This window comes from Centruroides vittatus, unplaced genomic scaffold, assembly GCF_030686945.1.
Source record: "Centruroides vittatus isolate TY-2023 unplaced genomic scaffold, ASM3068694v2 contig_1218, whole genome shotgun sequence".
NCBI classification, from domain to species: domain Eukaryota; kingdom Metazoa; phylum Arthropoda; class Arachnida; order Scorpiones; family Buthidae; genus Centruroides; species Centruroides vittatus.
The window spans coordinates 141,885-212,997 of NW_027120780.1; the positions used below are offsets into that span (position 1 = coordinate 141,885).

General features: G+C 28.4%; 2 protein-coding genes and 1 pseudogene across 4 annotated transcripts in view; 1 reads left to right on the forward strand and 2 right to left on the reverse strand.

The window, feature by feature from the left end:
- Positions 1-2,221: 2,221 nt before the first annotated feature.
- Positions 2,222-3,038, reverse strand: LOC136987318 (START domain-containing protein 10 pseudogene; annotated as a pseudogene).
- Positions 3,039-6,773: 3,735 nt separating this feature from the next.
- Positions 6,774-38,014, reverse strand: LOC136987327 (beta-1,4-galactosyltransferase galt-1-like). Of its 2 annotated transcripts, none has more exons than XM_067285058.1 (2): positions 37,805-38,014; positions 6,774-8,403 (listed from the first exon to the last, which is right to left on the reverse strand). In XM_067285058.1, the coding sequence occupies exon 2, from the start codon at positions 8,338-8,340 to the stop codon at positions 6,820-6,822; it is 1,521 nt and encodes a 506-aa protein (XP_067141159.1). In that variant the 5' UTR covers positions 8,341-8,403; positions 37,805-38,014; the 3' UTR covers positions 6,774-6,819. The 2 variants fall into 2 exon arrangements, with proteins under 2 accessions (XP_067141159.1, XP_067141168.1); XM_067285067.1 differs by lacking the exon at positions 37,805-38,014 and adding an exon at positions 27,271-27,290.
- Positions 38,015-68,541: 30,527 nt separating this feature from the next.
- The window catches only part of LOC136987392 (uncharacterized), a 14,545-nt gene continuing 11,973 nt past the window's right edge, over positions 68,542-71,113 (forward strand). For both annotated transcript variants that reach the window (XM_067285133.1, XM_067285139.1), the window contains exon 1: positions 68,542-68,858. In XM_067285133.1, the coding sequence (XP_067141234.1) occupies positions 68,676-68,858 (183 nt within the window). In that variant the 5' untranslated portion in view covers positions 68,542-68,675. The remainder of the gene's footprint in view (positions 68,859-71,113) is intronic.

Here is a 71,113-nt window from a genome sequence, read left to right on the forward strand (position 1 = left end):
CGAATTCCATCCGACTGGAACAAACTGTCAACAAAGAATATTATTTGAGCGTTTTGCGTCGTTTGAGTGAAGCAATTCGTAGAAAACAATCTGATTTCTGGCGATAAAATTCGTGGATTTTGCACCACGACAATGCACCTGCTGACAATGCTCTTGTTGTTCGTGAATTTTTGGCCAAAAATTCAACAAATATGGTTTCGTGTGACTTTTTCCTGTTTCCTTGACTACAACCTCTGCTTCGTGGTCACCGTACGAGTAGAGTGAATCCATAAAAGAAAATTCGCTGCGAGTCCCGAAGAATTTCACGAAAACGACTTTAAAGCATGTTTCGAAGATCGGAAAAAACGTGTATTGTAGTGAGAGGAAATTACTTTGAAGGAGACGAAATAAATTTTAATGAATAAATTCAAATTTTGCATTTTATGGAATTATTTCCGATACTTTTTGATCACGGGTACGAACAACTCAAATAGTGTGTAACATTAAAAGATATAGTGCGCATTTTGAATCCCATGAATTTACTGAAACGGAAGAGAAGTAATAAAAATATTTTCTCAATTAAAAATTGTTATTTACAAGTGCTAATTATAAGATATATAGGCTACAGACTAAAATCTATAATTTATATCAAGTTTTATACTTTATTACAACTGAACCTATATTCATCCTTAACTTAATGATCTTTATATTACGAAAATCATCATGGAAGGAAACTGATTAGCCTGCATTTTTTCCAATCTGAATCCCTGAGAGTTTTTTATGACGATTTCTTGAAATAAAGTGTTTGAACCAATTTAATCTTCGAATATTCTCTAATGTGGAATCTTCGCTATTCCTAGAGACGTTCTTCAAAGTGTAATGTCAAAGGCTTAGTAAACACTAGTGTTGTGTGTTTTCCAAAGACACTTGGCAAGTTTTCCATCAAATATCTTTATTCATTTTAGTTGATACGGTACGTTATCTTGTACACGTTTCGGGCTTTGCCTCTCCTCAGTCAACTGTTGGTTACACTTTTTATAATTTGAAATCTTGTAAAACTGTATACATTACGATTTTAAAAATTCTTCGACTGTAAAAATACATTATAACTGTAAAAGTTCACTACAACTGTAAAACTTAAAAATATGATGCAAGTGTAAAAAATTTTTTGAACTGTTTCCGCTCCCTTTTCCCTTCCACCTAATGTAATGTCAAACTTTATGGATGAGGAAGATCGAGATTGAAATTGAGAGAAGATATATTGAAAACATGGTAATATAAATGGTTTCAAATGATAATTTGAATATTTGAATTAGACTTATGTACTTTTCCGTTAGTTGTAAGAAAGTAGTTAACTTGGCAAGCATTTTTCAGGTCATCCGATACATAATATTTATTCTACATTATATTAATAAGTATATTAAAATAAACAGCACAAATCGGGATAAAGACAAATTATACATTTTTCTTTCATTCATTCTAGGTAGATAAAAAGAAAAATTAATGTTTAATGTACAAAATAAATATCAATTTATTGGTATCTTACACTTAAAGGAAAGTTGTCTTTTCTTGAAAGGCGCACTAATTTAAAAATTATACTTGCAAAAAATAAACGGACGTTTGTTCTGCCCAGTTCATTTATAGCCTTTTCAACTACGAAACTTCGGAATTATATTCTAAATGTTTGAATAAGTTGAGAAATTCTTTTATCCACGCGTCTTATCTAACTGTTCCTACTCTTCTTTTCTTATAATTTATTGTTTTAATCTTAGTCTAGACGTTCTAAAAACCACGTTCACAGTCTAGATTTTCTGAATCTTTCAATTTTTATTTAATAGGATAACTCGCAAGAATTAATTATTTATAACATATAACAAGTAAATTTAGGTTATCGAATATGTTTTAAAAACAATTATCCTGAGATTTTTCAAAAATACAGTATATAAAAATAATGATTTTCAAAATTAACATATGGTTATTAATAAGCACCCAGAAAAGCATGTATCGTTTGGAGTAATAGCATTTGAAATATGCTGCTGAAACAATATAACAGTTATACGAATAGTACTATTGTTATATGTATTGAACTCAATTTTCAAATTATAGATCTATAAATTCCCGCTAGCATCCGTCTGTTTGTCTGTCCTTCCTGAATATCGAGAACGGAGTTTGAAAGATGAAATCCGAGACCACATATGGAAAGCTTAGGAGCAGGTGTGACGATGTCACAACAAATAATTGCTCGGAATTTTAAAATTTATTGAAAATTTTCGTTCGTTTCGTTTGCGTGATTATTCTTTATTTTCCAGGAGTCGTATCCCACGCAGGCTTTATGCAACCTCTTTACCATCTTTGGTGCAAATATCTGTGTTAACTTGTTAACCATCCACACCGGTAATGAACCTTTAGGATTACACTGTGTTACATAATTCAATTCGCAACCATTATCTTTAACAGGTCTGATGACAAATCCCGTCAGAAGAGAGATGCCACGAACGAATCCCTTCTTCGGAGGAGCCGAGTCATGGTACACGGAATGATTTATCAGCATGTGCTCATTTTTTGTCACCAGCCACGACCGTAACAAGACAAAATCCCTGTTTTTGAGTGGAGAAGGACATTTAACTGCATAATAGCCGAGATCATTATTAGGATTGAGACAACCGATATCATAACTTTCCACCACATGAGTGTCTCATATTTTTCTATAATCTGGGTCTAACAGCTCGCCAAACAGCAGTGCAGGCGACACATCCATATAAACCGTCTTCAGCTTTATTATCTTGATATTAGTTTGCTGGGTCGATTTAGTCCAAACTTGTGTCATTTTCTTCTTATAATCCAACTTCCAACCGTCTTCCAAGTCAATTAACTTCTTCAACTGCTCGAAATCTTTATCCTCCGCAACTCTAACCTCTCCTATCTCCATCGTCAACTTCTGCTGGTTCTTTTTCGATGGTTTCGGCGATATAACATCCTTACGTCCCTTCGAATCTCTCGACATGGTCGACTTTCGTCCGAAATTCACGAATATCGACTGAACTCCATCGCTGTCATCTGTCAACTAAATATCCCAAATTAGAAAATTCTATATAAAGAAAAACATTTTTATCCATCTCAGCATTACTTGGATCTGAACTAAATAAAATCAGAAACTTCATTATGCTGATGTCTTCTTGAAAGGCCATTTAGAAGCATAGGATATGACAGATGAATTTGCATATTTATAAATACACGAATATATACACTGAACATTCATATTTAAGTTTAAACATACAATTGAGTATTTCTTTTTAACATAGTTTTTAAGAAAGAAAATGCATTTTCTTCCTTAAAATGATAGCTTGATGGTAATCAAGCCATTGTTATCCTTGAAGACATTTTTTGCTCCATTGGCAAAGTCAAATCTCACAATCTATTTGTGCACTGCATCAAAGCTAAATGACAGATGACCCACCGACGGATTAAAAACTATTGAATATTTCATGTGACGTTTTTGATCTCGCTGAACATGAATTGGTTTCTTAATTAAGGAAGTGGACACCTTGCCTGGTAGTCTTACTCCATTTTATTTCTTCACCCAATTTTACTTCTAATGGTCCATTAGAAATTGTGGAATCACTATCCATTTTATACTCCGTCCACATAGCAATACCACTACATGTACCAGCACTTTGTAATTTAATACAACCAATGGATTCGCATATGGTATTTCCTATTGGTATTGTCAGGTCAAACATCATCATCTCAAAACTTTGTGACAGAGCCGTGCAGGGATATTCCCATAGCCAAATTCTCAGGATTAAAACACTTTACAGAAGGTTAAGCAATAACAAAAATTTATTTTCAAATCTTTATGAATACTTGGTGATATTAATTTCATAAAGTATTGTATTTCTTAATAATAATAAAATTCTTCCAATATATTATAATAGCATGCTTAATAATAATTATCTAAAATAAAGAAGATTTCATACTTAAAAGTAAACTAAATGAGGTTTAAACAGATATATGTGTATATTGAGCACTTCAAATTCACAAACATTTTTATTAAGCACTATAAAGCACTACCATTTCACTTCAACTGTGCTTAATATATAAATAAATCCGTTAATTTAGGCAGATGAGCATCGTAAAGTTTCTCTTTTCTTGCTTTTTGAACCGTAACACGTTTATTAAAACTTAATAAAACTGATCAAGATTTAAATACAGTAATTTTAGTTTTTATAACGGACACATGCGTAAACGAATGTAATAAGATTTTTAATTGGTAATTTAAAAAATTGATTATAATTATTTAAAAAGTAGCAAATCAACGCTTCTTCTTGGCTGTCAGCTGAGGATTTTTAATTGTCGTGTGTATTCTTTCACTTCTCATCATATTAAAAAATAGTTATGTTTTCATACCCGTCATTTAATAGATATTAGATTTAATTTGAATTGGTGGAAAGCACATAGGCGATCTGTCCGGGAATGACTTTCTATGGAAAACTAGTCCCTAGGTAAATAAATCCTGGAAAACTCCATGTGATCGCACGTTGGTGTTCAGTGGTTTTATCCACTCGACCATTGGTGAGTAATTAATGAGTATTTAATCATATAAATCATGGGTCTGGCCGAATCCAAGATGGTATGATTAAAAACTCTCTTAGTAACCACAAGGCGGAAAGAGCCAAAAGGAATGCCCGACTTGCTTACATTCATAAGACTAGTATATTTTATACTTTGCTTATATAATTTTCATTCACTTATTGATATAAAATTCTATTTCCGAATGGAAGAGAGACAATATTTGAGCCATTTCCCTTACAAAAATTCAAATTGTGTTCTTTTATATCCTTTCAAAATAAGGTATGTCAAGAAATAATAAAACCACTACCAAATTTGCCATAAACTGCATAACATAATACTGTTCACACATTTTTCATCGAGTTTAGATCCAGGCTTCTTAATGGCCAGGGCAAAACAGAAATTTTTCATGTTCAAGCTATATTTTAGAAGCTCTTGAAGAGCACTGTCCCGCTGAAAAATTCAATTGTCGCTTTCTAGAAGTGATCCAAATGGAATTTAATGGTTGTATAACATCCGCTGTTAAACTGAAGAATGCATCCTGCCACTAACTCGTACAAGATCGGTTTATCTAGCAGCAGAGAATGCTCCCCCACACCAAACTGACCCTCCTCCATTTAATGAGTTAAGAATTTTTTTGGCTTTCTTCCGTAGATCGTATCAGTAGCATCTATTGCTGCTGACCTTCTAGTCAGAGAACAGTATAGTTAATTATTCAGATGTCCAGGACATGACTTCTTGATCCTATTCTAATCTGCTTTTTTATAGGAATCTTTCAGCTGTAATGTTTCTTGCAATTTCATGTATTTCACGTTGCTATACAGATGTAAATGGAAAGTAAGGACAATAACACAAACCTTAAACCTGTATAATTATTCATTCATTTTAATCACTCAATTTTAATTGTTAAACACGCACGGTCCGTACTGTGCTCCTGCATGTGATATAATTTACTATAGGATAAGTGCGCTGTGGTTGCGGATCATAATTTAAATGATAATATTGATGTTGCGGCTGCACAAAAAATATCTGTTGTTTATATTCAATACGAATGGTAAATCCTACCAACATTCCTTTCACTGCTTTTTTCGTGGGCCGAATTAAATATACAGTAAACCTGTGTAAACCGGAATCGAATATTCTTTTCCGGCTCGGCAGGATTCCGTTTTGAACAGATTCTTTTTTTTTTAACATTGAAAATCGGTCCGTTTCGAAGAAGTTTTTCGTTTATGTTGATTTCCTTTTTATTCGGGTTCCGTTTTCGACAGGTTTTACCGTATACTATAATTTTGGTAAATATTTTAACATTAATATAATCAGAAGAAATAAAACCCAGAATCAGACAATTAATTACTGCAAAAATACGGGATTCCCACTGCACAATTAAAAATTCCCATTACACATTTTGTATCCATTTCACGTTAGAATATGCAATTGCTAGTGGACAAACACGCCAAGCACAGTTTTAAAATCTTTACCGACCAGATTATTGTGTTATTCCTTAATTATCGCCATTTACTAACGTGTTATTTACCACTCCTCTCGAACTTCCTACCTTTTCTCTTAACTGCTACTCAGAGACAAGAACTACGATAGAAAAAATTTCTCGCACTTCATTTTCAATCAATTCCGTTCCTCTAGACATTTTGATCTTACATAAAAATACGAGAACTAATTGCATATATTTATTAAAAATAATTATTTTAACATTTTCAGACGGATATCTGAATTGAAAAATAAATGTTATGTCAGAGATGTTGGAAATCTGTTAGTGGTTTTATAATTTCTTATCATATCTTAGGATTTCCGTATTATAATTAATTTTTAAATTGCTAAAATTAATAATGCTAATCAAAAACTGTTTTTCATTATCATTAAACATAATTATATACAGTATTTAAAATTTATTATAAAAATAGCAAATTTTTTAAATCGTTTTAGCTTAATAATTTATTATAGTACTATTATTTTATGTATTGCTATTAACTTCATTGTAAGTTGAAAAGATTTTGAAAAATTAGTTGACAATTTAGTTAAAAAATTAAAAAAAAATTTCAACTAATTGTCAGTGTGCTTGTCTTCACCAACTTTAAACTTTTATGTTTAACATCCTTCTATAATTTTTGTAATATTTTCTTGTTGTCTAGGATTTTATACATATAATTTCAGAAAATTTAGAAATTAAATGATATTATGTAAATGTTAATGAAAAAAAGAAACCAATCACAGTCTGACAAAACATTTATTTACAAGCAATACAAACATACAATATCACCAAGTATCCAATTTTCGCGTATCGTTCAAGGATAGGGAGAAGAGACGTTGGATTTCATCCAGTCTGCTTGAAACAGCATCTAGAAGAGCCGATTTCCACATATAAACGGTTCTATCCACAGTGGAGGTTGTGTTAATACAGTCCGTTCCGCCAAATTCGCAAACGCGATAATGGTGCAGGAAACCCAAATCGGGTCCCACATTAACCATAGTTCTCCCTGGCGCAAATTCCCAAACAAAATGGTTGCCCATTTCCACTACTCTCTCGGGCAGAACGATACATTTGGAACGTTGTTTGTGGGCGTGTAACTTGGTTTTTCTGATAGTCTTTTGAAGAGTTATTAGTTGATAGGACAGCCCCTCCGAATTGGGATCATTGGGCCAGTGCAGATAGAAAAAAGAATTTTGAAACGAGAAAGCTCCTGCACGGTGGGAACTCTTCTTTTGCAGGAATGCAATCAAATCAGTTAGTGAAGCATTAGCATGTGGTATAATATATTCATCTAAATCAATCATCAATACGAAACGGTGTTTATACATTGTTCTATACAAGCAATCATTTAAAGCAGCAAACAATCCTTCTGTTCTGATTTCTTTCTGAGAAATTAAATCTAATTTCCAAGGTAAAACGGTGACGATACCTTCCTTGATGTAATACTGGAGAGCACAAGAAACTGCAGGCCCAATGGTATCATTGTAAAGAAAAAAGTGCTGTACACCAAGTAAACGATTTAATTCCACAAATTCCACTAAATTGACCAATTTATTATAATTATAATGTAAAGGTTTGATGCATACAGCGATTCCCTCTGCGGGTGATCCAGATGCATGGTTATTATGAACGACTAGACGATTGGACGAGCGGCTATCTCCAAGTTTTATGATAGATACTTCGTCGGGAATTTGGCCCACGTCTCTCTGTAGTGGACAGAGTATGAAATAAGCGCTGTACTTCAAATTCCAATTTTCTCGTATGAGTTTGTTAGTAGCATAGACGGCTACGGGAGAACGGCCATTCCTAAACCAGAATTTACACACTACTCTGTCTGCAATACGTGTCCTAGCTACCGAGATAACTCGAATGTAATTACCTCGCCTGTCATCGAAATATGCTGAAAATACAAAAAATTTATTCTTCGTACCACGCACCATCTGCCAGTGATCTGGTTCGTCTGATATCTTCAAACTATTGGATGTGATGTTCTCTTCTAATAGTCCTTCCGCTCCCACGTCTGACAAAACTCTAGCTAATTCCCTAGCCACATGGAAAGGCGGGACGATTTCTAATCTTCGATTCCTGCCGTTATTGAATCTGTAATCGGAGTAATCGAGTTCTGTATAAAGATTTCTGTAGGAACTGTTCTCGTCCTTGATAAGAAATACTTCGAAAAACAACATCAAAGCGAAAAAGGCCAAGAAGACAGCAGCCATGTACCAGGACAGAGATCGCCTTTCTGCTAACTTCTTGGCCTTTGCCACGCTTTTTGAATCTCGCCATCCTCGAGTCTTCTTGGTCATGGGTTCGATCCCAACCAATTATTCGGAAGTGAAAGGAGGAGCAGCTTTCCTGACGGTCACCACCTGTAATAAATAGTTTCGGATTAATGAATATCATATATATTCATTTCGTGAGAATGTTACAGCAGTTACATAATATACGTGCCTAGGCAACAAATTAGCTAGCTAGTAAGGCAACTATTTGCAATTACTCTTACATTTTAGCATTGTTAGAAAGATCAATAAGGAACAAAATACACAGTAACGTCAAAGTGAAGTTATGTAATATTATAGTCACATAAAATACATTGATTCCAAATTATATTAGCTTACTTTTGCAATCGATTTTATATTCTGAAGAGAATATAAAATCCATGATAAAGTAAAAATATCGCATAATATTAGTAATTATTTATTTCTAATCTTTACATTTAAATTTATTATATTTTCTTATCATAATATTTTAGAATATAAAATATATTCATAACTTGTTGGATGAGAGTAATGCATAAATTGTATTATTTGTATCTCCCGACAGATGATTTTATTGATATATATTCTATATCTAATAGTATAAACAGAACAGAAAGCATTTCTATAAATAACTTATGTTATAAAATAATTGACTGACTCGTCAAAAGTAAAGAATTTATAAAATATAAATCTCATTACTGTCTAAAGAAAGTGACAAAGAGTTATATCTTGCAAATTTTGAATTCCATTTACATAGTGTAAACAAACTATAATAGTAAAACTAAGACAATTTAATATCGTAAATTTTCTGACATTTCGGAGAATACCTTACCAGAAACTTCACTCGCATTCTTCAATATTCTTTTTATTGGATCGATATGCAATTTATATGCACAACACTTCATATTTCCATAAAACTCTATTTTTACACGATTAAAATTAAGTATTTCTAGGTAAAAAGACAAAGATGAACTATCCAATATAACATTCATATTAAATGAGCTTAGTTTGAAAGTTACATATTGAGTTATCAGATTGTTCATCAAAGGATAACGTTTTTTTCTCTTGATTTTCAGAATAAGGAAATTGATCCTTTACTTTATGAAGCAAGAATAATTTGATTTAAGGAATAAAAAGTTTTTAACTTATTGTTATAGGATTTTTTGTTGGATAAATTAAACGATGGTATTTTTAGCTGATTCAAAAATTTATCCTACCAATTTTTGGTAAATATCAGTCAACGTATTTTCTTAAATGTAATTTAAGATTAGTTTCATAACAGGAATTTTGTTTAACTATCGATTTTTCAAAGTAATCAACAAATTTAATAATATTAAAGATAATGGGCGCCAACTATAAGGGACCGGAACACATTCCGGCCCAATAATATTTCATGTAGTGTCGAGCCCCCAAAGTTAAAAGATTTTTCCTCGTAGATATGCAAATTCAAGTCTTAATAAATGGACTTGAAAAAAGCAAAATCAGTTTAAAAGAAACCCGATTTTAAATTAAAAAAGGAAATTATCTATCAAAAGTATCCATTAAAATAAAATCATAAGGATTGAATTTCGGATTGAAACAGTTTCTCACAACTGCACGAGGTTCGACCGATTAGCAGACATCTTAGAATTGATTATCCTTACATTATGCTACTTTTTTGTTAGGTGATTAATTTTCTAGATAAATTGTATAATAAATTAATCACTCATATAATTTGTAAATTAATGTATTGCATATTAATGAAAATGCAAACATTTTTTGTTAGTTTTTAAAGAAGATTCTCAAGAATTGTAAAAGAAAAAACAATTCTTTTGTTGTTTGTTGTTGACTAAAGTTGAAGAAGATTTGCATAATGAATTAATACGTAAATTCCTAAATGAAAGTAGTTTAAAATATTTCTATTATGAAAGAACTGATCTTGTAATAAAAAATTGTTTCTATTGTTGGAACTAAATAGGATTTTTGTACGATAAAATTTTAATTCAGTTTATCCTTCTATTCATAAACTGTATAGTACTTTAGATATTCTCACAATGTCTAACAAGATAATAAATTTCAAAAGAATAGCAATAAAGGTTTTACAGGAATATTTAAATTTTTTAAATTGTCTTTTATATAAAGACAATGTCCCTTGTAGCTTTAGTTTTCTTACATATAGATATATAAAGTTTCTTAATTAAATAAACTATGGGTAGACTATATAAGTGCGTATGTTTTAATGAATATGAAAAATAGAGTATATACATAAAAATAATCCATCTTGTTATTCTGTTCATTTTATTGTTTAAACAGTACGTTTTTATATCTATTTTTAAAGTAAATTTGTGGTTTTACGAGAATATTTGTTATGTGTATGATCGTTCGACACGAATATTTTTTACTTATTGCAGATACCACGCTCAATTGGAATCATTAAAAAGCCTATAATAATTAAGCAAAATCTGAACTTCATCCAAATCACGTTTACACGAAATAGAAAAACAAGTTTTTATAGAATGAAATTCCCTTCACGAAAGGAAGAAATTTATATTCTAAAGACAAAATTCTTCGCTATATTTTTAATATATTTATAATTCTTATAGATTATTTTTAAATATATATACAGTATATAATTTGTATTTTTTTATGAGGAAACTTGCACAAAATTTTAACAGTAAGAATAATATTTGGAGTCATAAGGTGTTAAAATTTTAATGAATAAATTCTCATCCGTTAAAACACTTGAATAAAGTTAAATCATCATTTATGGATTGTCCATTAAATGATGTAAAGTTTAAGTTAGGTGTATTTTATTCAGACAATTCGAAGTACTTAAAATTTAGGCTAATTGGAATGAATAAATATTTTTTAACTTTAAAAAACAATTATTACATTTTACGTGAATTCTTTATTATTTTTATATCAAAGAGAAGCATTATAATATATAAAACTAGATTTTTATTATGTTTTTTTTTTTAAATATTTAGAACATGGTTGTACTAAAATGCGAAATTTAAACGATTAGAACGAAATTAAGTTAATTAATCAATTAAATCGAGCTCAAATCACCAGCTAAGTTAATATAGTATATAGCTTTTATAAGTTAACTTAGAACGATACGCATTAACTTTCTTTTTATTTTCTGGAATGATGAGTTAGAAATAAGATATATAATTCTATTATAGTTGTGCCAAATTTAAAATACTTCACGTTTTCGTCGTGCATAATAAAGCTCTTAGATTATCTTTCAACATTGCGTGTACACAGTACATTGTCTAGTAACGACTAATTCGGTTATTAACTTGATAATTTCGTAAGTCCAGTTTCAAGTAATTTTCATCAAGGAGAGATATTTTACTAAATTCCTTAAATGCAAATATCGTACAATTGGCATTTGAATACTTTCCATAAATCCATTAATTTATAATTGTTTAGATATGCAAATTATAAGGTAGCTTTCTTACAAATTAGAAGAATTTTTGAAATTTGAAGAACGCCTTTTATAACTTAAAGTTTCCTATTCACAATTGAAAGAAATCTAATTGTCATTAATGTAACCATTAGTCAAATAATTTTGACAGGCATTAAAAGTTATTCGGCTGCAATTTGAAAAAATTGTAGACCTATAAATAATCACTGTCGTCGCCTGTCGCCCTTCCTGAATCTCGAGAACAAAGTTAGATAGACGGAAGACGAGACCAGATATAGAAAGCGTAGAAGCAAGAGATCCCGGTTAAATATATACGAACTCCGATCTAGATCAGAAGTCACGTTATTTCAATTGAAATATTTCCCCCTGAAAAGCATTAAATAGATGACCAGCACGGACTCTATTCCTAACAGGAAATTATGATGTACAGGTACAGGGGCAAGACAATACTAATTTGAGGTGAAGCGCATGTATTTTAAATTAAATAAATTAAAAATATAATTAAAATTGTAGTCCGGCATTGTGACGATGTCACAATAAGTAATTGTTTATTGTATAAAAATAATTTTTTTTATAGTTTTATTGAATTTTCATTCGTAAGTTGTTTGATGCAAATTAGTGTTGACGTTTAGGGTCTCCAGATGTGGAGACCTTAAGCATCAACTAATTTCAGGACATATTTAGTTTTCTATTTAATATTTATATATTTAATTTAATATAAAATCATTTCTATTTGAGGCCCTTTAAACTCAGAAGCGTTAAAACAATGCTTAGTTTGTTTATGACCAATCTACCACAACAAATTGCTGTGATAAAATTGCCCTACTAGTTAATGTCAAATCCATAGTGGAAAAAGAAATGTATTAATATTATATCGATTTGTTGACACAAATTTTTCTATAAATATTTGTTTTAATCACGAGACAACAGTAATTCAATACGTTATATCAAATATGTGTAAAATTTTGAAGTACAAGGTGTCCCAAAAACTTTTTCATTTTTGGTTCTTTCCATTATGTGGGCAATAAAAATACCTTTTTTCTTACCCCACAGGATTCGGCGAGGCCCACAATGGAACCATTCATTTCCAAGACAGTAATGACTATGAAAAACTCCTTGGTTATTCCCCCACCAAGATTCGATTCCGGATCCTCCACAGACCTTTTCGCCCGGCCATCCAGACGTCTTTAAAACCGAGACATATTTAAGATAACTTTAAGAACTATCTTAAATAATACAGATCTCGGCTAACTGAATTTTGGACTATCTTGTATATTTTCTTTACACTCTTTTAATAATGTTTTATTTGAGAAAATTTTATATCCTCTGGACATAAGAAATTAGCGTACTTTTCGGTTAATGTAACAATTGGTGCCAAGATGGCGGCTCGTCTCTGATTCCAGTAAGAAAACAGTGGACGTACGTTCTAACCTAACCTAACTATTCTAATAAATTACCATAATTATTAGCAACCAAATTATTAGAATAGGTTAGGTTAGGTTAGAACGTGCGTCCCACTGTTTCCTTGCTGGAATCAGAGACGAGCCGCCATCTTGGCACCAAGGGTTACATTAACCTAATTTTCTTTATTAAAATTATTATTTAATATTTATTTAATAAAATTTAAAAATTCTTTTCTTCTATATAACATAGTATTAGCATTTAAGAGACATTATTTATAAGATTTAATTTAAATATTTAAAAATCATATTTGAATGATTTTTAAAAAATTTACTAAATTTTAAAACTTATAATCAGTAAATTAGTGGATATATAAACAAATATCCTATAAGTTATGAAATTTTTCTATATTTTATTGTTATATTTCTATATCAAAATATAGAAATTTTTCCTGTCTTTCAGAGAATTTCGAGCAAAAATATTACTGGAATTATTCTATATCAATGATTCAGAGATGTAATAATACATATCATATAGGCCTAGATTTCTAAGCAGATTCTATAAAAGTTATCAGATATGTCTTGGTAAATATTTGATACAAGGGATAATTTTAAGAATATATAACTCAGTATAATTTAGTAATATAGGCCTATATATGTATTATTAAATTCTTGTATATTGATATTTATAAGCGTTATTTAGTTAATATTTTGACTTAGTAAATCAAGTTTGCAACTTGGCTAATATTACTATATACAGTATATATAAAATATAAAATAACTTAAAATTTCTTTTTACAATAACAAATATATTTTATATGTTGTATATTGATATACAAGGTAGTCGTGATTAAAGAATACAGTATATGTTCAGTGCTTTCTAGAAGAAGAAATAACTATTGGGCAAATCGCAACGAAATTTGGTATACATAATGTCTTGAGTTGCGGTTTCGATTTTTGGTGAAAGTTTTACTTCAAAATTCAACGGATAGGGTGAAATTTCGCGCAGGTGCACCTTAATTATTCTCAAAACTCAAAGTTACGTTTTGCAATTCCTTTTTATATCCAAAATTGATTATAAAACGACATAATGTACTGCACATATTAAGGCTACAACAGCGCCAAATTTCGCCCTAACGGCTAAACTTGAAGTAGCATTTTTTCGAAAATGGAAACCGCATACTCAGGACAGTGTGTATAACAAATTTGACTCAGATTTCTCCAATAATTATTTCTACAGAAAACTTCAAATACCTATTCTTTATGATTTCTTTACTTCGTATATTATTCATGATAATTTCCATCTACTAATTACTAATTATAGTTTAACTTTTTCTTTTAGTTTTTAAATTTAATAAACATTTTAAGTCTCCATTTTGACACATAGAGGGTGTTTAGTATTTATCAATAAAATAAAAATGAAATTAAAAGAACTAGGTATTGTATTATAGACAAATACATCCCTCATTTGCTTTCAATTTCTATTTTCACTCACCCAGTACAATTGTTACAATCTACAGCCTGAAAGTCTAAACTCAAACAATTTCCATAGGAAATCATTTAACGATTTCTATACGAACAGAATTACATACCGGTGATCGTAATTAAAGTACCCCTATTGAACGCTGTCTATTTAGTGGTCCAAATACAGCCAAATCTTTTATAGCGATATTTCAAGACACGCGGAAGACATTACCATAAAGAAAAGATTAGTACGAAAATTCACCACTGCGACACTTTTAGCTCTGCAAGCAACGAAAAGCAATTTTCTTTGCACAAGCACACGTGATTCAGTTAAGTTCTGGCCATAAAAGTATAAATCCGCTTCAATGTAACTTAAGTAAACAATTAACACAAATGAAACTGAAATGATTAAATTGGTGTAAGTTAACTTAATGATATGTAAATTAGAAAATATATATCTATAAAATATCTGTTACTTTATTGAGTTATACTTTTATATTTTGATTTTTTTTTTTCTGCCTTTCAGCGAATATGATATTGGAATTATTCCGTATCAATGATTCGATGAATTGAAGATGCCTTCCTATCGGAAGATATCATCATCATTTCGTCATCACCAATGAATACTTTTAGCAAGCAATCACTTTTTCTATTTATAATTTTTAATATTAAGCTCCAAAAATTGTGTAAAAGCTTTTAATATTAAAAAAAAAATTGTTTTTAAATTACGGCTTGCTTGTTGACTTAAATAAAATAATTATCGATTTGGCAAATAAAATAAATATCTCTATATGATAAAAAATGATTTTTATAAAATTAAATATTTGTGCATTATTAACCTTAATTTAATTTAAGTATATTTGTAAAAAGATTTTTATAAAAATTTATATATTCTACATTTGTTTATATGCAAATTATTAAATTTCTTGTTTATTAAGAGATTATGTTTATTTAAATTATTTTTTAAAAGATTTTATATAGAAATAAAATAAATAAATATTAAACTGCTGAATATTGATTTAACATAACTTCTGTAGAAAAAGTATTTGTAAGTATGTATCTACAATATAATTGCCCTTTTCTATACGCTTCAATAACAAAAATAGATACTTCAATCCAATATATAATCCAGTGGCGTAGCGAACATAACTGGCGCCCGACACTTTATTGGCGCCCCTCTTCCCCTCCAGAAACACATATAGTTTGTCTTGGAGACCATTTGGGCGCCCCTCTGAGAGTGGCACCCGGTGCATGATACACCTCCATGCACCCCCTCGTTACGCTACTGATATAGCCTAATCACTATAATCTTTTCTGATTTTTCAATAAAATCATTTTCTTTGAACAATTTTAATATTACCCAAACGTTTCTCATATTGTTTGATTTATGATATAAAAATATATCAAACGAGGCATTAACCTCAATATTATCACAGAAAAAACTCTATATTTATAATCAGGAAAAGTAACTGTAATAAAGATAATCTGCAAAATTTTATAGGACTAGTAAAATGGATATTTTTGAAGTTGACATTCACGACAGTAAAGAGAATTCGATGAAAAGGACAATATGCACAAAGATAAAAGAATCATAATGCGTGCCAAGTGGAAGAAACAATGGGCGTGTTGACCGGTAAAAACAGTTTTAATACAGCTGGATAAGCAAGCCAATGACATAGTCCGTTTCATTTGAAACCCACTATGTCATTGATTTGCTTTTCCAGATGTATTAAAGCCGCTACACCAGACAACACGCTCTTGTCTCTTAAACGTTTATTCTGTTTAGCATGTATTGGATCCACTCGATATCCTTTCCGTTATCAAGTTCAATATATAAATAGTAATAATTTTGAACTTCAGTGAGTAAAAATTTAAAAATAAAAAAGCACTAAACGAATTTTTAGCATTTCTATTTATCTGGCAGTTTGGATTTTATGCCTCCTAACTGCTTAATAATAAAACTTTTATGCATACAACAGATATATTGAAGTATTTTAATCTACTTAGCCGCATGTAAATCTGTGGCTAAACAGAATTCAAAATTCCGTTGACAAAACATTAAATTTTAACACGAAAAGCCTCTTCGTTTGAGTGAAACAACCTACCTTTTTACCTCAATTTTACGTCATTATTTCGCTTTTGTAACGAGCGAGGATGAAACTGACATCGAATTGACGTTAAAATGGTGCATTATCTCAACCAAATTGTCAGATCCGATAATGATGTTATAACTTCTAAGTGTTGAATATTTTCATAAATTTCTACACAGCTTTACACGAAATCTTTGTTATCATATAATAAGTCGGCTTCGCTTACTTATTAGCCTATACATTTGCATTAGAACTATGTATTATTTCTATGTGATTATGCGACTTACACTCAAACCGATAATAAGAGTGAAAGTAAATTGTGTTATTTTTTAAATATAGTAGTCATTTGAAGAGAGGATATAGTAAATATATTTGATAACATAAATAGGTGTAAAACTGATAGAAGTACAAATAATAAATATTAATGAAAATTGGCTTTGTGACCTCTAACCTTAAGATTTTCTTGCAAGTTCGTAAATATCACAAAAATTCCAGCGAAGATTTAACTACAGGGAAAATAAAATCTCCGATTTACAGTAGTGCATATTAGGGTTTAAAAATAACCGAAAATTTAGAAGCCAGGTTTTTTGAAATTGGTGTTAACTGATCAAAAAATACAGTCATTTTTAAAAGCCACAACTGAGAGGTGCCGATTTTAACTCTTAACAAGCAAGGGCTGTCCATAAGTGACGTCCACACTGGAAGGGAGAGGATTATGACAAGTCGGACAAGGGGGAGGGAGGGATTGAACTTCAATGGACATCCGCTTTATTTCATTAAGTTTTATACAGTTTATGCATTTTATTATTCATAAAGCAATAAAGGTTTTAAGAGGGGTTGAGTTTTATTGGACGTCCGAATAGGAGAGGTCTCTCTAGTAATCACAGGGAGAAAAATATGAAAAAAATTAATAGAAATAATTTTTGAATTGAAAAAAATCTATATTTAAAAACAAAAATTAAATCTCTGTAAAACAAGTAAAAAGTATAAAAATAAAATTTATCTCTGTTTTAAAAATAACATTGAAATTAAATTTTTTATAATAGTAAAAAAAGCTTTATATGGGAAACAAAAATACACTCTTGTTAGAAAAAAATATAAAATTAAATTTAGATTTTATGTATATTCTGAAAATAAGATTTTATGAAACAAAGAACATTAAGGCTCTTCCTTGAACGAAGAGGATTAGATACAAAAAATCCTACAGCTAATAAGCTTTCTGATTCTACACCCGTTAATCGAAGGTAACGCATTAGGTACTTGTAAAACCTTTAAATTTATACTTTTTTAAGGTGGCTTCAAAGTATTTAAATTCATTGCTGACATTAAAATCTCTGGAATCTTTCACAGACATCATTTCTAATCTATTCACTTCGCTTAAATACTCGTGCATTAAGTTATCTTCTTTGTTATTTTTAGAAACGCTAGCTGCACTTTTTACTTTGCGTTATTACCTGCTTCGATGGTGTGTCATTAGGAAAAATCTAAGAAATATATGTTCTGCGATTTCTTTTAATGCCTGTCTAGATTAATAAAAAGAATAAATCAAACTATCTATTTTTAAAATCCTCTGGATTGGTTAGGTACCTCAACAATACAATGACTTCCTTCTGTCTTCTTGATGAATAGCGTTCGATAAAGCATTCTTTGTTATTTTCAACAATAGGATTTTCCTTAGCATCTGGTTTCTTAAGGCAAATTTTCATAAGCATGCTAGCTTTAAGTAAAGTTGCTTTTTCAGAGCAAAGAACCTTCAAAACAAATTCAAGTAAACGAAAAGTTCAGCAAAGTTATCCAACAAATTCCATTCCTCTTCAGACATTTTCTGTTGAAGCTAGAACTCGAAGACCGTCAGGAATGCAGTTCCTTAGCTTTATAAAACGTTCAATCATAGAAAGGAGAATATTCCACCATGTCTTGCAGTCTACGATAAGCTTCTTTTCTTCTCCACTGAATTCCTCCTTTACAAAATATAATTCTGCTATTCTACACAAGAGATTTACGAAACATTCGGCATATTTTTCAGACTTTCTTAATTTCTGTTAAATTATTTTCACTAAGTTTTAGTGCTTCATTTGTGTCAATATTTAACTCAAACACGAAATTCATTTCCAGTCTTGATTAATATCATGCACTAAACGTTGTAATAATATCAACATCATATCCATAATAATATTATTTATGTTTTCATCATCGTCTTCGCTGTCAGCATCAGCTATTTCTTCATCGATACACTCTTTAACTTTTAATTACAAAACATCTAAAACTGCTAAATGAATGTAATATCATGAATGTACAGTACATCAGTATCATGAATGAAAAGATATGTACAATACATAAGTCGTAGAATACATTCGGCAACATGAGCATTAAAATCTAGCCCAAACTCGTCTAATATTTTGTTAACTATCTTTATAATTCTGATGTAATTTAGAAAGTTACAAACTTTATATGCTTTAATCATACTAAGAAACCAATGCTGACTCCCATTATGAATATTTATAGTCATGTATTTTATCAATGAGAAACGGATAGCTTTGCTCACTTGGTCTTGCTCCTGTTTCTTTTTTCCTTAAAAAAGTGAGCAGAAATTTTCTTAGACCAGTAGGAAATGTTAAATAATGTTTGTCATATTTAGTTTTCTGTAAATTCTCTTTAATATAATTACTGTTAGCAATGCAATGAAAATTTAATCAGCACTGGCAAGTCTGAAATTTTTTTCTTTAATAGACTTTCTTTGCACATTCATATTCTCTCAAAGCCTTTTGACACTTAAAGTAGGATGAATCACTCTTTCGTTGATACTACGAACATTTTCTTGTATGAACTCAAATTTGACATTGATCCTTCACAATTTCTTGCATTTAGTTTCATTTATCGTAAGCAGAAAATAATCGCGTATTTTAGATCTACTTCACATAGTCCACACGTTTATAAGGGGTTTTCATTTTAAATGGAAAAACCCAAGTTTTGAAATTTGTAATCCACACTGAATATTCGAAAATATGTTTCATTAGTTGACGAAACCAACAAACTGAACTGAAAATGCATGATGAAACAAACTAAAGAACAAATAGCAAAGAAAAAAATTATAATAAACCTCAGTTGTCGATTTGCCACAAATGAACTTAGTACATAATGTATCAAAGTTAAAATTGCTTTATCATATTTTAATTCCTGTATTTTAATTTCCAAAGCACCACAATTACTTATAATTAATATTTAAAAAATAAAACTATTACAATTTCAGTCTATTCCATAAAAAAGATGACTTGTTCAAAATTTATTTGACTTAAAAAAACCATTAGAACTTTGAAAAGAACCGTTTAACTTATACCTCCTCTAATGTTAATTTTAATTCATCTAAAAGCTAAAAGGAGGGAAAGTATTTGAAATTGTAAATGACAAGTGAAATAAATCAAATATTTACAAAATCATTTTAATAAATACATTGCTGGGGGTTTCTTTTTCGTATTCAAAGGTCTATTGACGTTATTCAATATGAAGTGCTGTTGCAATACTTCATATTGTTACTGGGTTGTACTGTACTTCTTATTGCACACTGCTAAGCACTATAGTTCGCTGCAGTTGGCAATTGTTGAGCCAAGTAAAACAATCGATTGATAAAAATGGCTTTTGTTTTGGTTTTAGAATTAAAAGAAAATTCAAAACCATGTTTTAACACTAGTGCGTAAGGAAAAAAATCCGTTGTAAATTATTAAATTTTGTTTTCATTTGTTGTTTCATCAATGACAAAAGTATAAACTTGTTTTTACGGTTTGCTAAATCGTTAACATATTTATTTCAACTAAAACTAGGCAATTCCTTAACTAATAACGAATATTAAATGTTTAAAATATAAATATTAATGTTGATTCATTGTACCGACTTTCTAAACCACTGATCTGAAAGTACCGACTTTCTAAACCACTGATCTGAATGTAAACAAGTCGATTACAATCATTGTAATGATAAACGTTTCTGAAAATTTTATGCTTATTAATTATAATATTGTTTGATCTATAAATACTGCTCATGAATTAATAATATCATGCGTTAGATTTTCTTATACTTCGACACGTTTTTTATTAATAATGATAAAATTTATATCTGAATATTTTTCACATTTTTATAGAAATAATCTTCTATTTTTAGTAATATATTTGTAAATATTAGTTGCTCATTGCTATTTTTGGAGAAAATTCTTTACTGGAAAAAGTATAATTTTCATATTCAGTCAGTTTATATTAAAATATTTTAGTATAAACTTCATCATAACGTTTGAATCTATACAAATGATCGTCAATATTAAATGACATATTTTAATTTTTAATTCATCTGAAAGAATTTGAAATTTTACTTATTAACAAGAAATAAATTTTTATTAAAAATTCATAAATTTGTTACCAATTTCTCATTTTTTTAAATAATCAAATAAATATTTTAAAACATTAATATGCTGTAGCTTTAATATATTTAATGTATAATTAAAAAAATCTATTTTATTCTAGGAAATCAATCAGGACAATAAAAATAATGTAGTTTGCATATTGACATTGGGATTTATGTGCTTATTTGCACAAAAATCCCAGTGTTAATATGCAAACTACATTATTTTTATTTTTATAGTGAATTGTATTGTTTTCATAAATTCTCACTTTGGATAATACACAGAAAGCGTTATTATATAAAATATTATGACAGGATTTGATATTCGTATGTTTTTACGGATATGAAATTATTGAAGATTTTTAATTTTTCTTTTTTTGTGTGTGTGTGTGTGTGTCTAACACTTAATTGGGGAACTGGTCCCTATTTAGGTGTTAGACACGTGGAAAAAAAGACGTCCCGGAAGGCACTCCCCTTGGCACATCTCCCCATCAATCCAATCTTTCATGAAATACTTAAATATTTTACATAAAAAGCTGCGATATAATGACATTTTCTATGATAATTTATGTTAAAAAATATTCTAAATTTGCACATAAATCCTAACTACATTATTTATTTTCTCTAATTTATTTCATAGAATAAAATAGAAAAATATTTTCATTTTACTTAGATAGTGATTTATAAGCACTATAATCTTCAGAAGTATTTTACCAGCGGTTAATTGTCAAAGCCTTTCGAATGTCAGTTGATAGATGCGTAGTTACATGTATAACTATACTGCAGACATCAGAAATTTCCCAGTAATAGGTAAATGCGAACTCATTCGAATATCACTCGACAATAAATTACTCGTGTAATGAACGCATTGTATTATTTTTAGATGTAATACTGAAGAGGAATCACTAAGACGGTATGATCCGAAATGCATTTATATTAGAGCGAGAATAATAAAACATGTGTCAATGCTAGCGTGGTTCTAGTAACAATTGACATTCGGAATAGAATGTCAATTGTCTAGAACCGCAATACATTTTTGAAGAATGACTATAGTAACAAGTGGTATAAATGCACCGAGTTTTCTTTTAAAACACGCATCTAAAACAAATATTTAATAACGTCATATCCGGTCTTTCTTTAGCAAATAATTGCCATATTTAAATTTGAATATATTAAAACTGTCATGACAGTATATGAAAATAATATATTTCGCATTAGATGTTCTTTATTTATTTTAATAAATAGCAAATTTACGGCCTGCATTGAGAAATTCTTCTATCTTATAGATACAATACAATCTGCCATTATGATATTGCACACAGTTATTTTATAATAGGAAAGTGACAAAGTTTTCACATATTTCCCGTTTAATTAAATGGAAATACAGTATTTTATTTCCCGAATATCGACATATGTTTTCAAAATATTCTACAAACTATTAAATATTAAACATTACTATTCATTTTATACAGTTATCTTTGCCTAAAATAATTAATATTCAATAACTTAACCAGTTAAAAAAATGCTACTCTGGATTTGCCAAAAAAATCAACAAGTTAATTCATTAAATATATTTATTTTTTTCTGAAATATTCTGGAAGATCAGCTTATGAACTGATAAAATGCAACGATTCGATTTTTCGTCATTGCCTTCATGAATAATGGTGTGACGTACAACGAAACACCTTTACTGATGCAGTTTTTATTCTCGACCATCCGCGAATACATTAATCTTTCTAGTGGATCTCTCTTGCTATTTTTGTATTGTTTCATTTTTCATAGGCAATCTGACATCACTGAAGTTAATGCGATTTTCTCACTTCAACAGAGCAAATAAAACCTTACTTCGCACATAACTATGTAACTATTTTGAGATATTAGATAAATATCTAATCGTTAACGTTATCAAATATATTCTGATATATTATTGTTAATTGTCTACTTGGACTTTACTTATTAATAGGACTTTATACTGGTGTTTAAAGGTTGGCACAGTAATGAGAGTTAGTCCAGGAGAGAACAAAATTTCTTTATTATATCACCTGTAGTAATAACAGAAATTATTAATAAGTAAAGTCCAAGTAGACAATTAACAATAATATTACAATTTAAGGACAGTAAGGCTTTTACAATATTCTGGTATAATTTAATCATATTATTATAGATTTTTTTAAATGATTGTCGACATTAGAAATGCAGAAATAAACTGTTACGAATTTTTGAATTCGCTACTTTTCTGTAGTGTTAAAAATAGTACTAATAAAAGAACACTATATATATTTCATTTGTTCAAAAAAGGCAAGAAAGGCCCGTTAAGAGGCCCTATACAGAGTCAATAATATAAAATAAACTCATACGTATAACTAAATATTTTTTTTATTAATAACTATAAAAGGAATATAAAAAATATATAGATTATATTAATTTGGTATACATATCATTATTATTTTAATAATTTTTAGCAGGTTTCATCGTTCAGTCGTTGTAATAGGAGATCTTTATTACTTATGTGACATCGTCTTAATCTTTGTAAATAAATATGTATGTTTACATATATATTTATTTATTGTAATCAAATTAATTTAATTCTATGAATGTTCCTAAACGAAAAAGAAAAAAAGCCTTTTATGTTTAAAATGATATTCAAAATTAATCTTTAAAAATTCTGTACTTTTATATTCTAGGTTTTATCGATTCAGATTTTTTTTTATCTTAATCTTTATTTTATCACAAGAAAGAATTCAACACCGGAAAGGTTAAGTCGAGAAAGTAAATTTGTAATATCGGAATGTATTCAGATGTATTTATTTCATTCAATTGAAAGTTTTTATTCATTTTTATGTGTATGTTTTTTTGCAGTTATCTGGTTTTTGTTAAAGAGGGATGGAGATCTACTTCCAGCCGACATTTCCTACTTTTGTTGTAATAAATAGATTAAGTTCGAAAACTTTCATATATATTCTATATATAACTTTTTAGTTAATAAAACATTTTATATTGTCTAACCGATTTCAAAAAAAAAAGAAATGCTTTTATAGCTTCTTAAATGGCAAATTACAGAATATTGAGGTGATTTTTAAAATGAATTCAGTGATGAGAAGTGATTTTGTTTAATATAATATTCTGTATGGTTATTACGTTGAACAAGATCTCATTACTGAACTGATATATTGATATAAATAATAAGATCTTGTTCGATCATCACAAAATATAACTATAAAAAATATATTGTTCAATATTATTCAATATAATAATTTGTATTTTAAAATTACCAATAAAATAATAAACAGATTGTAATAGTACATCCAAAAAATGTTTTAAAACATTTTTAAAAGAGAAGAATAAAATTTATTCTTTTGCAGATGCAATTTGAAAAAATTGTAGACCTATAAATTCTCACTGTCCTTCGTCTGTCTGTCTCTTTTCTTAATCTCGAGAACGGAGTTAGATAGATGAAATCCGAGACCAGATATTGAAACCTTAGGGGCAGGAATCCCTAAGGTTTCCATATATTAACTATATATGAACTTCCGATGCAAACCGGAAGACATGTTATTTCAATTCAAAAATTTTCCCCTGAAAACAATTAATAGATCACTGACATGATTCTATTGTTAAAGGAAAAGTATGATGTACAGTGGCAAGACACTACTAATTTGAGATGGAGAGCATATATTTTAAATTAAATAAATTTAAAATATGATTAAAAATTGCAGCCCGACATTGTAATGATGTCACAATAAATAATTGCTCGTTAAATAATATAAATAAAATTTTTTTTGTCAAATTCATGCTCTGGAGCCTGTTTCATAAAAGTTACTCATTTCATTACATAATAATATTAATTCCATAAAATAATATGAGTTAGAATGTTTCTGTTTCATAACATTTCGAATTGACTCATAAATGAGTTCATTAATAGTATCAGTCATGCAAATATAATCATAATATTATAAAGAATTAATATCATTAGTCAACTTGCGCTTTCTGTACGGTTTTTCAATACTCTTGCATCGCTACAAGGTTAGTTTTCACATACATAATAAAATTTCAGTGATGGACCACATATAAACGTAGTATTTAATGGATGGTTTTCATGTCGATCAACAAAAGCAGGTCCATGTTCGCTTGGGGTTTCAATGTTAATGAGGGTTCCCTCGACTGCCTTACGGTACATCTGCAATTTCATAAAAATCACAAATAACTCGACCGACATCGTTTGGCCAACAAACTACTTCGCTAAGAAACGCAACCTATTATTATTATTATCTAATATTTAATAGATTAAACTCATAATACAGTATTATACTAATAAGTTTTATGAAGCAAGCCCACGTTTGTATCGATTTTTTTCTTAATATGCCCAAACCAAAACTTTCTAATATCAAAATAGAGCTGTTATATCATATTTTGGTTTATCTGAAGTCACGAAGAGAATAACTTTTCTAGATTTTTATATTTTTAATATTACATTAACGCATACAATGTGAACTATGGAGGGTTCCTAGAGAGCAATCGAAAGGAACCGGAGAAAACTTAGGGGTCCTTAGTGATTTTAATCCCTATAAGTTAATAAATAAACTTTTTAAGACTGATATTTATTAATAGAGAAACATTCTACATACAGTATTTAATTTGTTCCAAAAAACAAAATAAAAAAGAGACAAAAGGGGCTCGTTTTACCCTCGGGCCCTATACCGAACTTGGGTTCATACTGTAAATTTTAACACAGCATTCAAAAAAGATTATTTAAATTATTCGGGTTACCGAGGGACAAATATTTATCATACACGATTTATTAAAATTTTATAATTAGTCTATATTTTGATGAATTTTTTGCTTTATGGGAAAATTTTCTTTATCTTTCAGAAACTTAGATCATTTAAATTACCTTAAATAATGGATCAATATTTACGGTATTAACTTGCATAGTTCGTACGGTACTTGTTAATGCAATATTAAAAATATAAAAATCTAGAAAAAGTTATTTTCTTCGTGATTTCGTACAAAAAATGCTTCTACTTGTGGTTGTCGTTGATATAATAGAATGAACGTTATCGCTGTAGCGATAATCCACTCTCGAAGTAATTGAGTGTTCGTCTTGTATAAAAGCTCAATTATCTTTGTTGATAAAATCGTTTCAGAATCAAATATAATATTTCAAGCTAACATTTTTTCCTTGTGATTATTTATAATAAGAAAAAAATAGCTTGAAATTCAATATTCCTTCTTTTAATTTTTATAGGTCGTAAAAATGTTTTTCTGAAGAGATTACGTTAGATCCGCTTGAATTGACTGAAAAATGCGTATGTAAAAACCTAATTTAAACAATTAATTATATTTAGGAATGATAAAAAGTAAGGAGTATCAAAAAAGAAGCTACTTCTTTCAATATTTATGAACAAAAAAATCGAATTTTTTCGTACCGTTGTAATTAATTTAAAATTTAAATAACATGAATTTTGATTTTGAATAGAGATTATTTTTATTTGTGTAAAAGCGCATTAAATCCCTAAAAAATAAAATACATAAAATAATTTTAAATGTATGCTCATTAAAATTGAGTGCAATTGAAGCAATTTTTTAAAGTAAATCTGAGGTTTAAGCTTTGAATCGAGATATAAACCTAGGGCATAAATAGAAGATTTGAAGAAAGCTTGTTGTTAAAGATCTTTCAGTCACAGCTTTGATATGGCTAATGATTGTTAACAACCATTATTAGATAAATATTTAAAGGATAAAGATTAAAGAATAATTAAATCGTTATAAGTCTAGATTTTATCATGATCCAGTTGATTTCTGTATACACTATATATATATATGCCTACATAAGATTAAATATCGAAAAAAATTACAGATAATTACAATAATGAATATTAACAACAAGAAAACTAAAGTAATAATAAGCGAATGAATAACATTGCATTAATTAATATTGAGAGTGAAAAAAATAAACGAACAAGAATTAAGAGATTAATTCAGATTAATTCAGATTACAAGAATGATTAATCAAGAAAGATAACAGAAGCGTTAAAATAATTAAAAACAAGATTGAAATTAGAAGTTATCAAAAAACAAAAAAAGGCTTACAATAACTAATTGTGAATTTAAAAATAGACTGATTAAATATTTGGTATACAGTGCGAAAAATTGTATATGTAATATAAAATTTCCACTATAAGTAATATCGATCTGAATGATAACAGTGAGTTAAGTATTTTACTACCTTGAGAAATCTCTGTTCGATCCAGATCCTTAATACTTTCGTGATAACATGGTTGGAGCATCATTCCTATCTCTCATTAATACTGATCGATCGATCATACTATAAGAATAATTAAGGCTAGCCATGTAAAGGTAATACGGATGGCATGGCGAATATAATAAATGCAGATTGTAAGAATAAAATATTGGATTATTTTCTTGAGAACTTACATTTACTACTGCCCTACCTTGGCAGATGAGTCGGGCTGATACTGAAAAATAAAGAGAATCTCAGAATGAAAATATTAGACGAAAAACCTTACGAATATTCATATATATATATATAGGCATGCTATTAATGATAGTTTTGTTTCTAGAATGACGATCTTGGGTTAGAGAAAGTTATTGTGCTGTCAATTAAATATAAGTAAAACAGACGCGTGAAAAATATTCAATATTGCAATTTTTGGAAATGGCATCCCTAAAATATCAAAAGGCATAAAATTAATCGCATCGTCATTTAAGGAAAGAAAGCAATTTTGTTAATAGTGTGGGATCTTGAGATCACGAAATGTTGACGTCATCAGAGTTATAGTCTGGAAGAACTTTCGTCTTTCCACTTACATAGAAATGACAAATTTATCGAGGATCGGAATGAAGGATAACTACTTCATTAAATAATATTTCAGAATATTTTACTAAACGTATCTGTAAGGTTAAAAAAAAAACAGATAAAATAAATTCTACACGTGACAATAATTATCAAAAATATTAATAAGATGTGACAATGCGACAAAAAGATTTTAGTGTCTTTCTGTTTGTTTACAGGATGTTTACCTCTATACTGATGTTCCTTATGTAGTTCCTTATCACATAATGGTTCGCAAATACACAATAAATATTGCTACTCGCTCTCAACCGTAGAAAAAGGAACCACTTTGTTCGACTTTCAGAGAAGGATACAAATTTTTCGTCCCAATTCTTCAGTCAAGTTCATTATATTCAAATCATATTGGCAGATCCACTTGCCGCTAAGTGACTTTTATGTAGGGCTATGTACTGTACAGTACCTGTGTGTCAGTCTGTGTGTTTGTGTGTATCGTCCAGATCTGACAAAACCTATAAATTTCTATTTCTTAATTTGAACTATCATATAAATATAAATAATAATATCGTTTATCAAATTTATATTTGATAAACGATATTATTATTTATATTACAAAGTTATATTTTTCTATAAAGTTATAATAAAAGTATACAGGACAGAAATTTTTCCTATTAATATATAACGTTATGTTTACATTATTAACTATCATTATAGATATTATTGTTTATTTTATATAAAACTGTACAGGGAGTGCTTTAAAACGCAGAATATTTAATTATTAATAACTTTTTAAGTCGTCTCATTTTTTATTTAAAAAATAAAAATTGATTAGAAAATACAATAATAATATCGATATAAATTATGAAATGAAAATAAAAACGAAAAAATAAATAAATATATTTTTTAAATACTTTGTTTGACTAAACAACTAAAAGATGTTAGCATCGATTTTGCATCTCACTGTAATGAGCATTTCTATTTTATTTTTATAAACTTATTCTTTTAATGATTTTACGAATATTATTATAAAAGTTCAGTATTCGTTTCTATTAAAATTTAAATATTTACTTACAAGATAAATATACAGTAAAAACCTCTGAACAACGGCCACTGACGGAGACATTAAAAATGGCCGCCGTTTAGAGGTGGCCGTTATTGCAAGTTCGACGTATTTATATATATATATTTTTTTTAAAATAATCTATCTTAATATAATTTAAAATTTAATATAAGAAATGGTATTTTATTTAGTTTTTAAATTAACTAATTCAATCTTATCTGTATAAAACATTTTTACAATTGCCATTATTAAATTAATAACAAAAAATTCCATGGTATGAAAGATTAGTCTGATAAAAGGGTAACAACGTAATAATATTCACTAAATAAGATATAACGAGAGCAAAATTATGATACAATGAAGATTAGAATAAAGCATAAGAAAATTAAATTATTTAAAAAACTTAACGAATGAATTTTATTTTATGTAATTACTCTATATATTTTTGCACTTTAAAGGTGTTAAATGATTTAAATTGATTTATAAATTTGAGTGACGAAATGAAGATAGATTTAATATCAAAACAAAGTTATTAAAACAATAATAAACATATTTACTTCAACATTTAATCAATTTTCAAATTGCAAACCTACGCATTTCAATTGTCGGTTAGAGATATTATTAGAGCTTAGGGGTCAAAGGTCCCGATTAATTATATAAGAACTTCTGGTGAAGTCACAATTTCAGTTCAAAATTCTCTCGAGAACGGATTAGATACATAAAGATCGAGACTAGATACTAAAAGCTTATTTTTAAATTTAAATGTGATTAAAAACTGCAACCTAGCTAATGAATGTATTCGCACTTATCATTAGATCTTCCCTGTAAATATTAAATACAGAACCTTTCATTATCAATGACTTAATAAATGTAGATTTTGCGTTTAAAGGTATGTACAGTACAGTAGTACATTGTAAACATACAAACATACATATACAAGTTATATTTCATTGTACATAATTATTATTGTTTGAAGTGCTTCATTTTAGTGCACCCTAATTTAGTGCAAATTTCAGAGACGAACAAATGATGGCGTTAAATGGATGTTTGACTTTCTGTAGTATTCTCATTTTTGAAATTGCTTTAGCTTTCCTGATAAAAATTTAAAAATCAAACTTTATATAAATACTAGCAGATACTCTCGAGCAAAAAGTATGTCAAATAACGATAAACATTAATATGAAAATCATAGTAAAAATTTCATTCTTTTAGCCAACTCAAATCAACATCGTTTGGGTGGAGATTTCAAATTCAGAAGGCCTATAACGTACTATTAGAATTCACTAAGAGTATGAATCGTGGACAGTGTGGCACCTACATTAATTATTATGCAATGCTCACTTATATAATGATGCATTAAACATAAATTATCAAGTGTGTCCAAGAGATTTAAAAGAGGAAGTCCAAGTGTATATTTTCTGCAGGTCGTAAAGAGTAACTGTGAAAAAATTTGGTCAGGATCGATCAGAGTTCAGAAGTGTATAAAAACAGATAGACAACACATTATATATATAGATATATTTTATTTTCAAGTTTTTAATTAAGATATTCATATAAAAATTTCCATTGTAACTAAGTTAATTAATACAACGTGTTTAAAACAATAATTTTAATAACATGGTAACTTTTATATTGCTGAATAGAATATGTCGCGTTTAATTCAGGTCATTTAAATCTGTATTAATAAGTTAATTAACAAATTGTAGTAAAAAAATCTTGTAATGCGAAATACAGCTATAATAAACTTTTAGAATGCGTCTTGGAAATAATTAACTTGATAGAATAACACTTTTTCTTAATTAAAGTACTTTTGTTACATCTTAAAGAAAGATTTAATAAGTCTTTCTTTAAGTTGTAACCACCTCATCTCTCCTTTTCTCAATCTCTCGATTAATCAATCAATTCTCGAAGCTGTGTAGACGTTTACTTCATAAAAAATGATTCAACCAGTAACAACATGATCCGCATTTCCGAAAATCAATCTTATTGTTTTTCTTTTTTGTCTCCACAATCAGAAAAATGTGATATTATATATATATATATAATTATTGTAAATAAAATAAATTGTTAGAAAAGCTTTTAAACTATCTTCAATCTAGCTACTACTCATGAACAAAATAAAATTCTCTAACATTCTGAACGAGTGTAACATCGTGTTACACTCTTTTCACATCTCAATTATTGTGAGATTTATAACATATAACAAAATAAGTTGAAATATTAGACATTTCAGTACACTTTAACACGGTGTATCATATTTAAAATATATACTTGTACACAAATAGAAAATCTAGTAATGTTTTTCGAAGGAACGTGGGCGTATTTTCGAATTAATAAATTTAATTAATCTAGAGATTTTAAAAACACATTTTCGCCCTTTACAGCGTTATTAGGAAATCAATTAAATTCTATAAATAATGATGATACTGTACTTTACGTAATAAAAGTAAATTCCTTAAAAATGAATCTTGTATTATCCGCTTAAAGTAAATTAAATTTAAATCAAAGAATATCGGGTTTTAAAATATTATTGCGATATATTCAGCATTATTATCGAACTAATCTTACTTTATTGGAGCTTCAATATTATTTCAATCTTCTTTCGCAGAACTTAATCCGGATTAAGATGTAGATTATCTAGATTACTTTCAATTCTAACGTTTATGGATGCCAAGACAAATGTGATACATTACAAAATTAAACTGCTGTAGAAGAAAAACAAAACTCTGATGAATTTACGGAAATAGAAGAATAAATGGAATTGATAGCATATATAATTTAAGTCGTACTCTTTGTTAATTGAAAAAATCTGTCAGGTTATCATTTTAATTGAGTTTCCTGCAGCATTCATAATGACTCGTAGCTTGACAGATTCTATTTACTCCACTTTTTTTTATTCGTTTAATTATTTTTGCTTTATGAACATAAAACAAACAAATATATATATATGTAAACAAATGTTGTGTGTGTGTGTGTGTGTGTGTGTAATCTTGTTAACCATCATATTTCTTTTTTTATAAGTTATAAAGTGTTTATACATTTTATCATGGTATTGTAATGTTCTTAGACTTAGATTTATAAATTGTATATTAAAAAGCATTAAGACAATTTTATCCTTACGACTAAGTAATGATAAAATTGGTGTAACATTATATTTTTCCGCCACAGGCTACATTTCGGTTGTAGCGTACAGGTTTACAGGTAATTTACTGTATGTTTGGGTCTTGACTAACGGCGAATATACTGTAGGTCTAAACCATTCTCCAAATTTTTTGGGCTGCCAATTCCCTCTTCTTCTTCTTTTATAATATAGTTAATAATAATACGTACAAATAAATTTAGTGAGCCAGTATTAATCCACACACCGTTTTCATAGAAAAAAAATCTACTTATAGTATAAAATTTACAAAATGCTGAACTGTCATATATATAAACTACTGGACTGATAATTTTTAATTAACCGTTTTCAATCGACCCCCGATCGCTTGGGAATCACTGATCTAAATCGCAAATTTTGTGATGCAAATGTTGAAAGAAATTTATACGCCGGTATATCTACTCTACATTATAAAATATTTACCTTAAAATCGTCACGAAATTTTTGAACAAGTGAGCGAAGCTAGCGGGTGAACAGCCCCAAAAATATGATACATATTTTATATTCAATTGAGACAAACTGCAAGAAAATTATAAAGTAAATTAAAGTATTATTCAAAAATTGAACTGCATAATTACTTTTATTTATAGTAATTTCAGTTGCAAACTTAAAATAATAAATTCTGAAGTTAGCATTAAAAAGTAATATTATGGATACGTCAAGCCCCCAGTTGCCGCCGTTGTGGATCTGGCGAACGCACAATGGGTATGGAAAAAATAAAAAGAAAATTTAAAATGTGTAAAAATTACCATCGAGGACACTCATCCAAGAATCTGCATGTTACAATACACAATAGCGCAGAAACGTTCAGCTGTTTCGTTTTACGTCATGCGCTAAGCCGTTAGACCGTTAGACGAAATGCTTAGTTTCGTTAGACAGGTGTTGAAATATGTACTCGTTTCAACATCTGAAGAAATCAGGTTAGCATTTTACGAAGTGACCAGAAAAACTAGACAGACTGTAAAGCAAATGTCTATTACAAACGCTTCAAGAAATGGCTAGTCACTTCTTGAAATAGCAAATTTCAGCATGTGGTTACGGAATACATTTAATTATTCAGTAGTTGGAAGTTGTTAGTTGAAACAATAATAAATATTTGTAACATTTACCACATTAGTCTATTTTAATGATAAATATAGGCTACACTTGTTTTATAATAGAGAATACCATTCATGTGACGCATATTGAGTATGTAGTCTAAATTTATGCTAAATATAATTAATTTTACGTTATTTTCTCTATTATAAATATAAATAAGATATGTAGTAAAACTAGTTATTAAGCTCTTTTTCGTTTTGTTTTGTACGTTAACCTTACGAGCTTACACGAACTTAACAAATGATTATCCGTATACTTTTCGTGTTATAATTTCAACAAGAGTAAAATACTAATAATTTTGTTATATAATTATATAAACGATATCTATCTATATTATAGGATAAACAAATGAGAAGAGGAAACAAACAGATCGACAATTTAAATAAAAGATGCAAATTATAAATAAGGAAGTCAAATTAACGAATATTTTAAATTATTTGTCGATGTGTGCTTTATTAAATTTAAACAAATCCTTCTTGACTGCTGATTTTATATTCCTATTCAATGTTTATTCTAATTATCTTTTAATTTAGGCAATTCCCCGATCATAACCAATTTAATTAGATCATATCCAGATTAATAATAGTGCACTTGGGATTTGATCCTGCATTAAACTTTCATTAATTGATTTAATTAATAAATTAACTTTATTGTATTTCGATTGTTATTATTATAAATATAAAATTCGTTAATATTTTTTTTCGTTTCAGAGTACTTTTTAAATCATTATGAATGGAACATTATTCGTAGGCTTAATGTTAAGTTGCTTAATTGTTTAATATTAAATTATTGTATTAAATATTTCATTTTAAATTATACATTTCTTATATTTCAATAGACAAAATAAGTGCTTAATCTAAGAGCTCAACTTTTTAATGTTTTCTAATTTGTTGCACAGATGACTCGATCATTTTTATATCCATTAAAAGCATTTAAATATTTAATAACATTTTAAATATTTAAATATTAAATATACCACTTTTAACAGAAATACGAGCATAAATTACACAGATAAAATGGAATCTGTTATCATAATTTGGATGTTAAATACTTTTATAATTTTAAAAGTAATTTGATACTAATAACCGTTTCTGGTGAAATTTTTATTGTGATTTTTAATTTTTAAGCTTTTATAATGTGATTTGTTGGAGGCAGAAAATAAATACTGTTAGATGTAAGAGTCGGAAGTGCGTATTGTATTATGACAGTTAATAACTCTATGAGACAAATACGAATATAATCCGCATTTTCGACAATCACGGATTAATCTTCACTTGCTTCAAGCCAATCAACAGAAGTATAGCCATTATGTGAGAAAAATCTTTTTCTTTTTTCCTTTCTTTTATTTATTTTTAGAATATCGTAAATAAAACTGTTATTATTGCCAATATGGAAACTTCTTTTCCTAATATAAGTTTAAGGGAATAACTTTTTAATAAATAAAAAAAGGCTGTATATTGTCAAGAGAGTTTATTGCCCCCTTATAAATGCATACGTATCACAATGAGTTACCATATGGATTATGATTAAATTACTTATAGATTACTTTAAAATATCAATACAAAATAATGACATAAAGAAGATCCAATAAGTTAATTGTAAATTTAACAAGAAAATGACAGTGAATAAGGATCGTTTTACAAATGAAGAAGTGAAAAGTCACGTCACCAAATCTTTGCTTTCAATTAGAGTTGTCTCAAGCATCATTGTTCGTTCGACTTTCAAATATTTCTTCAATTGTCCATTAGTTTTCTGGTTATTATTTAAATAGGTCTTCTTATTTCATAAAAGATCGCGGTTTCTGCAGCTTCCTTAATACCCTTTTAATAAATTTACAGTGTGAATACGAATTTTTGACAACAGAAAAAGAGAATTATGAACATATGAAAGGAACAAAGAATAGGTCTTGACTACTAGACAGACTTCGCAAAATATAAAAAGACTTGAACTAAAAATACATTCAGCTAAAGAAATGAAATATAACTTGATCAATGAAACTGAAGTAAAATATTTATATTTTTACTCCAAGACTAAAAAAACTATAAAGAATTTTCCAATTGAAAGCGTAGAAAAATTACATTATATATTTAAGTTTAATATGCAAACTTTTGTAGCGTGAGCGTGAATAACATTTACGTAATTATCGAACTAAAAGACAAAAATTATAATTTTTTCTGTTATATTTTTATCCTTGTCACCCTTTCTTTAATTTGAAAGTAAAATTTACAATTTATCGACTTGTTTATACTAAACAATAAAGAAAATTAATTACTTAATTACATAGAATATATTATTTAAGATAGTTTAGACAAATGTATATCGGAGTTAACTAATAAACGCCCATTTTCAATTAATTAAAACAAGTTGAATTGGAAAGGGCAGGTTTAAATATAAAAGAAATAAAATGGATACGCCTCTTTATTATTAATAATAAAGGAGTATGTTCGGTACCAAATTCTACGATTTTATATGTTAATATAGCCTATTTTTTTTAATTTAAAGGTCTAATTAAATCGTAAATGTACGCTAACGCCACATATTTATTATCTCAACTCAAAAATTCTTTGTAAATCTTTCTAACCTCGTGGCAAAAGTATAAATATTTAGGTTCAGCAGCATTGCTTGAGATTTATACATTTTCAGTTCAAGTCTTTTTTATATTCTGAAGTCTGTCCAGCAGTTTAGGACGCGTCCTTTGTTCGATTTCCAGTCATCCCACTACGTCATGTTCTATTATGTAAGTCTCTGTACACGTCTTTGTAATCGTTATTCGAATCATATCTTTTGTGAAAATTCAAAGTAAAAAAATAAATAAATAAATTTATAACTTTAAATAAATCCGTATCGAATACATTAGAATTAGATCTATTTATTGTAAACATGTAAATGATAAATAACATACAACATGAAATATGTTTTATATTGTAAACATATTTCATGCTCTATAACTGAAGTTATCATATCTGAATGTATTATATTATAAAACTATATAGCCTACACTATTATAATACAAAATATAAAGAGTTATTATAGTATAACACGTAAGATACCATAAAGGCAACTTACGTGTTAAAAAGTTCCTTTCCAATAAATTTAATTATAGAAGTCAACTTAGATTTTAAATTATTTATAAAACCTCTTGCCATTTATCAAAATTAAATAAACTAAACTAATTTCGAGAAGAAAGTAACCGCCCGGCAATTATTATTAAAGGGAAAGTCTGGCTTTTATGACGTAGAGTAAACCTGTAAATTATTATATAACGGATATTTTATTTGCGACTCTTTTTAAAAAATAATATAAAATATATTAAAAATTAAAAAAATAAAGATAAATAAATTATAACATTAATATGTAGTATAACATAATTTAATTTTAAATTATGTTAATTATTTTAAAACGATTTTTATTATTAACATTTTAAAAAAATTTTTAATAAAATTTTATGATAATTTCGATCATATTTTTAATACGTGAATAATTAAATTTATTTTTAATATCGCTGTACAGTGATCCAAAATTATTAGAATTGTTCCGACTTTATTTGAATTTCCTTAAAAACATAAAATGTCGTTTGTCTTTTGCCGATCTATTCACTTATTCATTGCTCCTTTCTACGTATTAATGTGCAGAATATTCCATTCATTTTTACGATATAACAATTGAATATATAGGCCTATATAAATAACAAAGTAGTAATTTTCTACGGTAATATTGAATTTAATAAGCTTCAATAGCATTAAACGACCTTCCAAGTTTTTCTACAAGTAAAATAAAGCATTTGATTCTTTATCCTTATTTAAAAATTGCTTTAAACATTTTAAAAAGAATAAAAGAAAATTTTTATATTGTTGTTATTCCTACTTTTCAACATTCTTTATTTGCTACACTTTTTCTTTTTTTTTTTTTTTTCTTTTGTAAAAGTTACTCCACGTTGTTGAGACTGCGCATTAACTTCTATTGACGTAATGTACGAAATTTGCAGCATTTGCTTCTACCCGTTTAGATGTCTGTCTGGTTGCAAAATTAACGCTCTCGATCAATATTTCTTGCTTCGAGCAGAAAGGTGAATGACCTAAGTCGACTTGAGCAGAGAATACGAAATTAGTCTACTGTTAAGTATCAGAAACGAGTCTGTGTTACATCCAGACAAAACATTGATATTGATTTGTAGCCAAAATAAAAGGCAGCTTCGAGTAGTCAGAGTGGATCGATACTTCCCAGCAGACTTATTCCAAGGATATCCGGACGAGGACACGTATTATGTTCGATATAAAACCGAACAATAGGGATGGAGACAAAAGCGCGAAAGAAGAGCCTCAATTTCTTATCCGAGATGCTACCTATACAATTTACAGATATTCAATAGAAGTTGTAGCGTTACTAGTTATATAATCATTTTAAAAAAATAGAATAAATGACTGGAATTTCTTGATAAATTTGTAATTCTCATCCCTAACAGCGCGCGAGTATATCCATGCCCGAGGCGACTTCTCTTATCTTTCTCGATCCGAGTAACTGATTCGGAAGAAATTAAGGCTCAGATGTTGGTTTATCCCAATCACTAGCCACCACTCACTCGGTAGCGAAGCAGATCGGTGAAGGTTATAATATAGAGACAAACAGACACTCACCTAATATACCTCGTCCACATGATGAGTGAAGATGAAGATTAAACTTCCAGTAGTAAATGTCGGTTCATTTTTACCATTGTAACTCGGTCTAACCACTTAGGCTGCTTGCCTAAGCCTAATCAGCAGGACGAGACGAAAGCTTTCCTACGACGTTATAGTACAATGCAGCTGTGCATGCGCAGCAGTCCCTTGTCCATCGATCGCTTCCAGGAGAATGGGTGGGACGGGGACCATTCATGCCCCACCTCGCCGCAGGCGCCATCTTATTCTAATGCCTGTTTCAGTTCTGATTCTACAGCGAACTCATTCACACCTAAAGGCCGCTGTTTTTTTTTTTTTTTTCGTTTTACTTTTGAGAGTCTTAACATTCTGTATTTAAATATATTCCTAGTTTCTATAATGAGTGAAAGTGAAAATTTATTTTTATTCGTCAAGTGCGTGCGTTAGTTCGTTTTGAATGACCTTACGGGAAATTTTCATCCATTACAGCTTCCAGATTATATGTACTTGATAGCAAGGACATTATTCTATATATATATATACTTTTAATATTTATCAAAAATGCGATTTCGTTATATAAAAAAATCTTTATAAAATTATAAAATATCTTTCTAATTCAGAAATTGTTTAGACTAAAATATATGCACACAATTCTCTCTTCTTTTAAACCTTTTCTTTTTAAATTCTGCTAAGCAAACAAATTTAAATAAATCCTACTTATACTTTTAATAATATTAGGAAGATTAATATAAATAATTTTGATTACATTTACTGTTTTAATCAGTCTAAACACACGTTTAATATCAAATCGCACAAGTTAAAATTTAGATTAAATTATCGAATGCTTAATTCTGTTACAATTGTTTAGTAGCTGATAATAAATGGCGTGATTCTCTTTATCATTTAATAATATATCTATGTTATTAAGATAAATTCTTCTTTTTTTAAAAAATGTTATATTTATTAACAGTAGTGGTATGCAATATATTTAAATCAAATTAAATAGGTTATAATCATTTAATAATTTTGGGTATTCTCTGTTATATACATTGTTATAAATTTTTAAAATTTTATATTTCTGAATATAAATAATTATTTTTGTACTTTATTCTAGTTACATAGAGGAACGGATTTAATTTACTATAATCACGTTAAACATCCCATTATTATTATTATTATTTTTCATAATAAATTAACTGTATAAATCGCATTACTAACGCATAATTAAAGCACTTATATTGTATAAAAGCATTTATTATCATTTTATTCCGATTTATTAATTTAGAAAACTCACAAACTTACTATTCTAATGACACAGCTTTAGGGATCCGCTATCAAATCTGAGAATTAAAAAAATCCCCAAAAATTTTACTAGGTGATATGTTCACCACCTGGCCACCCCATTGTGGGCCTGACGTAATCACGATAGACATGATTAAAAGGTTCTCTCAGTGCCTACAGGGCAAAAAGAGTAGGCTAATAAATATATATATATATATTTCTTTCAATATACTCGTATGCAATTTAAATAATTTAATTATAAGATAAAAATATTTTGAAATCTTAAAAATAATTTAATAATTCGCTTCATGCGTAGAAATTTTATGGCAATCACGCACAATTTAAGTAGTTAAATGGTGTAAAATGCTTCCTCTTTTTTTCCAAACTAAAGAAGTAGAATAAATGTTTATATTAAAGAATGTATAATAAAATAAAGCTATTAAACATTGACTTTTTTTACGTTTAAGAAGTATAAATATCCTGTTTGTAATCTACATTACATTATGATAATTATATCCTGTTTCAAACTTGGCTAGAAGTCGATCAGGAAACGAAAAAGATTAAACAATAATGTAGATTTATATGTTAAATTTTAAAAATTAATAAACAAGGAAAAGAAAATTATTAGTTATCTGTAGGCTGTGTAATAAATAGGAATTAAATTTGGAGATATATTTATTAAAATACACATAGATTTATTACTAAATATATTAGATTTCGGCTGTAAAATATGCGAAATTGTTTATTTTAAATAAATTCTATATTGAATAATAAAAGTATAAAATATTACAGATTTCAAGTAAAGTTTAATTAACACGGTAAAAGTATTTACAAATCAATGACGTCATATCCGGCGATACAAACACAAATTGTTGGAGTGATTGTAACTGGCGGAAAATATGAGAGATAAAAGATTAACCGGAAATATGATTATGAGGAAAAAAGTAAAAGTAAAAAGAGAGAAAATATACTATTTATATATCACGTGAAGTATATTTTATACGCAGGAACATGTTTGATATATAATCGAAACGTTTAGCCTGTACTTTTAATTGTATGCAAATGACCACCAGTTCTATGTCACGATTAAATATTGCAGGAATCATTCTTTATTAAGGCGACCAATTTGATGGTTTTAATATTTTATAAAACTTATAGATCCGAAAGACAATTTTACCCCTCTCTTTATATATATATATATATATATATTTATTTATTTATATTTAAAGCTAGTGTTAAATGGAATAAACATATTCAACATTCATGCAGAGTGTTTAGACACTGAGTATGAAAGTTTTTGAAAATACTGTAATGAGAAATGATCTTTGATTATTTTTGTAATGGATAAATTCCTGAATTAATTACAGTAAGTACAATATCTTTATTGATTCATTTTAAAGATTATATGAACGTCCATTAATTACGTGTACAGTTTTTGAGCCACTTTTCCTCCCTTTCGGTCGTGTTGAATGATGTACAGTACTCTTAACAAATCTCCCTTTTCTTTAATTACCTGTACAATAGTTCATGGACTCCCTGACATTGAAGAAATGACTTTTAAAAGTTTTGTGAATATTTTTTAACTGATAAAACACGTTTAGTAAATAGATTTATAGGAGCAAATTTGTACGCTACTAAATCACTAAAAAAGTCTATGTAGACAATGTCCCCTCTTCCTCCCATCGTATAGAATGATTTAAGACTTATTTTTCGCATCCTTCACGTAATTAATGGACGACTCTATTATAAATTGAATAGAAGAAACTGATTAGTAATCAGTCAATCAACAGCATGATTACTAGCAATTACTGTATTATTATTGATTATTATCAATGATAAGTATTTATAATGTTAGGCATCACCAAATCTGTATATCTATTATATACATTTATCTTAATTTATAGCATTATAAATTACGTATACTTCTAAAAAATTGCGTAGGAAAAGAACAAAGTAAACTTTATTTTTGTCCATTGGAAAAGCCTGTTTAAAATCTCGTATTCTTTTTAAACCTCTATACAACGAAACAAAAAATGGCTGCCGTTTAGAGGTGATAGTTATTGGAAGTTTGATTATGTATTTATTTATTGTTATTAATATTTACCTATATGTAGCAGTTTAAACAATTGTTCCATTGTAACAAAAAGCGCATTATATCGTGTTCTATTTCAACGTTGTTTGGTTATTGAATTAAAAATAAATAAAAAATAAATAAAATTTATATATATATATATTTTTTAAAATTTAAATAAAAGAATTTAAAATTTTACGTCTTTTAAATTAGTTTAAATGTATTATTTTATTATACGCAGCTCTTTTGAAATCAAATCAAGCTTTTCAAAGACAATAATTTACTGGTGATATCCCTATTCAATTCTTTTATAAAATTTTACAATACAATTATTTAAATAAATAAATAAATAATCAACGTCATTTCTAACATCTCATTTATATGAATTTTTAATAAAATTTTTCTTAAATATTGAATTGAATTTATTAAATATTTTATTAAAGCAAAATTTTAATAAAATTAAATGCAAAAAAATAAAATTTGGCAATTCTTTTCTTTATTCTTTTTTGTTTTATTTTATTTGCATTTAAAGTTAAAGTGTTTTTATTTAAAATTTTAAAATTTTATTTGGAGATAAAAAAAATTAATTTATTATTTATTCTTAAAATTCTAGAATAAACGAATTATTTATAAAAATAGAGCAGGACCTCGATTTAACGGTTACCTGTGGAAGGGGTTCCGCTATTACTGAACGTTCATTAAATCGAATCTGATTTAAAAACCCATTAATCGAGGACCTAAAAAGTACGGAATTATTAAAATTTTATTAATTATAATATACTGTATAATGAGTGATTTATACTCATTGATTCATTGAAAATTGAAAGAAATGTTCTAAATTTTTCCTTTAGGATAGGGATTTGTTATCCATTAAAACGAGATACTACTGTATTTTAATAGTATCTAAGTGCTTTTTTACAACCGAAAATGAAATAATAAGATACAGAGTGAATACATATGTATCAGCGTACTGTACTGTACACGTCACATTCTATTTTCAAAAAATATACTTCGTAAAATAATAATGTTACGCTGTTATGTATCTGTATATAAAATCCTATACATATATATATATGTGTGTGTTTATTTATTTAAAGATATACAGGAAGTATAATATAAAAAGAAAACAATGATTAACATAAATTTTTAAAATATTACAGTTTATATTTAATTTTGTATGTTAATTAGATTGCTCTAACAGAGAAAATATGAATATTACATATTTATAAACCGAAAATTTCGATAAAAAACGTATAACCGGTAATATATTTACGTTGGAATATTTTTTCCTTACATTTGTATATGTATTACACTAGAAAGGAAATCTTTTATCCAACAAAATAATGTAGATCTATAAGATCTATTGAAGCTTAAAAAATATACAAGTATTTTTTTACTTATTTTTAAGTAAAACAAACATTGAATTTTATGTTAATATTTATTCAAAAATAATACAATTTGCTATAATGTTAATCCACTTGTTAATAAATAACATTATAATAAACCTATTTACTTGTGATTTTATATTATTTCCGATTATTGTTTCTTGGCAGTTGTTTTGTCTTACAAATTTCTATTATTTAGATTTTATATAACTTACTGTATACATATGCTTACACACAGTTAAACCTCGCTATAACGCCACTTTTGTTCTCTGTAATCGACATTAAATGGATTGTGGCGCTAAACTAAGAGATTTCAGACAATAAAATTTTTTAAAGTGATGAGATCTATACCAGTCTGTTTCTTGAGAGTTTAGAAGTCACATGATTTCGTAGCAATGCAAAATCTTACATTTAATAATTCAGAGATAACGAAGGATATTACTATTTAATAGTTATGAGGAAGATCCGTTCGAGAGCATTGATTGGCGCTATACGAGGGAGGCACTATATATTAAGGTGTTACGTTGTAAATATTCAGGCAATTTCATTCGAAAGAGAAAAATTAAATAAAGCACAATTCCATACTTTCTATACTTAATACTGTTTTAAAATTAAATGTTATTTTATAAATATTTTGAGAGAATTGTTTTTTAATTTCATTCAATACCTAAACAAATCTCATATTTATTTACTACAGAAATTTACAGCACAGTAACAGATTTGCAATAAAATTTGTCTGTGAAAGGGAGGGAAAAAAACACAAAACACAAATATAAATTCAGACTGTTGGAACTATTAAATTTCATGAGATCGTTTTATTTCTTTTGCTGTTTCTTCCACATACTTGGGGGTGCAAAGTGAGATCAAGAAGATCAATTTTCCTTACGAGTCTTTACCGATTAAGGAAAACATAAGTGCTATATTCTTAAAAGGTAAACAGATTACATTTTATTCCAGAATTTTGAAAGTATTGGTATTAAGCTATTTGTTTTTTTTGAAAGCATCGAGTTTCTGTTTTTTGAAGTAGCGCACGCGGATTAAGCTCTATTTACGTGAGCTGTGGGCTCCATAGCGTGAATGAAGCGAGAAGATTAGTAAAAAAAAAGGAGCAAGGAAGAATAATAAACGAAAGAATGCGATAAGCATGAGAAACTAAATATAAAGAACGGATTTTTTTTTTTTTTTTGAATGAATGGAAGTGAAGAACTGAAAAGTTGATCGATAAAATCACACTCTTGTGCTTCTTTTAACGCATATATGTGCTTTTGTATGTTGATTTATTGTCGAGCAAGTATAGATTTTATCAATAAATTTTTTTAACCTTCAATAAAATGTTCGGGTTCTTAGCATCTTTCTATTCAAAAAACTCAATTGTTCCTCTCATCTTTTTTTAAAGCTGCTTCTGAATTTCTTTCTCTTATTATTAATAAATTTATTGTAATTTTGAAACGACTTTAAACGTCCTTAATTAATTTCAATTTGGTAAATCTAATAGAAAAAAAGATTATTTATGTTTCGAGATATGAAGACATTTAATTCAATTTACTTGGTTAAATGTCCAAATTTATTTAATTTTATGTCTTGTCTACTAAATTTTATCACAGATGCGGAAATTTTTAATTTCTAAAATTTTTAAATTAGTAAAATAAATAATTAAATTCGGATTATGAAATTACCCAGAAGTAATCATATTTTATATTTTTATGAATAAATCTTAACTCGAGTTTATACGATTGTATTTACTTGCAGTTTTAAAAGTAAAAGGGCCATGACGCTAATGTCTCTCAATAAATTTAATGTGTATTAGATGAAGAATTCCCAGCAAACTTGAAATATGTTACATAAATTTAAATTTTGAAATGTTTTAGCTCTTCTCAAAGAAATATTTTTCCTTCAGAAATCTCTATCACGTGATGAATGCGGTTTAGGAATCCGAATACAGAACGTTGTCTAACTTCGCATAAAAACAAATTATAATAAAATTTTCTAAGATACATTTTAACTTTATGCATTTTATATTCATAAGTACGGCAAGAAGTATGCTGAATTTTCCATAAAAAAGAAATAAAATCATAGTGTATATGAGAAGTATAAACATTCTACTTTTTTTTGTTTTGTTTTTCGACTAATGTTTAAATTTATTGTTATTGCTAGAAAAAATGTCATCCCTTCTCTGTCTTATCTAAGCAATCTTATAAGTTATGTTTCCTTTTCTAATGTAAAGATAAAAAATTCATTGTCTACAGACATTCCTCTTCGTTTAGTTTCGTTACCTTTTAATTGAGCGGCGTCACCCTGAGCTATGTTACGATTGGTTGCAACTTGACATAAATTTTTACCAAATTGCAAAAGTTAAAGGTTATTCAACTCTTTTTTTTTTAAAAAAAAAGCATGCCAAGTATGATATTTTTATTTCATTTTTTCGCAAAATTTTCTTGATTTTTCTCCTTAATTTTTGTGTAAAACCTTCAGTTACAAATCCTTGTCTAAATTTGAATATTCATTAACTAAACTAAATATTTTAATTAAAAATTATTTACATCTTCTTTTAAGATTTGTAAATAACTTTAGGTCGTGGAATAAATCAAAATTATATTTTAAATGAAAGAGACAAGCGATTAAACAACTCATTTCTTTCAACAGATAATCGACGAAAATATCACTTTATAATTACTGTAATTAAAACATATTTGGTATATAAATTTAAAAAGTTCTGCCATTAATTTGCATCAAAGATTTATATTGATTAGATAATTTTAAGGCCCTAAATATGATGTGTCACGTGCTTGAAGCATATGATTTAGTAAACTGTTAAATCGGCTCATATTACAGCCTATTTGTTTAAAGTATGGAATGTAAAAAATTCATTCAGTAAACGAAGTCTAAAATTAAAATTTAATTATCTTTTTGGGGATAAGCTTTAAAAATTAATCATATTTTTTAAGTCATTATGTGAGATAAATGCATTTTGTATTAATCATTTTAATTAAATCAATAAATTAAAGCTGGACTTATTCCATAAATTATTTTGCAAGATAATATTTACATTAAACAGTAAATATTTTGGATAATCGAAAATATCATTTTATCAATTTTTTATATATTATAATTATTTACATTATACAAATCATATAAGAAATGTATATAAAATACAGTAAAACCCCTTCTTTGCGACCATCAAAAAGTGATCTTTATTAGGGGTGGTCGCTTAGAGCAGCAGTTTTTTAGAGGGGTCTTACTATAGTATCTTAAATTTTCGTAATTTTCAAGTTAATTTTCATAAGGAAAAAAAGAAATAATTGGGAAAGTTACCTAATTAAATATAGTACTGAAATTCTCTAATAGTAAACAAAATTTAAGAGTAATTTTTAAAAAAAATTAAATAATGCCCTAAATTCAAACTATGTTGTATAAACTGTATGAATATCCAAATAAGAAAATAAAAACCAAATAAAACTAAAAAATAACTTTAGCGTAGAATGGAATTCAAACCTACATTCTTCGTTAAATACCCAAAATTTTAAAACAGTTTACCTCCAAGTCATCTTGATTACATCTTTGATTTTTATACCGTTACAGACTAGGAGGAGCCCACGAGATGCGGGAATTATTACCTTGGTGAATAAATAAATGAAGAAAAATTTAAATACGTACTGAGCAAGAAAAATATTCCAATACGGAATTTATACATTTACATGAATGATATATGACTTTACTTGCTAATGGTGAAATGTATCCATAGTGATATAAGGATGAATGTAGACTTTCACATTCTAATTCGGTCCTCTAATATCGGTTTTAATTATGCTATTGTTAGAAACAATCTTCAGATATCTTCTCGATGCTTCTTTTTATTTTTATTTATTTTCGAATAGATAAGCAGTTTCTGCATTAAGACTTGTGAACGAATCATACAGAACGAAATATTTCGTTTTTACTATCGATCTCTCTGTTTCTAAGTTGTTTAAATAAGAATATTTCGCACAGAATTTAAAATTTGAGTATTAACTGAATCATTTCTTAACTTACTTATTTTGACATATTTTAAATAATTATTAAAGCAATAAAACTCTTTATATACTTATTACAGAAATGAAAAATCTTCCCTTCGAGATATGCTCATGGATCGTCCACTGAATGTTTAAGAATTTTTAAGCTTATTACTGATTATTTTCTCAATTTATATAATTAAAAACACATTTGTATGTCTCCTTTCTATTTGATAAACTATATATTTAGTTTTAGAATTAGTTTGATCGGATACGGCAACACAATACTTGGGCGCTCTAAAAAGGGTCATCTAAATAGAGACCAATATCTCATAGAAAGTCCACCTGGCAGGCGAGTGGGCTTTCTATGAGATATTGGTCTCTATTTAAATGTTAGGCAAGTGAAGAAAACCAAGAAAACTCTACCTGACCAGCCCGTTGGTGATGCACAAATCCACTCAGCCACTGATGGACCTTTATAAACTAGAGAAGATGCTACATTTTCTAGAATATATTAAGTTATCTGGACCGAACGTGCTACATTTATTTACTATTTAGAGTTTTTATATAACTTTTATATTTATTTTAGCTTCAGTTTAAGGCGGAAATTGCTTTTACTTCCCTATTTCATCTTTAGTAAAGTTTTGTTAGTTATTTTTGTTAACAATTAAATTTATTTTCTACTTTCAAAATGATTTTCTGTATTGTTTTAACAGCTTATAGAAAAACTAATAGAGAGGACATGCAAGTTGAAAACCGTTTTTCTAAAAATAGAATATTTGTACATTATTCTCGCTCTATTATGACGTTAAATCGTTTTTGTAATTGTAGTTTCTCTTCAACAAAAAATATATTTATTCCAACAAAAACATAATGTAATCTCTTTTATATAAAAGAAGTTATAGTACATTTACTCAGCAAAATAATAAAAAGAAAATTAGTCTCTTTCTGTTTAATTTAAATTCTTTTTAAAAAGTATACTCCTTTTAGTTAATTCATTATTCTACGAATCACTGATAAACAGACAAACCTCCAAACAGCGATCATTTTTTAAGAACTAATTAGTATTTTAAACAAATAATCATACAAAATAACCTCCAGACGACAGCCATTTTTTAATGTTCTCATCAGTGGCTGTTGTTCAGAGGTAATTTAAATCGAGATTTATAATTATTAATATGGATTTTTTAAGTGAAAAACTAAAACTAGGAAAGAAAACAAAATAAATGGAAGAACACGGGCAGTCTCTTTTATTTTTATTTTATACAATTATACAGCATTAAAAAATTATATAAGCTACATTATTTCTTATGGAATTATATAAGTTTACTTTATAAACATAAAATTAATTTTATAAAATATATTTAACTTTCTATATTTATCTATTTAATTTTAAATTAATACAAATGTGGGTTATTATTACTTTTTCGTTACTAAAGGCTGACGAATCGCACAATGCATTAAAGGATGTGTACACATTTTTTATACTTTTTTGTATAAATATATTTAAAATTTGTATTAAAAACAAATTTTTTCTTTTTTCGAGAGATAAAATTAGCTAATTAAAGCACAAATCAAACAAAAATTATTTTAGAAAATACTAATTGGATTTCGGATCCTCTCAGAGATCAAGAGAAGCCGGGTTACTTAGAATTTTAGGATTTCCTAGTATAATATAAAAAAAAATTGGATTAAAAACAAATAAGATTCTTAACACGCAAGAAATGTACAGTACTGGAATGAACCATTTGTAATAAATGTTTTTGACGCTCTCAAATGTAAGGCCCGAGATAAATAGTCTTGCTGAGTCCATGTTAAATTTATATAAATTATTAATATTAAGTTAATTCCTGCCAAATATTGGGAATATCTCACGAATACTTAATTTATAAACATTTATTTTGACATTATGAATTCATAAAATTTTATTTTATGAATTTTTAAATAAATTTATACCGTGAAAAAATTTATTTTTTGATTTTGAGTATTATATTATCTTTTGATTAAAAATTTTAAAAATTAAAGTAGAAATTATGCTTAAAAGCAATTTAATATTTTGTACTTTTACTTAGTAGAAGAGTTCAAGAAGCTTGAGCCTTCTTTTCAACAAATGAAATACGTAGAATGTTTCTTTATTAATAAAAAAACAGTCGTAAAGATTTCATTTTTGCTAGTTTACAGGGATAGGAAGCAGTACGAACCCACTAAGTTTTCTTCGGGTCCGGGAAAAATCCTCAGCTCCCCCTCTTCAAATGTTTAATGGGAAAGATTCTATAAAGTTAAAAGTTTTAAGTGTTTACTGATGTAGATTAATGTATACCTATGGGTAATTAAACTAGAATTTACTCAATAGATTAATTAATAAGTTCTCATTATGTGTAATTACCTTAATACATTACTAAAATGCCTTAATATGGAATTTTTCGTTCTATTAAATGACAACTTATTTAACTAAATTTTTAATCAATAGTATATAAAATAAAATGTTATAATTATTGATATTTTTTAAAAATAATTACCACAGGAATAATCGTTATAATTCTTTAAAATACTTTCAAACATTTATTTAATATAAGCCTGTATTATTAATTACATTACGGTTTATAATTAATAAAAATTAAAATAAATATGGGAAATCAAATCAAAGTATGATAGAAAGGAAACAAATATTTATCTTTTGAGGTGCCATTTGGGAAGTTAAATAAATAAATAAATTATTAAGTAAATGAAGCGCGTTTAGCTTTGTTATTCCATGCTTTTGAAGCTGTGTTTTTATAAATTAGAAAATAAATTTCTAAAAAATTTATCTTTTAATTAATGCGATTTTATTTACTAATTTTCTACTTCTATCATCATTTATTTGTTATTTAAACGTCATTTATACTTCAGTATAATCAGTAGTTTATACTAAATAATTTCTTGAAAAGATTTGTAATTAATGTAATTATTATTTTTTTAAATTACAAATAATTCAAGTAAATTTCAGTTTGCATTTATTCTTTGGTTAAAAATTAAGATGCAGAATTGTCATTTTAAAATTTTATAACGCAATTTTATTACTAATATTGCATTAAGTCAAACAGTTTACAACAAACAACTGAATGATTATTCTGTTTGAAAAATTCTACAGATTTTCTTCATTAAGTTTTTAAATAAAATGACTTTTTATTATAAAACATGATTAAGTATTAATATTTAATCAAAAATTACAAAAATATATCGTTCGACTTCCATGCGTATGACATTTTTATTAAACAATAAATACAATTTTTATTTAATTTAGAAATAAAATAACACAGATTTCTGCAAAAACAAATAAATTATATTTTTTTAAAAATAAAAAATCTCTTTGAGATTTTCCAAATGTATTTCAAACGTAATTTATCCGAAAATATCATAAATGTTTCAACTGCATTATTATATTCATTTATGCATTATTTGAAAATTTCCCGTTAAATAAATAACCATCAAAATCAAATTTAAAGAAAATCGAATGTTTTCCTTTGTTTTCTTGGATTACTATTATTGTACTTTCCAATTGTAAATGATGCGTTAAAAAACATTTGAGAATTTTATATAAAATAACTTCATTATTTGCTCATAGTTACTTTAAAAAACAGAATTAACATAGGTGAGAATAATAATGCTTGCACCTCGCAATGCTTGAGATGGTCCTCGCACTACTTGGATCTTTTTAAAAATTTGTATTTTATTTATTTTATTTATTTATTTATTTAAGCATACTGGTACAACCATGATGTGGGGAGAAAACATACAAAAAGTGATACAAGATCATACAACATATCCGTTAATATAAAACTAATATAACTAAAACACAATAGTAAAATAAAAATTAAATTCATTCTAAACTTAAAAGTGGGAAAACTATCAAAAAATAAATAAAAATAAAAATAATAATAATAATGTAACATAAAATAAATAATTACTAGAAAACTAGGCTATATCTTACCTAGAAAATGAAAAATAATCAGTTTAGTCTCTTATACACAAATCCGATTTTCTTCCCAAATTTGTATTAACATTTATCCAAGCAATATAAAAATACTATTGAGAAAATTACAATTTTAATCTTTTCTGAATTGATTGGACCGTTTAAAAATTTTTGCTCTGCCTTCAAAATTATAGTCATGCCTCTGATAATGTCTCGGATTGATTGTTAAGGCAAACCAATAAGTAAGCGATCTGCCAAGAGTGAAGGTCTTCTGGGAGAACTTCTATCGTAAAATGGCGCTCATTTAGGTGTTAGATAAAGTAAACAATGAGAATACGTAGCCATAGTTGGTCGGGTGTGAAACACTGGTATTCGTGGGTTCTAGGTATAAAAAGATAAAGGGACCCACTGAACACTGGTAGTTAGAACACCGGTGAATCCGTCTTGTGATATCAAATTATATGTTCTAGCTACTTTAAATGCATAGAGTTTTATAAATCATTTTATTTAATTAAGCTTCATCTTGTTTTAGATATCTACAAGTCCTGTACAGTACATGCATCCATGTAATAGATATTAGCTTATTTGTTATTTGAAAAAATATTTTCATTTGGCCAAAAATATCTAATAAATATATACATAAATAAGCTAGAATACCTAAAAGCATGACGGAAAGGTTTTAATTATAACTTATCTATAGTTATGAATTTCAATTAGTCACGAAACATTCAAATTTTTTAATCATCTTTAAAGTTGGATAAAGTATATCTTCAGTTATTTGACACGTCAAGATAACGTTAGACATAAAGGTTGTCTTCTTTGAATAATACATATATTTAATATAATAATAATAATATAATAATAATAATAATAATAATAATAAACTTCCGGTTTTTGAGTGCATAATATTTGACCTTGGTTTGTGAAGGTTTGCGAAATAATTATGCTGGCGCGAACACGCCATCTGAAATTTCGCTGTTTATATGGCTTTAGATTCCTCATAAAAATTATCTAGTGTAAATTCTTAATTGTGTTTTGTAAAGTGATAATATATTTTCTGAGAGGGACAAATTGCCCTTTGAACTTTTTCGTGTTAATGTTTTTCTAATCGTCTCCTAACAAAATTTTAAATAACAACCTACTTCATACTTACTATTACTTATTCACAATATTTAAAATTAAATATTTTTCTACTTGCTTATTATATATACGTTTTTTATTCTTTCTTTTTTATGTTTATTTGCACTCCTGCCGGGTGTAATTCCTAATACATTTTCTCATTTAAAACCAATTCTTGTCTCCTTGGAGCGATATCATTTCGTTAAGAATCACTGCTCTGGTCTTCTATTTGTAAAGCATTTAGGAGATGCTTCTCTAGTTTCCCTAAAGCAGTTATTTAATGTAATTTAAGAAAAAAACACAAGCTATTTCTAAGCAATTCTCACAAAGGTATAAAAAGATAGAAGGATTTACAGCAATATTTCTAACCAACTCTATGATTTTACTTTTTGGTAAACAAATTAGATTTATTCTGTGTCGAATCACAGGATATTTAAATTATAAAAATGAAAACGTAATTTAAAATCTCTTAAAATTGTAACGTGATCAACACTATCACATTACTGTTAATAACATGCTTGGAATTTGCCAGGGGAAAAATACCGAAAGATCAATTTGGAAATGAAATTGTTTTTGTGTATGAATAAATAGGTTGTTATAGAAATTATTATCGCATTTGGCAGAAATTCAAATATATAAAAGTTCGGATAGATGTAATTATTTCAATGTATCTCGACTGCTTTTTTTTAATAATCTGGACCACTAGAAAGCGTCAGTAAGTCTGCAGGCTTCCTTAAAAAAGCCTTACTCATAGAATATAATGTAACTAAATTACAAATACGATGGATTGTATTTTTACTTAATTTATTCAATGGTGACAGAAAAATGTTATTACTTAAATACTAAAATCAACAAAATATACTTTACTTTAACCTTTATTTTCTGTCCGTTATCTATAATTTGAAGAGCATATTTGAAGAGATCTATTAATTTCTAGTTGAAAATATGAACAGAACCGAAGATCTCAAAAACAAATATACAATATATATAAAACGAATAGTTTTCAAGCTTATGACTTTTGACTCATTGTTATAAAAGGTTAAACACGACGGGGTACAAAGGTGCTGCATCATTGACAAGGTAGTCATAAATTATGCTATAGCCTATGTCCTGTTAGCTGACATTTTACTGTATATTAAAATTTTAAATTTCAGTTTTAACGGTTGTTTATGAATAGATATTACATCATTCGTTTCCAGAAAAGATCAAGGTTCCTCTAGAGGAAAAAGGATAAACTTCGATTATATTTGATTAAATTTAGTTCTTCTATGTATAATTTATTAATTAAAATCAGAAATCGAATCTTTAAAGCAGATTTTTTAGTCAGATTGGCCATAGCTGATTCAATTTTTAAAAACAGAGAGAGAGGAAGAAAGAGAAGATAATGTAATTTCTACGTACTAAGACCGAATTTAATGTGAATTATTTAACTTCTGAGTTTTTCTTTCTAACTAAATAATTCCTCTTGCTATTCTAAATGTTTCATTTTTCTTTTTATAAATAAAATATAGCTAAAAATTTTTAAACGTCGAGATTCCATTAATGACGTCAGGCATCCACGTGGATGTCTGGAACTCTACAGAACAGTGTTTTCCAATCTTTTTGGATTAGCAACAAACACACTTTGAATTCAATACGATTCCTACGACACACCACAATTTTTAAAATAAAAAAATGTTTAATAAAAATTATGGTTGTTTTTTAAAAATTTTGATAACACGGAAGTTAGAGTTACTAAGAAAAAGCTTACAATTTTATAAATAAACTATAAAAATAAAAAGACTATTTGAATCAATGCATAAAGATCTAGTATAGGCCAGTGGCGTAGCTAGGGGGGTGCGGTAGGTGCGGTCCGCATCGGGCCCCTGGAAAACGACAGGCCCATGGGAGCCCCAAAATCACGAAAAAAAGACCCGAAATATTTTTTCGGAGGCCCACAAATCTGGTTCCGCACCGGGCCCGGAGAATCCTAGCTACGCCACTGGTATAGGTCATTAAGCTGGTAAACCACAACGTTTATAGAAGCTCCTAAGAGTTGATATGCCGGCGTACGCATTGACAGACAGACGCACGCAACTTTTATGAGGAAGTATGCTGATGCCGGAAATTTTGCAACAGTCGGAATTTTAGTGAAAAAGATGAAAGATAAATAAAATTTTAAATTAGATCATATTCAAAATTCTGAAAAATATTTAATGTTTCCGGAGACACAAGTGTTTTGTGATACACTCGTGTGTACACACACTGTTTGGGGAACACTGTTCTAGACAGTTGGAAAATGAAAATATGGATTTTTTTTTTTAATATTTCATATTCATTTATTGCACTGTAATTACATTAACTATTGTGTATTTACGTTTTAAAATTTTATCAGGAAAAGTTTTTAAGAGAGTTTTAAGAAAAATTCGTTGAAAACGTCATCAGAAATACGTCTATCGCTCAAGGTCTCTCTAGCACGTTTTGGCATAGTCTCACATACAGTATATGTCGTGTACTCGTGTATATTTTGGCGTTTATAAATAAAAACAATACTAAGAAATACATAAAAATTGACTGTTCACCCTCTCTCATTTTTGTCTGTCATCGATCAATTTATTATCACGTTTTCTTTATGTATAGTCTATGTAAATATTGAGGAATGACTCAAAAATATGTCATATTTCTAGCTTTTGTAATCTATTCAGCAATAGGAGTTTAAAAAAAGTCGTTTCATTAATGCTGTCCACATGCCGACATCGTGTTACAATGATATTTTTCTGTTATCACACGTTACATTTTAGTCCTATGTCCTTGGTTTATTTAAATATCTTTCTTTTCTTTGCATTAAACTCTGCGGCAAGTTTCTATCAATATAATATGCACGTGATGTCTCTTTCCTCATTTCTTCCTCTTCCTTTTCTTTTTTGTAAATTCTTTAATGTTTTTTTATTGTATTTATGTGAATTTAACTTTCATAATCTGTAAACAAACAAAAAGGAAAGAACAAATTAATAATGTAATTTCAGATGAAAGGGTTACGATTATTATTTTTTATTTAGAAACTAAGGAATGTTATATAAAATGTTATATGTTATAGAAGAAAGCCTATAGTCCTGTTTTTTTTTTTTTTTTTTTTTTGAATTGACAGTGCGCTATTATATTTGATAATGCGAAAGATAAAACATTACGAAAGTTGTAGCTAGGCTAAAAATGTACTGATTATGATTTTGAATAATTATTAAAAGATAAGCGCTGAGTAATTTCACGATGTAACTTCATGTAATGCTGTACATGTTTCTGAATAAATATCATAAGATAAGACTGTAAAACATTTAAAAGAAAACACTTTTAAAGACTAACTTTAAAGATATTTAAGACTTTAAAGAAAAAAAAAACTTTTTCGCATTTTAAAATGAATATTATTTAAATATTCACAAATAAAAATTGGAAAAGACAATAAATAAGTAAATCTTTATCTTTAAATCTCGAGTCTGTCATAAAAGAATTCTGTGAGTATAACTAAAATAAGCAGCTTGATTTGAATTATACTGTTAGGCCTATATACAATTTTAATTTTAACTTTTTTAAATTTAGTTTATAACAATCAATTTCCTTTATATCTGTTTATTCAATTTAGGTATGCATTAATCTCTAGTATTGTTTTTTGTTTTTCGTTTTTGTTTTGAAGTCTCGGATTTATTTAAATCACTAGACACAATTGAAGCTGTCTTTTGATTTCCTTTATTGTCTTCCTCAATCTACATTGAGAAAGACATAAACAAGTCTATAAGCTTAAATTTCAGATCAGTTCTATTTAATATATTGAAATAATACCTTGAAAATATGGCAATAATAATTTTTGTTTAATTTGTAAATTGGGTTATTTTTTAAAAATTATTAAATAGGACATTAATTTTTGTAGTAACAGCAATAAATTATTTAGTACGAACTTTGTTGATTATTATCGCATAGAATGATCATAACGTGATATTGAACGTTTGAAACGATCCCCCAATAATTTAGCGACCCCCAAATAAATTAATTGACCCCTCAGGAGTCGATACTGTCGTTTGAGGACCTCTGTCATAAGTTATAGTTTGTTAAATAGGTCACAAATTCGTATTAAAGTATAACAAATCTTGGAAACTATAGCATCGGCTGAAATTTCAGCGTCTTATCTTTCACAAAAAACAATTTTTCTGCATAATATATATTTCAGAGAAACTGATAAAAATGCATGTGAATAAAAACTATAACAAAATTGCTTAGAAAGATATTATTTTCTTAGGTTATCATATTTCTTATCACGAAACCCGATCAAGATATAAAATATATATTACATGAAAAATTACATCCCAAGGGGGTAACAGAATTTTAATCATATTTCATATCACGAATATGATATACCCTCGAGTATCGCATTTAAAAGCTTGTATTAATAGAAAAATTGTATTTAATAATTTAACAAACTTAATGATTTACGTCTGTTACAGTGTTTTTTTAAATAATATACATAACTGTAAGAGTATTGTTTACATATATTAATCATACGTCTCATCTGAATATGTTGTCTTCTAATTGATTTTTTGATGATATTAATGAAATTTTCTTCTATATTTATTAATAATTTTTATTTAAAAAAAAGAAAATATGTTTATAAAATTAATAGCGCTTATAAATTTAAAATTTAGAAAATACAAATATTTATTTTAATATTTTAAATGGACAATGAATCGATTAAGAACTTTTTTTATTTTTAATCTTTTTATATTCGTAGAATGATCGTTTCGAATAGTAGCATTTTTAATTAGATATATTAGCGTATTAAAGTAGTTTATGGGCGGTACAATAGTTCTTCCAGCAATCAATTTTACTAAATTGTTTTTTTATCGATTAAAAAACACGAAAAATTTATGTTAACTCATTCCGTTTTTTCCTTAAGTGTTCGATAAATATCTCGAAAACTATTTAAGATGGACAATTGAAATTCGCCGAATAGTTTCGTGATTCAGCTGTACTTCTAGGCAAAAAGAGAAAAAAACAATTAGCAATTAAAGTGTTTAACTGGTCAGCTGATAGTTCAGCTATTCAGTTCTGCATTTCTCTTTGATTTTTTTTCTTTTTCTTTCGTAGCAGCTAAACCATAGGACATCATTGCAGTGAATAATAATGGCGCTAATGAATGATAAAATAAATGTTTCTAAAATCGAAACAAATAGAGAGCTGCACATGTCTTAGTAATAACAATATATTTGCAATTATTTTAGCGTATTGTTTAGTTAAGTAGACACAAAATATAAAGAAACTTTAAAACTCTGTGATATGATAACTGATATGAGAAATGTACTTGCATTTTACAAACCTAAATTTGTCAAAATTAAGTCAAAAGATTAAATTGCATTATTTAAAATAATTTTTAAAAAATTAAAAATAACTACCGCAATGTTCATGCATTTATACAATAGCATACATTTATACGGATGACTGATAGCCGATTCAGAAATTTTTAGAGGGGATGTAGAAAGGAAAATTTTTTACTATCTGACAGACAGCTTTATTCGGAGAAAACCCCCAAAAGGAGTACAGCTGGGCCCTGCGTACCCCCTAAATCCACACCTGCTGACGACGACACATTTATGAAAACAAGAAGTTAAGTAGATTCAACTGAAAGACATTTTACAGCGAAGTAATCTAAAGAAAATGTTTTAAATCAGTTTTAAAAGATAAGACGTCAAGTATCTCGACAGTAGAACGTGCTTATAAAGAAAAAAACTGTCTGGAAAGCTCGAATAAAAAGACGACAATAGCGATTCTCGATACCTTTCATTAGTCTAGCCGAAACAGCATAAAAACTGCCATTGTCTTCAAAGAGACGGTCGAGAATAAAAAAAGAAACAATTCTCCAGGGGCAACTCTAGTTGTAGTAAACATCTGTCCAACTTACCGCCTCCGGATAAAGGAATACTGTAAAATTATATTTACATTTCTGGAGGCAACTGAAAACTGATGATATGATATTAAACGAGTTGCTCGAATGCAAAGAGTATAAATAGTTTAGATTGTTCGAATGTAGAAATTATTTTGGATTTAGAATTAAATATAGATATTTGACAAGACAGTTAAACGATATAAAATGTACATCTGTGATTTATTTTTAATCTTTTAAATGATATTAATTAATAATTTTGTTTTTAAATTATCAGATTCCAACCATATTCCATTATCCGAATCTAATACGTTTCAGGAAACGTTAAAAAATTTGAATATCGAAAGGTATTTTTCCATTTTTTCTCATAGGAAAAATTCTATTTTCTCTTTCCATCCGAATAACCCTAAACAATTGTCCTAAATGACACTAAAAGTCTTCAGAACACCTATTATCTATCAACATATGTTTAACATGATATTAAACATGATATTATATATAAAACTCCATTTACATTACAAACACTTAATATGGTCACTAAAGGATATGTTTGTAGGCAGTAATCAACAGTTTCTTTACTACCCCTATAGGAAGTTGTATATAAACTACATTACTTTTAATACGCTGTATACGGCAATGAAAATATTATAATGATACAATACATTTTATATCGAAATACAGTAAACTCTCGATTTACCTAATTAATTGGGAAGGACGAGTGTTCTCTATTACCGAAAGACGGTTAAATCGGAAAACTCCACGTGGCCAGACCTTTGGTAAAACGCGAACCCGTGACCAGTGTTCAATGGTTTTATCTACTCGGCCACTGGTAGCATTGAAATATCAGAATTGTAGGAATTTTTCAAGAAAATAATTTTAAAATTTTGTATTGAGTGAAGAAAAATGTTTAACGATTTTATAATATTCGAAAGATCCAAGGTCGATACAAAATCAAAACAAAAAAGAAAATGAGTGTCAAGATTTAGAAACATTAAGTGAACAATGTTTCTTCTCCTGTTTTAGACAGTGATACACTTTCCTGTAAACTGGAAAATCAAGATATTCGTTGCTTACACCAGAAACATCATTCCTGGCCTATTTGGGATTTGCCACTCACCAATTGGGAAATGTGATGTGAAACGTAAGATCAAATTAATCACATCCTCCTTTACATACATATTTGAGATCTAAAAACTAAAAATTTTATTTGAGAAATCTATAAAAGTCATTAAAATTCTTGGCATTTCTTCAATTTTGATAGATACTAAATTAAAAAGAAAAAAAATATTGAAATATAACATTTATAAGAGTAAAGCAAAATTCATAATGTGGATACAGTCAAATCTTTGAACAACGGCCATCTGCCATAAAAGATGGTCGTTATGGGAGTATTGACTGTATTTGTATTTTAATAGACTAGAATGAATAAAATTAAATAAATTTAAACTGAAAAGCCTGTTTAAGTCGTATTACATTAGTTTTATGCCTCATAAACGACTTAAGAGATCGTAAAACGTTTTAAAACCTGTATTTTATTTAATTCCAGATGAAACTATAAAATACTAAATATGAAAAGTAAATATCATCGTTAAAATAAAATTTTATGTTGTTTTAATTAATAGATCTAGAATAAAATCTACTTTTTCCACGGAAAAAGGTGTTCATGCATGATAAATTCGCCGTAGCAATTTTGTGCTTAATTCCAAAGTACATACAACCAAAAGAGAGAACATCAAGCAATCAAGTACGAAGAAAATATTATTTACCAAGCAAACAACTAAAAAATTGATATTAACCATTCAAAATACATATACTAGGATGTAAAATTTAAGTAATAAAACCTTAAAAGGAGTAATTTTATTAAATTTTGAAAAAATATTTCATTTAAAAAATATTTAAGTTTATTAATAATTAAGTTTAAAAACACTATAACAACTGAAAGTTAAAATTTTGTATGGCACCATTTGTTACGAGATGTTATTTAAAAAATTACTTTTATATTATTAATTATTGTAAAAAGTCAAAAAAGCCTTACTTTTCAGAATAGAGAACGTTTTTAAAAATATCGTAAATACCAAAAACAAGTAAAATTTTCGTTAAGTCCGACCCCACTGGAGATAGGGGTCGAACTCCATCTATCTCTTCCCTCTATTTCTCCATTCTTTGAGTTTTGCACTCCAAAATTTAATAGCATCAATGTCTTTTATATACAAAGAATATACGAAATTTGGTTTTTTAACTTATATACAAGTCAAATTTCATTTCCTAATCTTTATCCCATCCTGAAATATTAAAAGAAATAGACCCACACTCCCCATACACATACATACATACACCCCGGAAATTTTTTCCTTCTTTTTTGGGGGGTTTAGGGGTCGAAAAACGAGATTTGCATGATACTCGGAAGTTTAAATTTAACACGATTACTACACTTTTATTATTTATGATTTTATTTGGGTAAATAAGATATAAGATAAAAAGAATAGGACTATAATGTAAGTCAATTTCTTATATTTTGAGAAAAACTTTTCTGTTATAATTCGGTTATTATTTATTTATAGTTCAATTTTTACCTTATTGTTACATTTTTTACATTATTAATGTGTTTTGTTAAAGGTATATCACAATTAATACTTATATCTATATTAATATTGTTCTGCTTATATCATATCTTACATTTACAGTACTTATATATCTTAAAATCGCTACTGTTAACAGTTGCGAGTTTTGCATATACAAATGAGGTCTTTTTCTTCGTAATTCTTATGTACAGTACTTGCCTATACTTGGCTGAAATAAACTGAAAATTTGTTAATTTAAAGTTAAAATTTCCAAGACAAAAAGTTTTGGAAAAACAAATTCTTATAATAAAGAATTATACTTATTCTTTCATAATAAATTTTTCTCAAAATCAGCTGAAACTACGCTTGAAACTGTTACTGTTTGCAGTTAAAATGATGATAAGCTGACATAATGTCTAGTCCGATTTATTTTATAGCTAATAATACAGAATTTAATTTAATCTTACATTTTAAAGAGTGTGATATTAATTACAGGCAAAAAAAGTTTATCATAGATATGCTATTAACGATAAATTCTGTGACACTAATGTAGTTATTAATATAAGCATGTCCAGGAAACAGGCATAACCATTAATTTAGCTTATATCTCGAGAGCTACTGCTTAGAACAGTGCGAAACTTAACATACAAACAGAACATTGTATTTTTTATGTAACAAAATAATTGAAACCAAAAATATTTAACATAAATTTCATTAAACCAAACACAACAATGAAAAGTACTAAACATTGTGGTAAATTTTTTTTTCGCAGAAAATGATAAATATGGCATGTAGTTGTCTCCTGCACGCACACACGCTGTCCAGTAATTGTTCACAATGGTTATAACTTTTATCAGCTCTGTCGGGAACAAAATCCATTCTTGAACAAGAGCTTCTCGAAGTTTTCTTGGTGAAGGCTGATGGATGCAAATCGACTCCCTAGAGCATCCCACACGTTCTTTGGGATTTAGGTCCGAAGATCTGATCATTCTATGCAACGAATATCAAGGCAGTCATTAATGAGTGAAGCTCTAAGCGTGGGCATTATTGTTCATCAAAATAAAATCTGCATCCACAGCGCTTAGAGAAGTCTCAAATAAGGTTCCGAAACTCTTTGCATCTTCTTGCAGAATTGGCATTCCTTGCAAAAACATGAAGCTCAATGCAGCTATTTATGGTCTGGGGCATTAAGCATATTGCGGCCCCAGACCATAAATAGCTTAATGCCCCAGATCATGATACCACTATCACACATCCGGTCCCTTTCCACGATGTCCATGGAATTAGATCGTGTACCTACCCTTTCTTTTCAGATTCTTATTCAACGAGAGTCATCTTGTAAACTCCATCCGGACTTTTAACTGAGCAAAACATTGTCCCATCCATTCAAAGTCCAATGTTGATGTTCTTAATACATTCTTAAACGGTTCTTCTATGCACAAGTGTCAATGGAACGCAAATATTAGGATTCTGGTAAAAGAGATTATTCGCCCGGAGTTTCTTGTAGACATTTCTTAAATTTATCTTTGTATACTAGTACATTTATCAATTAACAGGACTTATTATACTGGAAAATTATGGATGCAGATATTTAGTCTTACAGATCAGAAATAATATTTTTTATTTAGTTCACCTGTAATAATACACCATAGTTCACCACAGTATAATAAGTCCTGTTAATTGATAAATGTACTAGTATACAAAGATAAATTTAAGTTATGATAAAGGACACAAAGGCATAATAATTGAATTTCTTGTAGACAGTTTGTCTTGAAACTAACACCGGTGATCATAGGCTGCTCTTCATAGTATTGGCTATCAAGGGTTCTTCTGTTACTACGTGCTTTTGATATCAAATAACTATCTAGTTAAATAGTTAACTCGTGAATCTACTTCCTAGTTGACGTTCAATATCTTCCGTTCTTTAAAATCTGGTCCAAAGTCTGAATATGACACTCTTCGGCACACTCAGAGTCCTGGACACATCTGTCTGCTTTTAGTCTTCCAAAAATTCTTCCTTTCGTAAAACCATCTACGTGACGTCTTTGTAGCAATATTACTATAGGTTTTATACGGTTTTATACAATAAAACCTACAGTAATAATGCTATCATAGTAACAAACTGTCTCGATACTTTAACAATTGAACAAAAACAACGTCATGCATTTCTGTATTTATAAAGCCTGAGTAAATGCATTGCTCTTTTTTAATGGAATATTCGACTACATTCTGGATATTTTTATGGTCTGACAATGTTCACATAATTTTTTCGTTATTTATTTTGTTAGATTTTGCTGTATATAAGGATTGGACGATTATGCTTATTATTTGGACGTGAGTTTACTATTGCCATCTAGTGATAGTAAATGAAATTACTAAAATACTAATTTAAAATTTCTTCTTGAAAGTTATATCTATAGTGAATATTTTTGGCTTATTTTGAATCAATAAGATTTGAAAAGAGACAACCAGTACATCCTGCGAATCATCATAAAAAATATAATAAAATTTATAATGTGCTTAAGGTATAGACCTATATACATTTTTGTTTATCCTTAATACGGGATGGAGAAAAACGTTGTAATATATATGAATACACAATTATAAGTTAATTAATATATATTGTTTGTTTATTAAATTACTGCAACGCAACACTTGGGAACACTTCTGGGAAGTCTTTTTAGGGGTAACTGGCTCCCCTATTTAGGCGTTACAGACGTGGAGAAAACCCGGAAAACTCCACGTGGCCAGTCCGTCCTGGCGAAGCGCGAATCCACGACCGAACTCCTAATATTCAGGGAACGGAACTGCTTGGCCTAATTAATATATATATTTATTTATTGTTATGATAAAAGGGATAAAAAGGACTTTTAAGACTGAAATTATTTATGACTTAGGGACTATTTATTTAAGAAAAAGTCTAGTCCTCCTTAGTATGCTCCTTAGTATAATGGGAATGACCGAATGATAAGAAACGAGTGTATCGAAAGATGCGTTTCAAAACTCATTTTTAGTTTGATTACATATTCTTTGGTTATGCACACGATCTCCAGCAGGCGGCGATAAAAATTTAATGCTTCTTCTATGAGAAAACCTTTTCCAAAAATTCTCTAAAACGGAAGCAGATAGAATCAAACTGCTTTATTGCATTAGAATCCTATTTAATTCTTCTATTAATTAATGTACAGTTCAGAATTTTGGTCTGTAAGAGATTCGTTATGGGCATGGAGAAGTGGATCACCCTTCCAAAATCGAATACAGTACCTAATGGTTTCAGTATGAAAATATGTCACAGTCGGGAAATGATCAAATAATGTCACCATGAACCATTACAAGTCGATCAGTCAGTCAGAAAATTTAGTTATGTTTTAAAGATAAAATATGTCTACTTTTATAATATTCTTAAATTAATAGCTACTAATTTGCTACTACTTCAAAGGACTTATTAGACCACAGTTCTTTAATTTGAAAATTGAAGAAGAAATTTCTTTATTAAACTAATACTGTATTTACATATCGGGTTCCTTAATATCCTTTATCAGTTTGTTTCTTTTTCTCATATATATTTGTATAAATATATTTCAAAGTATTACATAAATATATATATATGAAAAAACAAACCAACTGATAAAGGGTATTGATGAACCCGAAATATCCTGTAAACTACATATTAGTTTAATAAAAAATTCTCTCAGTCAACATTCAAATTAAAGGACTGTGGCCTGATAAGTTCTTTGAAGTAGTAACAAATTAGTAGTATTGAGAATATCATATAATAAAACAGGACAAAAAGCAAATAATAATAAGGATGTATGGGCGAAAAATACATAAAATGTTTTCGTGAAATTTGTTTTACAAAATGATTTTATATGTAGAATAATTTTAAAAAATCAATTATTTCCTTTCTGTCACCGAGATCAAAGAGTCGATTACCGAACTAATCAAATCTAATTATATTCCAGGTAATATCCAGTCATTATTTTACATAAAATTAAAATTTATTTAATCTGTAATACCATCAAAACTATTTTTGTTGCTTTTTCCATCTGCTTTTGTTCCAAAACAATGGTTCCTGTCAAAAATTAAAGCGAATCCACAATCAATTCCGCTTTAAAACAGCTAGAAAAATATTTTCATGCTTAAATAAGTTTGAAACAATTACAAATATTTTTATTTTTTTCCGAACAAGCTACGAAACTTTATATTAAATTAATATAATTCGGTCTTCTTTGGAGTTAGAAAAAATAACTCGGCAAATTTTCGCGGCACATGGGTTGAAAATCACTGGTATAGACGGAAGTGCATCCATATTATAAGACAGTAATTTTCAACGGTGAAGCCGAAGCCATGAAAATTTTAAGTTTTAAATAAATTATTTTTGTAAAAAGCGCGAAGAACAATAAGTAACTGTCGAAATTAAAACCTATTTAAACTTACTATACGAGTTTTTTATTGTAATAATATATAAACGTACACACAATGTACTAAAACATATAGTTTATATTAATAAGAAAAATTGTGTGCATTCGTAACACCGCGTTATTTCATTTAAAATAAAATTTTGTTTAAATCGAAAATGTATCTATAATTGTCCATATTTAGTTTAAATTATTTTAACTTAGAAATAGCCGGACATTAGGCAGGTTTCTAAAGGCAATTATCACGCCACTTTTAAATGGGAATCAAACTTTTATGTTAATAACTTATCTTATGGAAATGAGAAGTATTAATTTAAAGAACCATTATTGTAACTTGCTGCTTTTTAAAGGAACAATACTGTTAAATTCACTAAAAATACAAACAAATAAATTAGGTTAAGTGGCAAGTATTATGAAGATAAAATCTTTACAGACAAAACTTTAAATCATGTCATATTTCTGCGGAAATTTAATTACAGGTTCGAGCGTGCCATCAGATAAAAATAGTTAAAAAACACTGATCGAAACGAACGATCAAACGAAGATGTCTAATAAGCTTCCTTTTAGAGAAAACTTCCGTTTACACTTGTCACAAGGGTAAGCTTTTCTCCTGTATGTACTGTACCTTGTATTCTTTCATGACTTTGCAAAGTTTGTTTAGTTGTTTAGTTATTATCTAAAAGTAGATTTCTGCATCAAAACACAATAACTAATTTTAGAGATGATAAAGTTCGTGTATAAATATATCATATTACTAATATTTTCAATCCAGCTAATCAGAGACAACGTCGAGTACAAAAGGGTTAAAGTAAACAATTTCTGTAAAACAGTTTAACTGAAATATGTAAAAAATTGAACAGTTTTAAACCTGGATCTCCAGGGAAAAAATAAAAATTTAGCTGAAATGATTAGCTCTATAAAAGCACCGAAAGCCAAAATACAGTTTTGGATAAATAACTTGTCGAAAGTTTCTCTTGTACACTTTTTAAGGATGAAAAAAGTGACTAATGAAAATAATTTTGACTTAACATTATTTATTACTCACCTTAAAAAAAACTTTTGAAACAGTTTGAAAGTAGATTCCAGTAATTTACCATTATTAAACCCGTGGCTACATTTTTGTAAACCCTTTTACTACACAAGTAGACATTAACATTACTGAAGCTGCTAAATCTATAGCAGAACTTCTTCAAGAAGAAACATCGATAATTGAAGAAGAGATTTTAGATTTTCAAAATAACATCATGTTAAAATCTCACAATACCGGTGAAAACGTTTTAAATTTAGTTGATCATAAAATGTATAAGCTTTTGAAAAAAGGAGCCTTCAAAATTAAATCCTGTTTTGGTTTCAACATATTTGTGTAAGTCTTTATTTTCCACCATAAATATTACAAAATCAAAAATCAGATCTCAACTTAGAAACGCCAACCTTGAAGATTGTTTACGATTGGGATTATCACCTTACATTCCCAACTGTGAGAAATTAGCAAATGAAATGCAGTCTCAAAGATTGCAGTAATTCTGCTTTTATAATAAATATATAATTTGTTTCGTAAATATGTTACAAAATGCATGTTATAATAAAGAATATAATATTTATTTATTTTTTGTTTTTTTTAAAATCTGATTTGAGCCCGCCACAATTTTTTAATGCAATCTCAAATGAGACCGTGCCACATAAAAGTTGGGAACCCCTGATATATAAGAACAACAATTTTACATCATTTATTACATAACTAATATATACAAAAGGATAAAAATGTGTACTATTGTATAATAGACTAATAGTTATACTTTAATATGATTTGTTCAGTCCTGCTGCTAGAAATAAATCATTGGAGGACTAGAGAGCAAGCTGAGAAAACTATGACTAGTATTTTACTTTTTTCTAGCCAGCATTAGGCCTATTAGCTACAGATTCAGATTTTTTATTTAGAACATACAATGTACCAGTACATAGCCTGATGCCGCTACACATAATCAGTTACTGTTAGGGTTGCCAACTTAGTGGGTCAGAACTTAGTGGGAGTACTCTCGAATGCAGCACCCTACCTGGCAGGAAATTCAAATGTACGAAAACCATGTATATCAAACCCAAGCTATTTAAACCCCATAACTGATAATCTAAGCATTTAAACTCATAACCCGGGGGACAGTTAATAATGTAATTAATTAATTTATTGTTTATGTAAAATAAATTGCAAAATATCTTTTCGGAATCCATAAAAATGTGTTTTACATAAACAATAAATAAACTAACTGTCCCCGGGTTATGGGGTTTAAAACACTTAGGTTATGGAGTTATGGGGTTTAAATAGCTTGGGTTTAAGGCCGGATGGCCGAGCGGTCAAGGTGGCAGCTTACCGCTCTGGGGGACCCGGGTTCGAATTCCGACGGGTCGAAAAATCCCCAGGAATTTGTCTGGGGGTGGTCCGTCTGGATATGTCGGGCCCCGTCCCTCACCACCCGGTCGCCCCATTGTGGGCCTAGCCGAACCCATAATGGCTTGCAAAAAGAGGCCCTCTTAGTGCCCACAGGGCGGAAAGAGTTAAAAAAAAGCTTGGGATTAATATATATGGTTATCGTACTTATGAATTTTTCTCCAGATAGGGTGTTGCATTCGAGAGCACTGTCCGGGAGGTGAAATAAAAAAACCAATGAAAATCGAATATTTTTACACTGCAAGCAGCTCGCAATGCCTTTTGATTGGAGACGATAAAATCATAAAATTCTTTACAGGTATATTTGAAATTTATGCACACTTGTATTTCAGATTTTACATGTGGACGCGTTTCTTTATGCAGCGCTCGAGAAGCGCTTCACAGCGAACACACTAACTGGTTTCTAATTAGCCAACACAGCTCGTGACGTCATTTCGCTACACTTTCGCTGCAAAAAGAAACGCGGCCTGTGTTTCATTCAGTCGATTACGACTTTTTGACCAAAGTTCGTTTACTACGCTGAAAACACGTTCAGCAGCGGCGTTTTCGATACGAATCGATAGAGTGAATGCGACAAGTTTTTTTTATTTCTTTGCCAATTCACCCACACATTTTTCAAAAAAATTGACCCAACGCAAGTCTACTCTCTTTGTTTTGCTTGCCACAACTTCACGAATTTTTTTTTAGTAAACAGTAGTCGTCATACAATTTATCCTCATTTATAGGCACATTCAGAGAAGAACTCAGATCTTTTAGTTCATTCCAGTCAATTTCTTCGTCCATTGTCAAAATGTTCATTTTTTTTTTGTAAATACTCGTAGAGTTGTCAAATTCTAGCTGCTATGTCATTCTGTATGTTTTGAAGGTTGGGAGGTAGTAGCAGCGCGGGCGGCGCGAAAAAATCCGGAAGATTTTAGCAGCGTTCGTGGAATCGGGAGATTTTAAAAACTAAGTATCTTTTTCCGGGAGAATTCCGGAATTCCGGGAGAGTTGGCAACCTTAGCTATAGCCCAAGTGTTAAAAGGAAACAGTAACCTTAGTTTATGTGATGAAAGCGAAAGCATATATCATACACACTGAACAAGGGCAGTGCCAACTAATCCGTGAGGGCTTAGCCACCTCATAACTCTCCCCGTAGCTATGTCACATATTGAAGTTACGTTTTACGAGGTACAGTATTATTTAAGAGAAATAAATTATTTTGTAATATATATTATCGTTTTAAACTTTCTTTTATGAATTACAGAATAAGAAAAAAGTGTATGCAGGTTTGCTTTGGATAATGCAGAATCTCCGTTAATAGGACTTCTGCCGTCCAGTATTTTCTTTTGTGTTGATAAAATAATAGACAATACAAAAATTATTTTATCTTTAATAAGTAAAAGTATATACCAATTCTGTATCTAATTTATATTATAACATTATATAATCAAAATCGATTTAGTGTTTTTATATTATTTACCTATCTTTAAATTTTATTCATCTATTATAAAGAACAATATATTATATTTCATTTTAAATTTTACATAATAATAATATTTAAATAACAATTTTTTAAATTATTATCGTCAGGGGGCGTATTTTAGGCATAATGTCCATGGGATGCGAGAGGAAAACAATAACAAACAAGTTCCGGTTGTGATGTATTATTGGCTAATCGTGTTATAAATTCATAAAAATAGAATAACTGTTTGATTGTATAAGGACTTATTTTCTAAAGTTAGAAGGAAAGGAAATAAACTTTAAGATGACGGAATTGAATTCGCAGTTAAAAGAATATCTTTCGAGGAACAATAAATCGAATTCAGAGGGATTAAGTACAAAATCGATAACGTATTGGTTTACTAAGCTTCCGGAAAACAAATTTATTAGTAAGAACAATAACAATTCCTTTAATGAAGCTGAAGAGGATCCTCTGATTCCAGCATTGGTGAGTTGCTTAGGAGTTGTCTGTTGTTCCATATTAAAAAACAAATAAATATCTTATACTGACGTTTTTAGGCATTTACTCTACTGCTCTAGGGCCCCGAGATTGAATCTGGGTGTGCAACCCCCCGGACGTTTTGGGATCCTATCCTTCCCCACCTAGGTGCCTAGTCTTGCATTATGTGAGTAGCTACACAAATATGTCCAGAGTGTCACGTATCCTGAACTTGTTTAGGGAATGGTCTCACCGAATGAGTCCAATACTGTGTGATATTCTTGACGTGTTCCTGTTACAACTCGCATAACTCGAGACTAGGCACTCCGGTTGCCCGCATTGTGAGCCTTACCAAACCGTGCTGTGATGGGCATGGAAAAAGACCCTTTTAGTACCACCAGAGTGAAAAGAGCCAGAAAATGAATAATAAAAAAAATATGTTTTGCACATTTCTTTCATTTATTTATATGATTGAAAAAACATAAAAACATATATTTTTTTCATATAATATCATTTAGGTCTATATATATATATATAAAGTTCTGTAGTGCACTTTAACCAAAATGTTTTTGCTTAAAATTCTGTAGCTGAGTTTAGATTATTATTTTTCACTTAGTTTGATGGGATATGGCAATGCAACTTATGAGCAATCTTCCAAAGAGGAATTTTCTATAGGAAACTGGCCCCATTATGCATGTCAGACATTTGGAGAAAATCCAAAAAACTCTTATCAGTTGATTGCAGAGACAGAGTTTACGTTTGACAACATAACGGCCTATAGACATTGGCTGGCTGAACCGCGGTTTAAAATGTGTTGCAAAGACGATGAGCATCTATTTTTAAATGCCCTCTACACGAACTTCGGCAAAACATTGGCTCATACTTTCTTGGCCATTACTCCCCTGTTTTAAGAGCCATTCGGCCAATCGGGTTATTCATTTGTGACGTTAGAAAAGGTCACCAGATATATTTCGAAAGCTTCCAGAAATAAAATCTTAAGGCCGTCAACAACCATTGTTCGGCAGTTAATGACGACCCTTTTCCATTTCGATATTTAATTTCGTTCCCAATTCGTTCCTAAAATATGAACAAATCCATATTTAGAAAATTTATACCTAATTCAAAATTCGTCTTTAGAATAGATTTTTAACAAATTATTTCGACATCGTATTACTGTCACCTTTTGTAACTGTAGAAATAAATAGTTTTAAATATTTTATTATTACTATTATATATATATTTTTATTTCTATAAAAAGATTTCGGTAATTATTAAAATTGTCTTGTTTGTTTAACAGAACATTCTGTAACTACAATGATCCCGAAATGCATTAACGTTTTATAACCGACACGATATTCGAATTGTAAATAAATGCATCTAATTTAAATTAATTGTAGTTTTAAGTCTTCTCCCATTTGAATATCGAAATTTGAACATTTAAAACAAATTTAAAGTATTTAATTTTGTTATTTTTGCTCCAAGCAATTAATTAATGAATAATTTTGTCGATTCGTACCGTTTACAACATTTATCGAAGGAACGATATCCATTTTTTATCTAAACTTTTCCACCAACAAAACTACAAAAAGCCCTCTAAACTTGCTGTCGAGTGAGTCTAGAAAGTAGGTCAAATAACTTGTTCCTAATCGTCTACATTGTGGCAAGCAAGAAACGCCGTCTCTTCAATGAAATTTTTCTGAACCACGGTCTACCCGATCTGTAAATTGCCGTCGGCCTCTAAACGTTCTCTCTGCAATCAGCTATATGTGGGCAAGCTATTGGTGAGTTCTAAACCAATAACCATCTACTAGTGGTTTTATTCACTTGGCCATTTGTGGAGTTTTATTATTTAAAGTCATTCATATAGTATAGGAAAAGTAGTAGTAATTCTCATAAATTTGCAATAATATGCAAATTAAATATGCAAATTTTTAATGCAAAATTTTCATTTCAGAAGACTTATTAGTAATTATTTAAATGTTTAATAACAACAGCAATTATCAAGAAAATGAAAATACAGTATACCCTCATATAACACGGCAGAAAGATTCCATGTTATATGAACCCGTGTTATAGGGGGTCTACTGTACTGAATTTGTATTCATAACTACATGAATACATAATTTATGTTGTTTTTCATATCTGTTGTGTAATGCAAAGTTAAGAAGATACATGATTGGAAAAATTAATAAATGAAATTACATTCTTAATATATGTTTAAAAAGCAACAGTTTTTACTTATAATTTAAATAATTTGTTTCTCT

What these genes read in the sequence shown, in the direction of transcription:
- LOC136987327 (XM_067285058.1), bottom strand. Translation starts at nt 8,340, where the DNA reads ATGACCAAGAAGACTCGAGGATGGCGAGATTCAAAAAGCGTGGCAAAG.